The sequence below is a fragment of the Salvia splendens genome, chromosome 9, assembly GCF_004379255.2.
Source record: "Salvia splendens isolate huo1 chromosome 9, SspV2, whole genome shotgun sequence".
Classification (NCBI taxonomy): domain Eukaryota; kingdom Viridiplantae; phylum Streptophyta; class Magnoliopsida; order Lamiales; family Lamiaceae; genus Salvia; species Salvia splendens.
This window is the reverse complement of record NC_056040.1, coordinates 23647052-23719140: the sequence shown is the minus strand read 5'-3', so window position 1 is coordinate 23719140 and position 72089 is coordinate 23647052. Positions and strand designations below refer to the sequence as shown.

Below are 72089 nucleotides of genomic sequence, written 5' to 3'. Positions count from 1 at the left end.
CTACATTTAAATAAAATACATATAAAGATGAACAACAAATAATCCTTAAATGGGCAATGACATAAATAGAAAAAGTTAAGACTAGCAACAAATAATAAACTAATTTCATTCTAATAAATTACTTAGCTTGTGTTTGAAAATAATAATTACAATAATAACCGTATAAAATAATTAAAATTATATTAAATGCCTAAATACGTGCAACGGCATCCTCACACCAAAATTTTGAATTCTAGAAAAATAAAATGGACAAAAATACGTGAAAGAGAAAGTAAACAGGAGAGTATTCACGCTTCACACAAGCTAGTTCAATAAAGAGTGAATGTGTCAAAGATACAAGAAAGAGAAACTAAACAAGAGAGTATTCACGCTTCACAGTTTACACAGTCTAGATCTTAAATAGTTTACGCAATCTGCTTAATTTACATATAAGATGATAACATGGAGGAGAAATGGACAGTGGTTTCTACCAGAGAAACTGTCTCATATCTGCACCATACAAGTAACCAAGCCAAGAATGAATTGCCTGACATACAAGCCATGTCAGAGGAAGCATCCCCGATTCCCAGTTAGACGAGCGCATCATCCACTGCTGAAAGCGGGGCACAAGCTTCTCATTTGCTAGAGGAAGGCCCTCGTGTGCCCCGGCTCACTAGCGAGTTCCAGCTGTTTTTGCTCAAATGTCCACTTTCGCAATATGACCCCAGACCGTGAGAGGTGTTGAACCCCTTGGAGGGAGTATGGTCTTTGTGCATTTCTTGAACCGTAGATAATGCTCCTTCGTTGTTTTGATGAGAGGCACCGTTACTGTTTGTGGACAAATGAGTATAAGTAAGGGAGTGTGACTGTGATGAAGCAGTTTCCCCTGATTTTGATTGCTCCGCTGAGGCAGAGTTTTCTTTGCCGTCGAGCTTTTTGGTATTCAGGAAACGGCCTCCGGAGCCTCTTAACCTTTTCATAGCATGTTTATGACGAGATTCGTGAAGGTAAGGCTGCATTCACCAATACAGAAACAGCATAAGTAGGATTTTTGGAGAAACATACAAGTAAAACCAATAAAATCTGTAATGTTATTCACTTAATATTCCTTGTTAAACCAGTAACAATGCTGATGCTACAACTCTCTCTGGTTCAGAAAAGAAGAGATGGTAAGTGACAAATCAACAGTTTTCACAAGTAATAGACACCACATTCATCCATGAGTTATCATCCCTCTCTTTGGGTTCAAAAAATATACAGTAACGGTATCCAAATGAAAACTGAAAACCAAGAGTCAAATATGAAATATATGCCACACAGAAATCAAGTTAAACTTCTATACTAGAAATAGAATTATTGCATTCTAACACTTTAGTTCTTAAACTACAAGCAGGAAACATGTGCATACTTTAATTCCAGAAAAAAATGGTGGTGCGGCACGTATAATTATGTGCTTTCTGTGTAAGACACGTTTCTCCAGATCAACCAAGTATTATAAGCTAAGGAAATGCATGCAAAAATTAAAGGGAAAATAATTTAATTACTTTTCTGTCTTTCACCAATTTCTTTTCCAATTCAGCTTTTGCTCGTATTTGTCTGCGCCTCAGAATTCCATGGTACTGCTTTGCATTCACATAAACAGGTTCTTCTTCCATTTCAAGAGGCAGAGGCATTCTTCCTGGATGATAGCCGAGCAAGTGAGGATGCACCTGTAACCGATCCACCAATCCAGACAAGTTTCCAATGTTAAATTAAAAGAGGGAAGAGAATACTTCCTGAGGCACCAAATAAAGTAATAACATAAAGTCCAGTACATACAAGAATTCAACAAGGTCTTTAGAAAAAAATAGTGAAGTAACTCTCACTCCAAAAAGAAGACTTAATGTTCAGAAATTTGAAACAAACATGCATCACATTAACCAGTTTCTTTAACGAAAACATCCTGCATCAAACAAACAAAGCTAATCATACAGGACTATTTTAGATCAACGCGGACATTTATTAAACTTCAATTTACTCTGAAGACTGAAGAATTGAGACTCCCGCACTTATCCCTCGCTGAGAATGTAGAATTTTCCCTTCACACACTCACTCACAAATACCCTCATTACAAAAAGGCCAAGGAAAGGAAAAAAGAGAGGTTTAGAAGGGATAGAAAACCACGACGAAGGGAGAAGGGCCATGATATAAAAACTGTTTCTGAGTTTCAAACTGGAAATTTGAGCAGTACTTATGGCATACCTCAAACAAAAATAGGTGGAATTTGGATAAATAGAAACTGTTCTTCTTTTGCAAACATGTTCATCAATCCACCAGATGAGGGAAAAAGATGGACGTTATTCAAATGCTCGAATCAACCCAATTGCTAACAGTCTATTCTAATTGCTAGAATGGAAGACATTCAAATTGTTTTGACTATAAGTACCCATGTTTAAATATGCACTGAAAAAACTACATACAGAACATATGTGCTTACATATGCTGATGCACAAACAACTTCTAATCTACATGTGTATGTGGTAAACAGGTGTGTGGGGTCATGTGCACGTATGCAGAGAAGATACAAAGGAGTAACATAGCAGAGAATATCTAAACATAAAAAGTGTAATCCAATCAACAATTTATAAGGAAACACCAACATAGCATATTTATGATATACTCTGTCTCTTCTTTTCCTTCACATAATATTTCCCTTAACAGCCGTGTCAGGCTTAGTTTTAGAGTTCTATCCCCTGGGGAGGGCAAGAGTGAGATTTGTCTTTACCGGCGCCCCATATGTCAAAATCCCCCCATATTGTGGGTCCGCATATGGATATGATGTCAGCATCTGCAAAGTTAAAAATAAAAAAGAAAAGCAAATAGAAATTGTTAAATATGTTAATCCAGACAAGACACAGATCACTTTATTACTGAAAACTGCTTTGCGGTATTAACTGTGCCATATCTATGTCTTTCATATATGCTGGGGAGGAAAAGGGGGTTGCTTACAATAGAATGGCCAACAAGCTCCATTTGTGCATTTGCATCAAGATGTTGCTGCTCTTGCTCACCATTGTTTCTATTCAAATCTGGAAGGGATGTATAGACCCAAATTAGCTAAACCAGAAATAAATGCCCATATAAGACATGAATAAAAAATCAGAAGGGAAGTGAAATGGAAAGACTCTCAAAAATTGACAAAGTGATCAATGAAATCAGTTGTCTAGCAATCCAGAGTTTATATACAACTTAAGGATCATAAAGCTGTACTTTTCTTGGACATTCATTATAAGACACCACTTAACAAGACCATTAGTTGTTTCAGCTTCTAATTTCTAAAAGCAATTTTCAAATGGGAAAGCTGGCTTTCATTCAATATTGGCCAATATTATTGAAGATACCCAAAATTAGAGTTGTTTGCTTAAGAGTTAAACGTGCACTGCATGTCCAAGAAACAATGATCCTTAAGTGGTGTCTAACATGTCCAAGAAAAGTACAGCTTTTATAATTTCAAACTGTTCTCAATGCGAGCATTTGACCATGGGAATATTTTGTTCATGTTATGATGTCTGTAACTGATACCAGATCTATGAAATTAGGTTATTTGAAAGTGATAAGTATCAGGGTATGATAAAAAAGGGTATCATGGCTGTATGCTGTTTCTCAACTTGTCTGATTGTTGTCTAGATTCTACTTCTTATTTCTTTGTAATATAATTTTATTCTTTCTCACCTAATTTCTGTTCCTTAGGATCCTAGTGTTGAAAACTAAATTTAAAGTAGCTGAAATCATTGTGCACTCAGATTATCTGGATTTGGTTCCATGACAAACTATGTGATGAACACCTAAAGAGGATACTTCATGCAGTATGGATCTGCATGCTATTTTGTTCAATATCTTCTCACATAGAAAACATGAAGTAGTAATAGTCCATGGATACTTTCTTTCACATATTGCATACTTTAGTGGCTGTGGGTGATTGATCGACTTTCCCAAAGTTATTCACAGAACTTTCTGCTTGGGGTTAAGTTTCTCAAGTTCAAATTATGAGTTTATTGTGGTTACTTAAAGTCAAATATTTAATTTGCAGTTTTAACATGAACATATTATTCCCATGGTCGCGTACTCGCATTGAGAACAGTTTGAAAAATGAAACCTCAGACATAGCGAGAACCGCACAAAGTATAACTTGAATACCAGATATGTAGAGCATTTAAAGTTTAAACATAACAAAGCAGTAAAATATGTGGCACAAGAAAGGGTTACCAGAGTGAAGAACAACATTAGTTTCTGTATCCCTGGGGATCCCTTCAACAGAGCCTTGTGGTTGCACAGCTGCATGATTTATGGAACTATCTTCTTGCTGCCCTGAAGAAGGCATGTCATTGCTCCCAAGACCCTGCCACCAAGGCTGACCATAGGGTGTTGAGGTCTGGATGCTTCTTAGTCCTTTCTCTACTTGTCTATTAGTATTACTTTTTGTAAGCGTGGGCATTTTCTGTTGACTCCCTCCCAAATATTTAATGGCCTAAACATAATCTTTAAACCATCATTTATATGCATAAACAATTCACAGAGACACTACCCAACCAGTCAAAAAATGAGAATCTACAAAACCAACAGAAATCTTCTAAAGTGAGGAAGATCACCTAGGTAATGCTAACCACCTAGAGTATTGGATCAGTAATATACAGATTTAAAGCGCATAAGCAAAAAAAATCTGTAATGCGTGCACTTCAATTGCTTACGGTAAGCATATCTGTCAGAAGCACCATCTTTAAATTCTCTTCATCTTCACACTCTTTACCATAAGACACCCAAAGATTGATAAAAATCACAAATATTATAGTGAGAAACGCAGCTATGTAGCCGGCACCGAACAGCCTAAACTATGCCAAGTCAGGACCTCAACAATCAGAGGTTTGGAATTTCACCAGTAAGCAGATCTATTAGCATAACCTTGAGTTCCCAATGCAACTAAAGCAGAAACTTTACACCCCTGATTTACCTATGCTTGTACCAGGATATACAAGATAGAGTGCAAAATAACTATGTAAACTTCCAACCATGATTAGAAAGATGATTTTGCCAAGAGAAAAATGATCTTTGCCAACTTGAATTGAAATAGTAGAGTGGATAAAATCACGCAGAAATTTCAATTATATCGCCATAGTCACACTCACACTTGATATAATTACCCAAAAAAAGAAAAAATCCCAGTATCCACCACTCATTAAATTTGAGTAAAAAACTCACTAATCAAATCAAAAGAATCTATAAATACAGAATAAGTAGGATGAAAATCCAGAAGTTAGTTCGCAACTCAAATTCTACAAAAAATCTATGTTCGAAATTCACATAACAGGAAACCAACACACACATGCACACAGAGCAATCGGTGGGGGAACCAAAATCAAAAACATATATCTCCTAAATCCAGAAAAAGGAAATTATAATTTAAACTCAAACTAATAATTTCACGTCTTCCAAATAAGAATTCGCAAACTCAAAATCAATCATACAACAGAAAACCACAGATACCGTAAGAGGGAGCACTGGATTAATTAGATGAAATAAAATCCAAAAATTACCCTTAATTCCGCGCAACGATGTGAAGAAGGTAATCCTGAAGCTATCTGAGACCCATTTTAGCACTGTTTCGTATGCTTCATCACTTTGTTTGATTATTTTCTGGATAGAGAGAGGCAATATTTTGTGTGGACTTTATATTAATAATATAATTAAATTAAATTAAATTAAATTAAATTAAATTAAATTAAATTAAATTAAATTAAATTAAATTAAATTAAATTAAATTACTGTCGCAGTTTTTTTAATTTCTACGCCAACGTCGTTCTCCTTGTCTCTGTTAAGGAGGGAGAAATTAAAATTAATATTGCTATATTTTGAAAAAAAATAAACATTAATATTGGAATTGCTTGAAAGTGTTCAGATGGCCCCATGGAGATAAAAAGACGTAAATGCCCTTTAAAGTTTTAACTGCTTCTGCCAACGCATCAAGGAGTATAGGGTAACTTCGCAGTTCGAGTAATTATGCTTTCTGAGGAGGATAAAATAAGCGTATAATTACTTATGAACTGTCGAAACCCAAAGCAATTAATAATTTAATGTGTTTAATTAAACTTTTTTAGAACGATTTGATGGCCCAAAAAAAGACCGATGATTTTATTTTAGAAAAATATTTTGGAGACATAATGTCTAAGACATAATGAGGTTAAAGTAGTAATTTTGTATTATATTGTGTTTATTATTAAATTAATACTTTACATGTATACTATTTTACCCTTAATGGTATAAAAGGTATGTATGACTTCAATTAAGGAAGGTGTGTGTCTTAATGAGATTTGTGCCTAACAATTAATTAAATTTCAAAGATTTTTAATTCATTTTTTTATTAAGTTTTCTCTCCTCTTCTCTAATTATAAGTCTATCAATAAATTCTCTCTTTTTTCTCACATTATAATTCTCCATCAATGAATTCTCATTTTCTTTTTCTCCAAGTATAGTTTTACATCAACAACTTATCTCTTTTCCAATTTGCTCATTTCTAATTTTCTATAACAATAAAAAAATTTATTTATATCATTTTATCACATACAAATTAAAATATGCATTTGATTAATTCCCTTTGCTTTGTCTCTTCACAAAATTAATACTACTAACTTTTTATTCATTAGAACAAAATTATTTATTTATGAGAATAGTAACTTTATTTTCAAAATAGTAACTTTTATTTGCAATAACAGTAACTTTTATTCCCAAAACATTAACTTTTATTTACAAGGATAATAAATGTTATTCATAAGAATAATAAATTATATTTATTGGAACAATAATTTCATTTAACTAGAACTATAACTATTACTCCATCCGTCCCCAAAGAATATGCACTTTGGGGTCGACACGAGTTTTAATGTAAAATTGATAAAGTAAGAGCGATGTAGAGAGAAAAAGTAATTAAAGTATTGTTAGTAGAGAATGAGTTCCACCTCATTAGAGAGAAATGACTTTCCAAAATTAGAAAGTGCATATTGTTGTGGGAATGACTAAAAAGGAAATAGTGTATATTCTTGTGGGACGGAGGTAGTATTTGTTACAATAATGCTTTTATTGATTTAATATTTTATTAATTAAAATGATTATATTTTTAACAATTACAATCTCTTGTCAAATAGCAAAAATAAATAACTTTTTTCTGCAATAAATACCTTTTATTTGCAACAAACTAAATTAGTAAATTTATATAGTATTAAACACTAATTTTTCATAGTAAATGTAAATTTTATTCCCAATAACAATACTCTTTATTCTATGGTGAAGTATAGTAAATAACAAGCTCTCTATCTATCCAATAGACCAAAGGATTTGAGTCATCACATGTTAAATAGAAACCTATTATTGATCCTTTTAAAATAATAAATTTTATTCAAAAATAATAACTTTTCTTGAAAATATCAACACAGTGACATTAAAATATCAACACAGTATATTGAAATGTCAACAAAATTATTTATTGTCATTTTAATGTCACTGTATTGACATTTTTAATTCACTGCATTCATAAGTTATCAGAGTTTGCAACTTAAGAAAGCCTCCCCTGTAACAAAAGCTATAGAAAATAACACAAAAAATAAGATAAAGCAAAAAATTCTTAATCATAATAACTATATTATTTTATTATAAAATTCAAATTTGAAGAAGAAAAATGTTTTAATTTTTATTTTTTTCATATATTAAAATAAATTATTTCATTGTTGTATATTTAGAATATTTTAAAAAAAAGAACAAGATATAAAAGAATAGTAGTACTATATTAAGTTATCAAATTATTTTATAATTAAATATAACATTTTAGTTATATAGTGTGTTAATTAATACTACTATAATGATAAATTTATAATCTGAATTAATATTTTTTAAATAAGTATTAAATTAGCATGACATAAGTATATATATACATATGATTTTGTTTGAAATCCATTTATAACTTTAATGCATGATTCACGTTTATCTCTAATAAATGTATTTAATTTGATACAATTTTCCTTAACTAGATATATATCCATTTAATATGATATTAGGGTAGATTAGTCACAATATAAAATATAGTTATGGCAAAGTGACATAGGGGCATTATGTCATAGAGACATTATGTCTCTAAATCACTACCCTTTATTTTAAACTGCACAAAAAGTCGCATTAAATTCCGAAGAAAAGTAGGTTTAAGATTGTACGGATGGTTATATTATACAACTAATTATTTGAAATTTTACTTCCATTAATTTTTTAGGATGGGGAATGGTAAAATTTGATCCTTATACTAAATACGCCGTATTATTTGGTGTGTAATTGGGAGGCTACCTCGTGAAAATACAACACAAATTTGAGAGAGTAAATACTGGATTCCTTCATTCAGATTGTGCAACATTATAAATTTTAACAAACTATTATATCAATATTTGATTAACCGTTAAAGAATCCTATCAAGTAAAAATAGTGGTTTTGGGTGGTGGATCATGAGTAGACTGTTTTATAAATAAAGTATTCATTAAATTAAATTAGTATTGAATTTTATATTGTATTTTAATTGCTTAAATTATGTCTAAGATAATACTATTAATTTGGTGTTTGATGGATACGAGTAAATAATATCTATCTATTTTAATCAAAAAATAAAAAGAATTAATAATATCGATTCTTAATTTGAGCTTCTTCATTTTAATAAATTCAAAATTAAATTTCAATGAATTAATTAATTAAATGCACATTAAAAAAATAATTGACTTATCAAATAAAATACTTAATAAAGACTTTTTTATAAAAGGAAAGAAATTTTAATCAATTAATCAAATATCATTGGGGTTTCTTGGTTAGCCTTCGTCGCCCACCCGCCTAGTTAATTTATTATTGCATAGCTTTATATATATTAGAAACATGTGGAAAATGTGGGAAACCTTTGATGTGGCCAAGACCTATGGCCTTTCATCTTAGGTAACCCCCAAATGCATAATGAGGTACCTTAATGTCGAGACCTCTCGTGTGGTCACTCCTATCCTATAAATAGGTGTGAGTTTGAGAGATGGACACACTACAACAAGCATTCTCTCTTCTCTAGCTCTCTACATCCTAGTTCACATTCTAGGAGCATTGCATAGCTCGATTCTCGGAACTCCATCAAGTTCGACGGTGCCTAGCGGGTTTGAGGTGCTTCTACACGCTAGGAGGAAGTCGTTTTATCTTTGGGGACAATACGCCATTCCGTGAGCACTAGCCGGGCGTAATTTGTCTTGCGGAAAGAGGACTTTCCTCGACTCGACTTATAAATTTGGTTTGCTTTATTTCTATTGTAATTTTCATTCCTCTTTTTGTTGCAAAGTTTCCTTTCGTTTGTATTAGTTAGAGTACCGCCTGTACACGGCTTGGGAATTTCTTCCCACTATTTCTAACAATCGCAAGACAAATTAGTGTACTCTTCTAAGACAGGGTTATATCAATCGAAGTTGGAGAAAACATGAGCTTCAAAGCTGGAATGAAGAAACGAACAGTACCAATGTTCATGGGCTACGAAATAGTTAATTCCTTGAGATCTACTCTCTAGAGAATTGTGTTTATCGTTTGTCATTTGACAAGCAAGACCAATTTAGACTTGGTAGTAGTAATTGGGATGCATGGATTGTTGAATATACCAATGCACATGTAGTTCAATATAATTGTGTACTTATTGGTGGAGACAATATTGTGCAAATTATTTGAACGTGTTGTTATAAACTACAATGATCACGAGGTGGTCGCAATGGTCTCCGATGTGAACCATGGTAACAATCCAAATGAATGGTTTGTTGATACAGGTGCCACATGTCATGTGTGCTCTGAAAGAAGCGTTTTTTTTACCTACAAATCTGTTGGAGGTAGAAAAGTACGTATGGGAAACCAAGCCTCTTCTAAGGTGGTTGGTGTGGGTAATGTGTTCCTAAAATTAGGATCTGGAAAAGTTCTTACCCTTAGGGATGTACTGCATGTCCCAGACATCCGAAATAATTTGGTGTCAGGCTCACTTCTAGTAAATCATGGATTTTCACTAGAATTTGAGTGTGAAAAGGTTATATTGACCAAGTATGAAAAGTTCATAGGTGAAGGTCACCTAGTGAATGGGCTTTTTGAGCTGAATGTTACGGTCATTCACCGTGGAAAAGGAATAAGCAATAAGGAAGATGACACATCCTCTTATTTGCTTGAAAGCTCTGATTTATGGCATAATAGATTGGGACATGTAAATCTAAATGCTATAAAAAGATTAGTAAATCTTAATTTACTAAAAGTAGATAAGTTTAACTCACAAAAAAGATGTGAAGTGTGTGTTGAAGCCAAAATGGCTAAACTGCCGTTCCATTCGGTAGAGCGAAGCACAAAACCTCTTGAATTGATCCATACAGACGTATGTGATTTGAAATTTGTGCAAACAAGAGGTGGTAAAAAGTATTTCATCGCGTTTATAGATGATTGCACAAGGTATTGTTACCTTTACTTATTAAGAAGTAAAGATGAGGCAGTTGAAGCGTTCAAAGACTTCAAAAATGAAGCTGAAAATCAACTTAATTGTCGAATTAAGTGTGTTCGAAGTGATAGAGGTGGTGAGTATGTAGCGCCGTTTGCAGAATTATGCCATGCAAGTGGAATAATTCACCAAACCATAGCTCCATATTCTCCTCAATCAAATGGTGTTGCTGAACGCAAAAATCGAACACTAAAAGAGATGATGAATGCTTTGTTGATTAATTCAGGATTACCCCAGAACATGTGGGGGGAGGCTGTGTTAACAGCGAATCGAATAAAATTCCACTAAAAAATAGGGATGTGACTCCTTATGAGTTGTGGAAAGGCAAGAAACCTTCGTATTCATACCTCAAAGTGTGGGTGTGTTTAGCGAAGGTAGAAGTGCCTCCTCCGAAACAAGTTGCAATAGGCTCTAAAACAGTCGATTGCATCTTTATTGTCCATGCACTTAATAGTAGTGCATATCATTTCCTAGTCCATAGGTCAGCTGTGTCTGGCGTGGCTGAAGGAACAACAATTGAGTCAAGAAATGCTATATTCTTTGAGAATGTGTACCCTTGCAAGAAGCAGGAGGATCGTTCTAGTGAAAGAATGATGGATGAATCCACTAGTTCTAATCCTCCAAAAAGGACGAGTTCAAGTCCTGAGGATAAAGAACCAAGACGTGGTAAAAGAGTTAAAATTGCTAAGACTTTTGGTCCAGAGTTCATAACTTTCATGTTGGATGGTGAACCAAAGTCAGTGGCAGAAGCTTTGTCTGGCCCAGATGCAGCGTGGTGGCAAGAAGCTATCAACAGTGAAATTGAATTCATCATGAGAAATAACACTTGGGTGTTGGTAGACTTGCTTGAAGGTTGTAAGGCTTTAGGGTGCAAGTGGATTCTGAAAAGGAAATATAAGCCCGATGGTACTATAGATAAGTACAAAGCTCGCCTAGTTGTCCAAGGCTTTAAGCAGAAAGAAGGGCATGACTTTTTTTATACCTATTCACCTGTTACGAGAATCACTTCCATTCGGGTGCTTCTTGCGATTGCTGCTTTGCACAATCTTGAGATTCACCAAATGGATGTGAAAACTGCGTTTCTGAATGGTGATCTGGAAGAAGAAATATATATGGAACAACCCGAAGGGTTTGTTGTGCCTGGGCAAGAGCATAAAGTATGCAAACTGGTAAAATCATTATATGGGTTGAAGCAAGCGCCGTTACAATGGCACTTGAAGTTTGACAATGTGAAGTTGTCAAACAAGTTCACTATCAATGAGTGTGATAAGTGTGTTTACATTAAGAACACAGATAACGGTTTTGTTATTGTGTGTCTTTATGTAGATGATATGTTGATTATGGGCAGCAATAGTGTCATTATCAACGAAACCAAAAATATGTTGAAGAGAAATTTCGACATGAAAGATATGGGTTTAGCTGATGTGATTCTCAGAATCAAAATTAAAAGGAATCATGAGGGAATTGCTCTGACACAATCTCATTATATTGAGAAGGTGCTAAAGAAATTTCACTCGTTCGATTGTGAGCCAGCTAAGACTCCATTGGAACCCAATGTGCATTTGAGTAAGCACACGGGTGAGCCTGTAGCTCAAGAAGAATATGCAAGGATCATAGGGAGTTTGATGTTTATCACAAACTGCACCCGACCAGATCTTGCGTGTACGGTGAATAAGCTGAGTCGATTTACGAGCAACCCAAGCAAGGAACATTGGAAAGCTCTGCGTAGGGTTTTGAGATACTTGATGTATACTCTTAACTTCGAGCTGCAGTACACAAGATATCCCCAAGTACTTGAAGGGTACTGTGATGCAAATTGGATCTCTGATTCAAAAGACTCATTTTCGACAAGTGGGTATGTGTTCACTGTGGGGGGTGGTGCTGTCTCGTGGAAATCAACAAAACAGACGTGTATTGCTCGTTCCACCATGGAATCTGAGTTTATCACATTAGATAAAGCAAGGGAAGAAGCCGAGTGGCTCAGAAATTTCCTAGAATGTATTCCATGTTGGAAGAAGCCAGTGCCGACAGTAGTGATATACTGTGATAGCCAAGCAGCTATAGGAAGAGCACATAGTGACTTATACAACGGTAAGTCTCGATATATTCGTCGGCGACATAATACCGTCAGACAATTGATCACAAGTGGTGTTATCACAGTTGACTATGTAAGGTCAGTTGATAACTTAGCGGATCCGTTAACAAAAGGTTTAAACCGTGATCAAATACATAAATTGCTAAAAGGAATGGGACTGAAAACCACTTCTTAAAAAGATGATTATAGTGGTAACCCAACCATACGATTGGAGATCCCATGGGCTTGGTTCAATGGGAAAACGAAGCTATATGGATCTAGTTGTAACACTCGGAAGATTTTTTATCTTCGCCCATTCTTTAGAAAGCATTGAGTGTTGTAACCTGCTTGTGGTAAGTGGCTAAGTTTTGACTTTTAATGATTCCTAGAAACCTCGAGGAGGTGGGTATTGCAGGATACCTGGAAAAGAATCACCTATGTAAGTGAAGAAGTGTGGCTTCAACATGTGAATCACTTATGAATCCAAAGTGGTGTTCCATGGCCAGTAAAGGACACAAACGTGAGAACTGATGAGTTTGTAAATAATATTGTGTCAATATTATTGTCTCGGTATACACCAAGGAGGAATGGTTCAAGGCATCACGTCATCACGTCCACCAGGCCGCCGGTATGCCCGATAGTGTTGACTATGGAAAGTTCAAAGCCCCAAGCTACTATTCCAAATGCAATATTGTTTCTCGAGAATTGAGCATAGAGTCTGCATGCATGCATTTGTGTCTGGTGTTGGTTTGAGCTTGCAGCGCTCTAACCAATGTGGGGGATTATTATAAACATGTGGAAAATGTGGGAAACCTTTGATGTGGCCAAGACCTATGGCCTTTCATCTTAGGTAACCCCCAAATGCATAATGAGGTACCTTAATGCCGAGACCTCTCGTGTGGTCACTCCTATCCTATAAATAGGTGTGAGTTTGAGAGATGAAGGACACACTACAACAAGCATTCTCTCTTCTATAGCTCTCTACATCCTAGTTCACATTCTAGGAGCATTGCATAGCTCGATTCTAGGAACTCCATCAAGTTCGACGGTGCCTAGCGGGTTTGAGGTGCTTCTACACGCTAGGAGGAAGTCGTTTTATCTTTGGCGACAATACGCCATTCCGTGAGCACTAGCCGGGGCGTAATTTGTCTTGCGGAAAGAGGGCTTTCCTCGACTCGACTTATAAATTTGGTTTGCTTTATTTCTATTGTAATTTTCATTCCTCTTTTTGTTGCAAAGTTTCCTTTCGTTTGTATTAGTTAGAGTACCGCCTGTACACGGCTTGGGTATTTCTTCCCACTATTTCTAACAATATACACAATTATAGTATTAATTTAAATTAATTGTTGAATTGAGAACAAACAAAGTAAAGTGCTAAAATGCAAACCCCATCATTTCCCCCAATATAAGTCGAACAAAAATGAAATGTTGCTAATAACTCATGGCAATAGAAATAAATTTACCTTGGTGAAATGACATATTCTGTTTGTCCTATTAAAAATGAAACATTTTTCATTCTTGATTGTCCCATTAAAAATGAAACGTTTCCTAAAATGAAAACATCTCTATCTCTATGTTTTCAATTTTTCTTACTTTACTCTCTCTTCATTAACTCACAGAACAACACTACATAAAAACTCATGTCAATTCCCAAATGTTGCATATTTAATGAGACGGGTGGAGTATATACCTTATATGAGTACTGCATAGTTTTATTTCTATATATATAGCTATGAGACGAGTGTTAGGTTTGGTATACTGAAAAACATGTTTCGAGCACGAATAGAATCATGTTTGTATAGGGAAAACTCTACAATCCACTTTTAACCCGATTCAGTATTATTCAAGCAATTTACACGAATAAAATCAGTATATTATTACATTGTGTTTGCTTGTGCATTTATAAGATGTTGTTTAAACATTTAAATGTATAAGAAGCAAACAAAGCCTAAGTCTTTTACTTAGTAGACTGGTTGTCGACATCGTCTACTTTAAGGTAACTACAGTCAGTTCTATGGAATGTTTTGCAAAAGAGAAAGAAGAATTTCACAACCTAGATAGGCTTTGGCTACCTATCGTGAAAGGTTGCAATGTCAGTCCGATTATTCTAAGTCTTATTGAAATAAGATGACGTTGGTGTGGTATAGCACTTAATGGATCTAACAGCAAGACGTGTCTTTATGCTATCTACTGAAAGACTAGGTCTTGATAAATTATTATTTCTTAATCGACATACGTTAGCATTGAGCATACGGTATTGATTATACATCACTTTGACTTATCAAATGGTGCGGGTTTTCATAACCTAATAATCTTGATATCTTAGGTAGTGGTAGGTTTGCTTATTCGGCCGGTTTCAGTTCTTAACCGGACCGGTTGACCGGTTTTAAATTTTCATAAATCCTAGAACCGGAATCGGAACCAGAACCGATGTTTAATTTTAATCTGAATTTATTTATAATTTAAATAGTTCAATACTAAAAAAATAATAATCTAACATCTAGAAATATAACAAATAATACCTAAAAATTCTAATAAATACACAAAAAAATACAAATCAACAATACAATAATATTCATATATGGATAAGAGTGATTCCAAGTGTAGTAGGTCGGACTAGTTTATGTTACAATTTTTTAATAAAAAAAAATAGGAGTTCTAAACTTTAGCCATTTTTTTAAAAATAAGTTTTAAAATTGAATTCCATTTTCCCTTTTTTGGCAATATTCAATGGAATTTCTAATGCTAATTGATCTTGTTGTGACTTTTTGGATTATAACGGAATAGTTAATAAATTATTCACAAACAAGTTAAAATCGTATGTTAAATGAATTGTTACATAAATTTGTTATAAAGTTAAATTTCTATCATATGAAATGATATTGTATTCGTATCAGTTTTTTTTTAAATTAAAAACAAACTTATGATGTCCTACTCATTGTAGTTAGTTCATCAAAAATGGATTGGGGAAATAATTGTAGATTCAAAGTACTACGGTTTAAACATTTTAAATACTTCAAAAACAGAGCTCGCAAATCTAACACTGTTTAAATATAAAAATCACTCAATGTTTCAAATTATTTTACTTTAATTCAAAATTAATTTAATTAAATTAGATTTATTTGTATATTAAATTATAAAAAATAAAATTGAGTTATAATCCGATTCCCGATTAGGAACCGGTCAGTTCCGGTTCCGAATCGGAACCGGTTTTATTTAAAAAGTTAGAACTGGTACCGGAACCGAAATCGAAAAATCCGGTTCCAGTTCGCCAATTAAACGGCCAGTTCCGGTTTCGGTTCCGGTTAACCGAGAACCGGAGAATCGTTTAAGCACCCCTAGGTAGTGGTGATTAATATCTAGTGGTGCTAGGGTTGTTATTATGTTAAATCGTGCGCGAGGTGAGTCTTGTTTGATAATGTCCTCAAGAGGAGCTTGAACAAGGATTTATTATTCGGAAAACTGGCAAGTTAGAATTTAATTATTCCATGAATAATAAATAAGTGTTTCTTGCTAAGGCCACTCTTGGAATAAATAAGATGTTGATTAATTAAGTTCATAGCAGACTTCAATTAATTAATGGACATTTGTATCTTAAGCGCGGGAAATAAACATTTAAATAAAATGAAAACCTAGATTACTTGTAATTTCGGATTTGGATGGGCAGTGCAATATTATTACTATAGTGGCTGATAATGATATTCCAATATAAGCTTGTATTAAATTGTGGGTTGAATTTAATTAGTAGAGCTAATTGAGTGAGGCCACATCCAAACCTCCATAAATCTCTGCTTGGGCCCAAATATGAACTTAATATAAATAGGACAATAAAGGAGAGACGGAATTAATTAATTAGAGGAAATTTTCGTCCCACTCTGTTTTTAGAGGAGCTCGAAAATTCTCTCATCTCTCCTCCGTGAGATTTTTCTATCTTCTTTATTCGAGTCCTAGTGTTCTGATAAGATCAGCCCACACTGATTTCGGAATACAGTTCGGGAACCAGTTAGAAGATCCGTGGTCTAATATTGAAGATCATCGTGGAGAAGGCGCGAGCAATTGACGATTTTTTGGAGAATCAAATCGGTAACTCTAAACCGTAGTATTCATGTTTTAGGATTTATATTTTCTAAACATGAATTATTTGCATTCTAGCATGCAATTCTATGTTAACATGTGAATTGATTGATCCCATAATATGTCAAATAGATCATACGCCTTAGTCCAGGGACTACTAATGATATTTTTAAAATCCAGGGACTATGTACGAGGTAAACCCATAGTCCAGGGACCATATTTGTAGTTCACTCTTAGTTTTATTCTAATATATTAAAAATATTATTGATACTTTTAATTTAATAAAATTCATAACAATCAAAGCTCGATTTGTTACGAGTACTTTATATAAATATTATACTCATTTAATGCATATTTAGTATTATTTATTTTATTTTATATACTCCCTTCGTCCCATAGAAATAGGTCATATTTCCTTTTTTCGTTCGTCTAAAAGATTAGTCTATATCCATTTATGACCACCTTTTTTCCTTATATTTTACTTTTCATTTAAGGGCCCTACCATCAGTACACAATTTCAATTATTTTTTCTCCTTCTCTCTTACTTTACCAATTACACATTAATACACATGTCAACCGTAAATGACCTAATTCTATGGGATAAGGAGTATTTAGTTTGTTCCTAATACATTAAAATGTTAATGACATTTTTAATTTTCCAACATTCATAAAAATTAAAGCTTGATTTGTTCGTTTTTACAAATCGAGCTTTGATTTTTATGAATTTTGTTAAACTAAAAATATCAATAACATTTTTAATGTATTAATCAAACTAAATATATAAAAAATAAACAACGTTAAACATGTGTTAAACGAGGATTAATGGACCATATAGTGAAAAAGTATCATGGATGAGATTACCTTCTAAGTTTAGGGATTATCCATAATATTTTTAAACTTCGGGGACTATTTTGGGTCAAACTTGAAAAAGTTCAAATACCATTTATGTAGTTCACTCTACTTTTTATGAGTGGAGAAATTATTTGTAAACCAATTTATGAAAAATAAGACTATTTTTTTTAGATGCATGGAATATATAGATAAAAATGTTAATTTAGTTTAGAAATTCTAGATTAAACTATAAAACGGGACATAAGTACTATTTTGCAACTAACTCTATTTTATTCAGCCCTACTTGATCAATTTATTCATCTGACTAAGGTCTCAAGATAGTCAAGACAAATATAGTTAATTATTGTTCTCACTATCTTATCCTCTGATGAGTAGAAATTAGAAAAATCAAACTAGTAGATGCCAAATTACCTTGTGCAACTTCACTATACAAATTAACAACCACGTCAAATTAATTACTTGATTAGTTGCTTAATTGTTTTTAATTTACTCGACGCCGGCGGTTGCAAAAGTGGTCATGACCAAATAAAACTAACTAGGATTAAAGTAAATCGGAATTAGTGTTGATTGAAAAGAAGCTTCTCATTCTCTATTGTCGTCTCTCGAATTGCACACGATTGAATTAAGAAAAATGAACGTAGACTGATCAAGAGAATGTTAATAGATTGATCCAGAAGGTACGCCTCAACCTGCCCTACAATTTCTCACAGACGGATCATGCAGTGAAGGTTTAACTGATCAAGTTCGACTCCTAAAGAGCTATCCACATGCTATTGGGTGTGCAATCCTCGAATGAGGAACCTTCAAAGCCATAACTCACGATACTATTAATTAGTAAAGGAAATTAAAGGTCGAATTCCACAGAGATGAAGTGTTTTAACATTTGTTGTTGACATTTGGGAATGGCTGCTGCCACGCATGCAGAGTGGGTTAAGATTTATCCTACTTGACTGACAAGAAACTAAACTAACTGATCAACTTGACTCGACTATGCTAGGAACTGGACTACCTACGCTAACTCCTAACTGATCAACTTAGAAATCAGGAAGACATATGCGTCGAAGCAGAAAAGTAACTGGAGCTTAAATCTACGCTAACAGCTTGTAATACATACGAGACAATCATACTAAAACTTTCTCGAAACAGCCAAATAGAAGGTAAAAGCAAGATGGGGACCAAATCCCTTAACTAACGAATTCTGAAAAGGTGCCACAAAGCAAAAGGTGTGTAAAAACTGCAGATCTAGACCTTAACAACTAACTACTTCATCTTCTTCATGTTATCGAAGTGAAACAAAGCATAAACAGGATTTCAGACACCATTAGAGCAGAGCACCATTTCGCAAACACGTAAACACGAAGAATAAACTTAAAACTGCGGTTCTGATCTAACGGATCAACTGGGATCACGTCAGAAGTAAGATCAAGTCATAATCATGCAGAACAAAACATAGCTATCCAGATCTACGGAATCGTACTTAAATCCAACATAAATCTACCATCATCGAGTGCAAACAAACTCAGATCCGCAACATCAGACATCAATAAACTAGATCTAAACATCCTACGACGACCAAATCTAAAAATCATCCACAAGCTGAAATTCTACATCTGTAAACCAAACCTCCACAGAAAATTGATCGAGAATAATTCTAACATAGATGAAAGTAAAATTCAACAATTTAGCTCAAACACAAACGCTTCCAACAGATTCAGCTCAAACATAAACAACAAGACAAATAAGTGAAAACAAAACAGCGGAAAAACTTCATAATATCAGGTACGAGTTCAACAACCGATTCAAAGTCAGCTTCGCAAACACGAAGTTTAAGAACTAGGAAAATACTTCAAAACGAGAGTGTATCAAGCTGAAATTAAAGCAATTGTTTCTTCGCCCACGCAGGACGGTGTTACACAACTTAAAACGAAATCAAACTCACCACCACAGCCAGAACAACCCCCTTCCAAGTGTGTAAAAAAACTCAAGAGAGAAATGTGAGCTTAGGAGAGTTGAGCTCAAAAGAGAGGAGCCGCCTCATTCTTCTATTCTTCTCCCTTATATAGGGAGGCTTGAGGCTCTAATCCCTAGGGCAACTTGTCTTGGAAATGTTGGTTTTGTCTCCAACTGCTCCGTTCGTGATTCTCCTTGATCAATTCGGCAACATGTGGTTTGCTCCATTTCTCCTTGATTTCACCATCTGCCCGGTCGCTCTATACAACCTTCTAGTCCTGATAGATTCTTTACACACCTGGCTCAAAATTACACGTTAGTTTCCGAAAAATCACAGAATTTTACTCCATAACAAATGCATGAAACGAGCCTTATCATTGATGTAACTATTAATAATCCTAACTGATCAACTTAGAAATCAGGAAGACATATGCGTCGAAGCAGAAAAGTAACTGGAGCTTAAATCTACGCTAACAGCTTGTAATACATACGAGACAATCATACTAAAACTTTCTCGAAACAGCCAAATAGAAGGTAAAAGCAAGATGGGGACCAAATCCCTTAACTAACGAATTCTGAAAAGGTGCCACAAAGCAAAAGGTGTGTAAAAACTGCAGATCTAGACCTTAACAACTAACTACTTCATCTTCTTCATGTTATCGAAGTGAAACAAAGCATAAACAGGATTTCAGACACCATTAGAGCAGAGCACCATTTCGCAAACACGTAAACACGAAGAATAAACTTAAAACTGCGGTTCTGATCTAACGGATCAACTGGGATCACGTCAGAAGTAAGATCAAGTCATAATCATGCAGAACAAAACATAGCTATCCATATCTACGGAATCGTACTTAAATCCAACATAAATCTACCATCATCGAGTGCAAACAAACTCAGATCCGCAACATCAGACATCAATAAACTAGATCTAAACATCCTACGACGACCAAATCTAAAAATCATCCACAAGCTGAAATTCTACATCTGTAAACCAAACCTCCACAGAAAATTGATCGAGAATAATTCTAACATAGATGAAAGTAAAATTCAACAAGCTCAAACACAAACGCTTCCAACAGATTCAGCTCAAACATAAACAACAAGACAAATAAGTGAAAACAAAACAGCGGAAAAACTTCATAATATCAGGTACGAGTTCAACAACCGATTCAAAGTCAGCTTCGTAAACACGAAGTTTAAGAACTAGGAAAATACTTCAAAACGAGAGTGTATCAAGCTGAAATTAAAGCAATTGTTTCTTCGCCCACGCAGGACGGTGTTACACAACTTAAAACGAAATCAAACTCACCACCACAGCCTGAACAACCCCCTTCCAAGTGTGTAAAAAAACTCAAGAGAGAAATGTGAGCTTAGGAGAGTTGAGCTCAAAAGAGAGGAGCCGCCTCATTCTTCTATTCTTCTCCCTTATATAGGGAGGCTTGAGGCTCTAATCCCTAGGGCAACTTGTCTTGGAAATGTTGGTTTTGTCTCCAACTGCTCCATTCGTGATTCTCCTTGATCAATTCGGCAACATGTGGTTTGCTCCATTTCTCCTTGATTTCACCATCTGCCCGGTTGCTCTATACAACCTTCTAGTCCTGATAGATTCTTTACACACCTGGCTCAAAATTACACGTTAGTTTCCGAAAAATCACAGAATTTTACTCCATAACAAATGCATGAAACGAGCCTTATCATTGATGTAACTATTAATAATCCAATATTGACCAATTCAAAAGTAGCCCTTGAATAAAGAGTGAACTACATAAATGGTACCTGATTTTTCACTTTTGCACATAAATGGTACATGATCTTTATTTTATATCGTTTTTGATACCCAATGACAAAAATAACCCTAGGTACCAAACATGTGATTTTTTTGTTATATAGGATATTCTCAGAAATAAAGATCTTAATACTTTTATATTCATGTCTCAGTTTTGTACTCGATTTTTAACCTAGGCTAATAGCTAAAAAAATACACCAATATCTTCTCAATTTAAGATGTTACCACAAACTTAAATGCGGTGAAAAAATACACCAACTTTTTACTTATATAGTAAATGTTCTACAAAATTCAGTTTCGCGCAAATTGAATCCTATGTGGCGCATCGGGATGTCAACGTCATTTGACTGCCGATTCCTTCAACGATGTATTGTAGTTTATGACACGAACTTATAATGTTGTAAATAATCACACAAACTTTAAATTGCTGAAAAGTTAAATGTAATTTTTAACCATAACTAAAGTTAATGTACTTCTTACCACATTTAAAATTCATAGTAAAAATCTAATCTGGACAAAAAGTGTATTTTTTGCTATTAACCCTTTAAAAATTGTGCATACTTCATTTGGACACTTCTACTTTATACTTCACCCTCATTTTGTATATTTATTTATTAAAAAACTTCATTCTTTAAAGATAACTATTTTTACACATGCTTTAATGCAAAATTGTAAAGTAAAAGAGATAAAAAGAACAAGTGATTAAAATATTGTTATTAGAAAATGGGTTTCACCTTATTAGAGAAAAAAAAAGTTTCCTAAAATAAATACTGCATAATTTTAAGGGACATACCAAAATAGAAATAATTACTCTATTTTTAAAGGACGAATGGTGTATGATTTATCACTATTTTTATTAGCTAACATAAAAAATACTGTAATACTATAATTAATTAATTTTTTCATTCGCAATATACACCGTCTAACTTTTTCAGCAAGTAGAAGATTAAGGTGGACATGTGTCAATCTTAAATAAAAAAGTGGTGTAAAACAAAAATGATAGGCCAAGACAGGAAGAAAGACATTGGAAGTAACCTAGAAAGACCAAGGAAGTTACATTTAGTAAAAGCGACATAATTTTTGTTATTGGTAAAGCAATCTGTGTTTCAAGTTTCACTGTATGAAATCATTTAGACTTGAAATTTATTGGCGAAGCAAATTGAAAGGGACATAAGAAAAAAGTTGAAGAGATGTGAGAGTGAGATGACTTCTAATTGCAAAAGTCTAACAACTTCCCTTTTGTTATTTGGTAGTACTACTTTCAAAGTGGATCCTTGTGTACAAATAGTAATGTGGGTATATTATTCAATCATGAATTTCAATCTAAGAATTTGTAGAAACATTATTATATTTGTAATGCACCCAGTGACGAATGAAATTTGAGAAGTGAGAATTAGTTGGTTGAAGCTCACTTCATATTATGCTCTTCCATTGTTTAGGCTGAAGAAACAATTTTGAGGTAGCTATCTGAATCTTGAAATTACATGGAGTAACAGATAAAAGAATTAGTATAAAAGTGAAGATATCATTGATTTATATAGTTTTTCAACAGTGAATCTACCTGTACACATAGGTAATAAGATGTCAAGAAGATAATAACAATAATGATACTACCTTTGTCTCATTATTGCCGGATCATATTCCTTTCAGGACTGTCCCAATAGAGTGGGATCATTTGTTTTTTTTGGGCAAAATACAAACACACTTATCTCTCTTACTTTACTCTTTTTTCTACTTTATTCTCTCACAATTTTTCTAATTTATTCGTTTTTTTTACTTTATTCTCAATACACTTAAGTTATTAAATATTTATTCCTTAGCCTCTGTTACCGAAACAATACTCCAACACTAAGAGTATCTCAAAGGGTAGAGGTAAAAGGAGTGAATAAAGTAATCGAAAATCTGATCTGAACCAAACCGAAATTTATAATCCGGTTCGATTTTTTTTTCAGTTTTTTTATTTGGTTCGGTTTAAACTTTTACCAAATTTCGATTCGATTCGGATAAAAAAATAAAAAAAAATCAAATTTCCTTTTAATATTATATATATAATATATTATACCTAGAATCAAAATCTATGTGTGTTCATTTATATTAGTAAATGTAATAATATTTAGATTTTATAAATATTACTGTATAATTTTTTGGATATGTTAATTGGACTAAACAATATAATATTTGTGTTAATTATAGAAAATTAATTTTTGGATTTTCGGTTTTTTTTTAATTTTTTGGATATATTGTGCAATTTGGTTTTCCTGTGTTAGGTTTTTTAGATTTTTTGGATATATTTATGAAATTTTAATTTTTTCAGTTCGTATCGGTTTTATAGTTCAAATTTTAGTTTTTCGGGTAGTTTGAAGTTTGATTGGTTTAACCAAAAAACTGAAACGAAAACCGAATGTCACCCCTAGGGAGATATATTTGAGAAAGTATTATACATAATTTTAATTTAAAGAGATATCTTTGCCCCTTCATCTAATAAAAGGTAAAAGAATGAAAATTCAATTTTTCTTGGTGGGAAAAAAGAATCAAGACAACATAAACTTAAACAACAAACATTGAGCATACACGGAATTATATGAAACTAGATCAGCCCCAGCACGATGCGTAGCCGACAACATTTATATTTATTGAATAAGTCCATATATAATTACGTATTATTAATTACATTAAGTTTTATTAGTAGTATTATTGTCACGACCGCCCTTTGGGGTTAATAAATACGGGCGATCGTGATTAGAAGAACTTAGTAAACAGACGAAGGAAACTAGGGTTTCAATAATGAGTTTGACCAATAATTAATATTTAATAAAAATGGGCCAAGAGGTTGACATTGTCCAAATAAATTAGGTTCAAAGCTAAAAGATTGATGAGTAAAAACAATGTCTCAGCGGAAGCGTTCAAGAGAAAGAGTGACGTCATGTGTGGAGACACAACGACACTCGTAGATCACAACTAACCAAACCATGCTTCAATTTTAAATTTGCTCAACACCACCAATTGCTCGTCGCCGCTCAACCTGCACATAGGGAAAACACATGCAGGGCTGAGTACTATAAAAATACTCAATGGGCTCATGCCGAAAACATTTTAAATAAAAATTGGTATTTTATCATGCCATACTTAAGTAACCATCGGGGTTTAGCTTTAGAAAGGCCCGAGGCACTAAAATCATTTCCCATAGTAAAAGTCAACTGATCAGTCATTTTCCCATAGACGTTAGCCATATCTGCCAATACATGACTTGGAATGTGGCCACAAACCAAGCCACTAGACCGGCCAGCCCGTACGCTAGCACACGATCTACCATAGGTGTACACTAGTCCAAGTAGGGTTTGCGGCCCTACGAGGACCCGAATTCGATTTATATAACAATGGCACATAGCCATATCAGATAGGCACGTAAAAATCAAATCACGGCATGATAAGCACAGTTTCATTTCCATCGATAAAATATTTAGGACATTGTCCTTATTTAAAAGAAAGCCCACCTCGAGTGCTTAATTTGAAATTACGTTCTTTCCCTTGCGATCACGATTCCCTTGCGATGATTCACCTTTAACAATTTATATAATAGATAAATCAACACATTGTTTCAAACAAATAACCAAAAAAATGCATGCATCCTAAGCAACGTCTTTTATCTCGGTTTATTTCGGTTTTCGGTTATTCGGCGGCCGCTTATGCCCCAATTTTCCTCCGTTGGCTCCTCGTATTTTCTTAATGATATCGAAATAAAATCCCCAAAATTATAAAAGTGTGTAATTAAATTAACGCAACCACTTTCCCTTGTATTATATTTATTTCGGACTTATGTTATAATTATTCATTCGTTGAAACATTCTGGAATTAATTAAATAATTCCCCACAGTTAATTTAATTATTACTCAAAGATTTAGTTAGTTATTGGCCCAAGGATTTAATTAAAAGCCCAAGACTTAATTATTTTCTCCATCTTATATCTTCAATTACAAATTAAACCCAACAATTAAAAGGAGCCCACCTTTACTAATTCATCCAATTCTAATTAATGAGGCCCAATCATTTTAAACCCAAAGCCCCAAATCTTAAAAGAACCAAGGCCCAAATCCTATTAAGACAAAAGAGCCCATTTATTCACCATCATCTCCACGCCTTTTTTTTTCTTTCTCTCTCCCTATCTCTCTTCTTCCCCCCTTCTTCTTCTACTCTCGACAAAAAAAAGATTTGCAGAAGCTCGACGCCTCCTCCGACTCGCCGTCGCGCCATCGCGCCGCTGCTGTCGTCGTTCGTCCAGCCGGGAGATGCCGCCGCCGTCGTCGTGCAGCCGTCGCCGGGAGGGGCCGCTGCCCGCCGCCGCGAGGAGCTGCGACGCCAGCCCCGGCTTCGCCTCCGCCATCGTCGCTGCTCCAGCCGCCCCAGCTCGCCGCCGCTGTTGTCGGCTGATACCGCGCCTGCCCGGCAGCCTCCGAATAGCCCCGACCGACTCCGATGCAAACCCAAACCAACCCGATTCGCCCCGACGTAAGTTGTTCATTGATTTCATGAATTAAAGTCTGATTCTTTGATTCAGTTTGCTTCGGTTTATGCGATTTGAAGATTGAATTCAGATCGTGGTTATTGGTTTGATTGTGCGATTTGATTGAGTGAAAACATGCTATGCTGTTCATGGATTGGAAAAAAAATAGATTGGGGAAAAGAGATTTACCGATTGTGAATGAAACAAGGATGAAACGACGTAGGGCCTTCTCTCCTAAATTTGGCTTTTCTCAGTTTCTGCCGGAAGGAAAAATAAGTGAGTTGATTTCAATCATGAAAAAATAGAGGAAATTTGTAAGATTACCTTGAGTATGAGTAGAAGTTGAAAGAATGAATGCTTGTTTTCTTTGTTGCACAGAACGGATAGGAGAAAGAAGATAAACTGTTTTGGTGATTTAAATTAAAGGGAGAGGTAGTTAAAGATGTGGGAGAGATTTAGGGAGTGAGGAGAGAGGGGAGAAACGGTTTAGACGTGTGAAATAGGGTAGAATTCGATTTCTTCCTTATTTTGATTTAATTGAATTTATTTGGCATTTGTTTGCAGATCACGGAGGAGGAATATCTTTTAACGGAGGAGGATAATATATGTAGAATCTTTAATTAAAAATTAAAGCCGATTGATGGCCAAATCAACCGGGAAAATAAATTAAGTTGGTTTAATTCACGGTCCTTTGTATTTTATTTTAATTTGTGCAGTCCGCAATTTATTTATCACGGACTGGATTTTATGTTATTTATTTAATTTATCGGATCCAACACGGAATTGAGTCCAATAAATATTCCTCACGGACAAGAATTAATTAAATTTGCGCAGTCATTTATTTCTCAAATCTCTAGTCCAGCAACAATGAATTCACCGACAATTAATTCACGGACTTCGCAAAATAGCATTTAAAAAGTAATTTAGGGTTCACAAATTAGGTTTAGAAAAACGGGGCGTTACAATTATATAGCATTATTTAGTGTAAAAAGATTGATTCAATTATAGTGGAACCGACAGAGTATTAAATTTGAATTGATTTATATTTTTTTGAATTGTATCATTTGAATTGATTTATATTTTTTGAATTGTACCATTTGAATTGACCTATATTGTTTAAAATTTGCTATAAATTCTCTACACATAGATTGATCTTAACTTTATTAAGCCAACAATCAGTGAAAAATTACATCAATGAAACTTGCCATGAGTAAAAAGGTAGTTTTCGGAGTGGATCTCCTACTCCACCATTCGTACTTCAATCCTACTCCATATCTCACAACTTAATAAAATAATCTTATAACATGTCACAACTTAATAAAATAATCTTATAGCATGTAACTAACATGTTATAAAATTATTTTATTAAGTTGTGAGAGATGGAGTAGGATTGGAGCAAGAGATCCGCTCCGGCTAGTTTTGAGATCTACTCCATTGAAAAACCTCAAACAAAATGTGTAAAACATTTTTTTAAGTTTATTTATTTTTTCAAGTGAATTGGTATTTGTAGATTTTGCCTCAAGAGTATTGACCTCATTTATTTTGGCTCCCAAAGAGTTTATGCACTATTTATCAGTTTTGGCTCCATTTATTTTGGTTCTTTTTGGCACCAATCTCCAGAATAATTTAACTTTTACAATATATTAGTAGGGATTTATTAATATGACAACCCTCTTTATTGTAACATCATACTGTCATTTTAGGCCGTTAGATTTTAAGATCGTGTGATTCTCAATTTGCCATGTGGAAGCCTATTTTAATTTAATTGGAACATAAAAAACGTTGAAGGGAAAATCGATATTTTCTATTTTATGTCTGTTACCAGATTGCAGTGTTACGCGTCTGCATCATTCGTAATAGTTTTTTACCTTACCAGCTTGCAATGTTACTCTATGAATATTGCATTATTACCAAGTAGTATTTGTAGTTTACATATTACCGAATCTATTTCTGATCAAAATTTTTGGGAATTGACTAAAATACCCACACGTCTACAATATCCAACACATAAGACTGCAATCCGAACTCTATTTCATTAATTCAATCCTATGCGTCCATCTTATAGATTTAAGGGAGGATTAGTGTTATGATGTCACCCTAATACTCCCCTACATTAGTATTAATATTTATAGAAAATTAAAGGCTAAAGAAATAACAATTTTGATTGATCTGTTCCAAATTTATAATATGTAATAATTTAAACCTGTGATTTTTAAAATATCATGTAAAATATAATAATAATTTTATTAATAATCGACCTATCAAATCATATTGGAATTTTGAAATATGGTTGACTAAATCACCTGATTATATTTTTCCTCTGCTTTTGGATATTTCTAGTGTATCAATTCAATTTTAATTTTGAATTTGAAAATCCCATGGTTAACCGAACGGAACCAAAACTCAAGGATATTTTTTATTTATATAATAAATGTCCAGACGACAAACAAATCGTTTTGAAATCACAATTAGAAATTAATTTTGACTAAATCATCAAATTAGAATGCTTTGCTAATTTTGAAAACTGAAGGGAATCAATTCAATTTTAATTTCTCATGGCTAACAAAACGAAAGCAATACTCATGGATAGTTATAAAAATAATGATAATATATATGTGTAAATGTTTACATAATTAAAAATACCAAGTTTTAAAATACTCACTTAATTAATTCTTATGTCTACCAAGTTTAGAAAATCCAATGATCTTTTTCCACTTGAAATGATAAAAAAATACTCACTTAATCTAAGTTTTTTATAGTTTAATAAAAAATTATTCCAAACATGAACGATTTATGCAGATGAACTTATGAACATGTTTTCTTTCCCTTTCGGATTTTGATGGAGTATAAAATTATCGTAGGTACACAAATTTGTGTCAGCAAAATAAACTTTCGTTTGGTTTCAAAATTTTATGATTACCAATTTAGTTACAATGAAAAGATCTTCATGAAAAAAATACAGAATTTGCCTAAAACTTTGGCAAAAATCGTGATAGATCTATGATTTATCCCAGATTTTTTTCCTCAAGTTCCATTTTTACTTTTTGAAAAAATCAATTTTTTTAGGATTCATTCCGCTGGAATAGTTGAAATTATGTTTGCCATTCTTTGAAGATAATAGTTGAAAGCACGAGTAATATGTGACTGATTGTTGTGTTGGCTTGAGTTTGAAGTGATGATATTTTTCTTGTTGTGAGCAGGAAATTGGAGAACCTCTAAATAACTACCATGGTGGTGGATGCTATTAGAGCCATGGCAAGAAGAAATCAGCTTCTTTGCTTTGGCCTATCAAGCCTCCTAATCCTTTTGGAAACTGATATGATTGTTTTGATTGATTGATAATATATTTGTTTTAAAGTTATAATCAGCCTTATATCCTATTGATTGTTAATCTAAACATGTAAATGCAGTTTCATGAAAGCTAATTGTTCTAACCATTGGGTAAAGAAATGTCATTGCACCTTTTAAATATTCAATAATTAAAATAAATAAATAAAAACTGAAAAAACCTTTCCCATTGCATTCCGGCACAAACAACCATTTTGAGTTTGCTCACAAATTCCCCCCAAACTTTAATTTGAAAATTGGCTCCATTTCTTGAAATTTTTTCACTAAAATAACCTTGCTTTTAAGGATATAAATATAGATATAGATTGGTTGTTAGAGATGAAATAAATTCCACCAACAAGAAACATGGAATAGTGACTACCATTGAATTCCAAATCCTAATTTTCGGAATGAAAAGACAACAAGCATCATACTCACCCTACTCATTCCCTTTCATGATTCACTTCTGCTCCCAAAGTCAATTAGTCATTTTCGAAATCAAGAAAGAAATCATAGGTAAATGTAAATATCAAGAGGCTGAATTATATCTTCTTTCAACTTAGAATGAGTTCTATTGCTTGTTATCTGACCCAACATTTCCCAAAAAGCTATCTACAACATTTAGATCTTCATATGACATGGACTAAAAGAGTTTATGTTGATTTCATAAAAGTCACTAACACCTAGTTCTCCTTCCTCCTTAATTATCATGTTATGCATTATAATACATGCTTTCATGATATTTGACAATATCTCTAGATCCCAAAGATGAGCAGGCCCAAGTACAATAGCAAAGCGAGCTTGAGCTCTCTCAACATCTTTTGTTGCTGCCTCTTACATTTGAACAAACGTATGTTTTAAGCTTTGAGGACGTGATAGTACTCCCTCCGTTCCATTGAAGATGACTAACTTTCCTTTTTGATTTGTCCCAATCAAGATGACCTATTACTAAAAATAGAAACATTTTTATCTTCACTTTACACACAAAATAAAGTTATATAAATTTATGTGCCTCCTAAGGAAGGGGTATCACATTGCATAACCGTGCCCATTGGGTCAAAAAAATACCAAAATGGAAAAAAGTCATGAAATTGTACAAAACGACTTCCAGTGATATTACACCAAAGGTTAGACATGTACGGTGGTATTTTAAAGAATGATGGCCGCGATATTACATTTAAGGTCAGAGCCTTTTTGGTACGAAATTTAAGAAAATTGTGTTTTAGGAGTAGTGAATTAAATGGACATAACATAAGTTAATGACTGATGCACTTTTTATTAGCATTAAAAATAACTGCAAGTGTACAGCTTAGATCTAACATAGCAAAAGGTAAACACATGATATAGAACGTGAGGAATAAATTCACAAAATGACTACCAAATACTAAACTTCATCATATACTAATTGGATAAACGGGGTTTTAGGGTGAATACTGTAAACAAAACAATTAAATAAAACAAATAAACTGAAACAGTGATTGATTTGGTTGAGAAAACAAATAAAACAATGGAATTCCAAGGATAAGATTTCACTACTCTAGTCTATCCAAAACAAAATTATGATATCTAAACAATAACTTCAGTATTACTAGGGCGAGTCACCTAATTACTTCTGTTGACCGGACAACGTATATTACTAGCATTAGGGTTCGCAACACAAATAATGGTGGCTAAAGCTTATCTTTGCCCTATCTTCCCATCAAGTCCACATTTCCTATCAGAGTTTACATATCTTGCTATATTATAGTAAATGAGCCTTTATAATTATGTCCCCCCAAAAAAATAGCTTTACATAAAAAAGGAAGTAAAACTTATTTTTGAATCTCATATTCATGCGAATGACAAATGTCACGTAGGATGGGAGTAAGCATGCATAATCTGAATCGGCCCGGCGGTTAATAGACGGTTTGGAACTGCCGGTTCATGAATCGGAACCGGCACCGGCGGTTTGAATCGGCCGACGGTTTCGCGGTTCAAACGGGCCGGTTCAGGTTCGCGAAAATCATGAACCGTGAACCGACGGTTCAAAACTGGTGGTTTCCGACTGTTCCGATGCTTTTTCAGGTGGCATAGCGTAGGGTGCAGTGTATAGGCCTGAAAACCGGTCAGAAACCGCCAGTTTTCGGCCAGAAACCGGCGGCTTCCGTCAGAACCGTGGACTGAACCGCCGGTTCAGGCGGTAAACAGGCTGAATTTGAAATTTCAAATTTTTTTTATATTTCTTCCAATTTTACTCCTATAAATACCCTACTTCCCCACCCATTTTTACTCATCTCATTCTTGTGTTAACAAGGATTTCATTCTCAATCTCCCTTTCTCTATTCTCTCCTCATTCTCTCTAATTGCTCAAGTTGTTTACTAGTTACTACTTACTACTATATTTGTTGTTGTGTTCGTAATTTACCATTTATTCCATACTCAATGGTCCATACATATTCCACCCATACTACTTTCATTTATCACTATGTCTTCTTCTCGTGGTGGACCGAGACGTGGTGATCGGGGCAAAGGAATTGCCCAAGATCAAAGTAGTCGTCCCTCAAAATCAAGGCGACCTAGTCGTCGAGAAGTTATGGAAGAGATTTCCCGAGTGGCGGCTGAACGCCTGCAAGTAAGTTCTAAAAAATTAAATTATTTTTACAATTCATAATTTCATAAGATTGAGTTTTTTAATTTATTTTATGTTCCTAATTAAACTTCAACTTATATTATATTTATAGATAGAAGAAGATCATAGGATGGTCATGCTACTCGCTGAAATGCATCAAGGTGGGGACGGGGGCGGTGGTTCCCAACAAAATGACGAGTACTACGTGTCTATATCGTCGGACTCGGACAATAATGATGATAGATCTCATTCTCGTATTTCGTCTAGCACCGGCAAAAATGAGGAGATGCCTCCTCCCTAGGGCTGGGTAAAAATACCGAAATACCGCCTTTACCGTATCGAAAAAATACCAAAAATACCGGATTTTCGGTATACCGCAATTTTCGGTAAGGTATCATACCTTACCGATTTATTTCGGTACGGTAACAGTATGGATTTTCATATACCGAGGTATACCGGGGTATACCGAAAATACGCTATATACCGTAATTTTAAGTATATACCGAAAATATGGTATATACCATAATTTTTGGTATATACCGATATCAATATATGCCAAATTATATCAAGTAAATTCATACTTTTACCAAACAAATAAATATTTACATGTAGAAATCAAATCCTGCCTCATTATAGTTGTCGGGTAATCATGTAAATATAAAATCAAATAAACTCAATTAGGAAAACTTGATATCGCTGAATCAATTAGTTTCAAATAAATATAAGATTTTAGTTAAATTAGTTCCAAACAAATATCGTTGAACGTTATGTGATTGCATGGAGTTTAATTATTGCAGTTTTTTTTTATTGAATATGTTTGAGTTTGATTAAATTCCATGTTTTCTAAGTATTTTAGAAATTCTATTTTCATTTGTATTTGTATTTAGAATTATTTACAAAATAATGATATTTTGGTATGTCGTATTGTAGTCCGATATACCGTAAAACTCTGGTATACCGCAAAAGTACGGTATACCGAATTTAGATATGACATGCTGAAAATAAGGTATGGCATCGATATTGAAATTTGTCATACCGAAAATAAGGTATACCGAAGTTCGGTATACCGAAAATTTTGGTAAGGAAAAGGTATGGTTTTTTCTCATATCGAATTTTCGGTAAGGTATACGGTACGATGGTTTCGGTAAGGTATACCGTACCTACCCACCCCTAGTCCTCCCCCTCCACCCACTAACACTACAAAAGCTTTGAAATCTGATATTTTTGTTAAACACTACAAGAAGGTCCCGGTGGTGATTCCAAGTCCTCATGATCCACACTCTCAAGAAGAGACATCGGCGTTTCATGCGTATTGTAACTATTGTGATAAAGTCTACAAATTTGCGAGTGGTGGGGGATATGGCACCCTCCGTCGTCATTTGGTGACAAAGCATCCGGTAGAATGTGGCACTACCTCTACCCAAACCCAACTAAACTTCAAACCTGGTGGCTCAGGTTCGTCAGGTACGCCTCTTTTTAAATATGATCAAAAATATTTTCTGACGTTATGACTAGATGGGCTGCAATGAAGCATTTTCCTTTTAATGTTTATGATAACAAAAAATTTGAGGTTACTATGCAAAGTGGTTTAGACGTAGCTATAAAAAGAATAGGTCGAATGACCGTTCAACGATCTACCCTTAGACAATGTTTAGAGAAAAAGGTTGAATTATCACGTTATTTAGTTAACTTGGGCCACAAAGTGAACATTTGCTCAGATGTATGGACTGATTGTTTTAACCGGCATTCATACATGGGCATTACGGTTCACTTTGTGGACAATAGTTGGACTTTAAACAAATGTTTAATTGGTTTTAGAGAATTTGAGACACCACACACTGTACCTGAAATTACTTCTTTAATTATTCAAGTTTTGAATGAGTTTCAATTATGCAATAAGATATTTTCTATTGGTTTTGATAATGCAACTGCCAACACCGCAAGTATTAGTGATTTGATTGCGGCTTGTGCTCCGGTTATTGGAGGTAAGTATTTTCATCAAAGATGCATATGTCATATTTTAAATTTATGTGTACAAGATGCGCTTGAATTATGACAAAAGCATGTTAGTCCTATTAGAACTGCAGTTAGATTAATCCATCAAAAGCCAGCTATTGGCAAAGCTTGGAAGAAATATTGCCATCAAAAGAATATAAGATATACGAATTTTACTATAGATGTGTCTCATAGATGGAATTCGACATATGATTGTCTGAATTCTACTTTGACGCATAAAGATTTTTTATGTGATTTTTATAGAACCTATATCGTTCATGATTTATATCTTCCGCATAGTTGTTGGGAACATAGTGTAGCTTTATTTAAATTGTTTAAATATTTCAAAAATGCTACTGTTGAATTGTCGGGTGTTTATTATTGCATTGTTGTTCGTGTTTTAGAGCATTGCATGTATATATCACTTGGTTTTAAAAGTGCAATGAAAAATGCTTCCTCTTCACCTGAATTGATGTGTGTTTTATATTATATGATTGAAAAATGGCTTAAGTATTTCAGTGAGATTCCAACGGTGTTTTTGATTGCAAAGGTCTTGGATCCAAAATGAAAATTAGCCGGTACCTCCAAGATTTTAGATTTTTATTATAACAATTTGAGTTCTATTGATCTTGGTCTACTTCAAGCAATCCAATCGGATACCAGTGACGAATTTGGAGTAGACCTCTCCGAAACATTTCAAATAAACCTCCCGGACCGGTCAATTATCCAATAACCCTTCGAGTTTAATTTGCGTGCTCTCTACACCGAATATGAAACCAAGTATAACAATACCCACCAAGTCAGAAGACCCCCCCCCCTCATCCACAACATAACTACGGCTTCGCATTTCAAGCCGATTATGATGACCCCGACGCGCAATCCCAATTAGCCGACCTATACAGCTACAGCACCAGCGGAAGGTCCTCAGGTATGGTAAGTGAATTAGATATATATTTCGATTAACTCTTTTTCTTTGGTGATGAAGGTCCTACTCCTCCCGCCAAATCGACGTCCTCGATTGGTGGGGAACCCACGAGAAAGATTTTCCCATACTTGCGTCAATGGCCAAGGAGATTTTTTCTGTTCCGGCTTCCACTGTCGTCGTCGAGTCTGCTTTTAGTGTTGGCTCGCGTGTGTTGGATGAATCAAGAAGTAAGCTCTCCGCGAAAAATATGGAAGCCGTGATGTTACTTGATGATTGGGCCAAAGCTGACGTTAGAGAACAAGAAAATGATTGGGATGATCATCAGGAGGGATCACAAGATGAATTCACTGGGGATGAATCGTAGGCCAACCGTCAACCGCCGCCGGCCAAGCCAAATAGGTAAGTAAGGTAAGAGAACTATGTAGGCTTTGATTCCCTAATGCAAATGAGCATTGGGGATACGTTGACACCTCAACTTAAATTTTAAATTTAAGTTGAGCTCAAGTCATTTTTCCTTTATTTCTTTTTTTTCATTGGTTCCTACTTTAAAAATATGCAAATACAATTAAATAATTGTATTTGTATATACTCTAGTCGATGAAGTAGATTTCTTTATAAGGCTAAATCCGAAAAACTTTTGACAATTCTACTATAATTGTTGATTGTTAGACTAAACTCAACATTTAAAGTTGAATTGCTAAAGGTGTCCTCAATTTAATTATGTAGAAAGATCCCCTTCGCCGATTAAGAGTATATATACTTATAAGTTTTTTTTATAAGAACTTCTAAGTCTTTTTTGTAATTTGTAATTAGCTTCGTTGTTAACTAGTAGTCTCGTTTGTATTTAAATTTTTATTTAAGACTTTAAGACCTCAAGATTTTTGTGATTTGTAATTGTTGTAACGTGTAATCTCAATAAAATTGCAACTTTCATCATGGTTTTTTGAATTTTATTTACGCACATTTCATACATAAACAAATAATAAAATGCAAAAAAAAAAATTTGACGAACCGCCGAACCGGAACCGAAACCAGCGGTTCAGTCCGAAAACCGGCGGTTTTAAACCGCCCCGTAAACCGGCTATTTTTTTAACCGGAACCGAAATCGCCGGGACCCTTGGCGAGCCGGTTCCGGTTCATGGGAAACGTGAACCGTGAACCGCCGGTTCATGAACCGGAACCGGCGGTTCCTGAACCGTGTGCAAGCCTAGATGGGAGTAATTGGGAGTCCCATTTGGGAATAAGCATTCCTTGTGAATGACCATTCCTATGAAAATACACGTATATGTCAATTTATCATTTTTTTTACATTATAAATCAACATTGTAACTTTACTATTGCAATAAATATTGCGGTTTATTCCGCTATGAAGAAATAATAAATGTTCTCCTTTCACATAAGGGGGAAAATGACATAGTATTAAACTGAATTTATCCTGTATTTTTATAATGTAACTTATATGAGCATTTCAACGATTCATTTTACTCTTTAATAGTAATAAATCCACATATGATCGTAAAATAATTGGTTTGAATATAAAGTATACCCTCAAAAGAAAAGAATAGAGAAGAGGAGAAAAACAAAAGATAATTTACATATTGTGCTTCAATCTCGTGCTTTATTTTACTCACCATAGCTATGCTCCAATCCATTAAAAAAATTTCAAATGATCAAGACAAGATATTTGTGGGTGACCAAATGATCTAATTGGAACAGGCCAGGTGGGTAAAGAATGTATAGTAGCAATGCCAACAACATCATTCACTTGTATTCCAAATCAATTTATAAGAAGCAACATTTCCCAGTTAGAATAACATGAACTAAACGACAACTTGTATAAAGCACATTAGCAATGGCAACATTGGTGTGATGAACTCAGTGGATGCTTCCTTCTGATGAAAACGCTTGTAATGTTCAAGGAAACATCCCACAGAGATATTCGTCAAAGTTTTCATCATCGTCGTCTGGCTTATGATCACCATCAGATGTCAAAGCCTTGCCTCCTGAAAGCCAAATGCAAATTCACGAACCAAGGAAAGGCCAAACAAGAGAAATTTATTTTGGAAGATTAATTGGAGGGGGAGGGGAAGAAAGCAACCATATACCGAAGCTATTCACCAATTAGCTTTTTTATACGGACTTCAGGTAATGCTTGTTAGTGAAGCTCATATTCTGATGGAACTATTCAACCTTGAAAACATAACCATATGAAGCCAAATCTATCCTACAATGTAAGCTGCTAGGAAGTTCTTATGACCTTTCTTCTCATGTCTAAACCTACCATCTATATAGAATTTGATACTGCTATCACCAATGACCTACAAACGAAGGCCAATTTCACCCTCCCCAAGTTACTGAACCATCAGACCTGAAGTTCACGGTTCACGGGTAATGATTTCTACAGGTTTACTAGTGGTGCAGAGTGAGCTGAGGTGAGACATGAACCAGCAAACCATTTGCTTTTCAAGAACAAATTGTGGATAAATTAGAGATCCGACTCCCAAAAAGGATTCAGATAAGACATCCATTATGGACCCATTATTTTCATCCAATTCAGATATGTATAATAATGGCCCAAACTAGCACCCATCAAGGAAAGAATTTGGGTTTTGGAAGCTTGACAGAGTGATATCAAACTGCCAATCCAGAATATATATTTTGAGATATCAGAAGGCTACTAAAACAGGCAATGCACAATTTTATTAGCAAGGAAAACAAATCCAGCTTCCAAAGAATCATTGAAGGAGAAAGAAGTCACAAGAAGATATCTATATTACATTATCATAGAGTCAGACCATAATGCCTTTATCTTCCTTAGTTAGGGAACGACTGCCAAGAGTATGTATATGACACTATTTAACTTGTCTTTAATTATGTATCTCCACCTACCACCTTCTCAATAAGACTCTCCATCCTGTATTCATAAACCACAAGTGATAATAGTTAAGGAGCATAATTTTGTGAAGCATAATACCTTTTCTCCTCTCTTTGCTTTTGCCATGGTTGCTACTTGTGTCATCATCACTCTCAGAGCGATCCCTAAAAGGAAATTAATTACCCCAACATTTTGTTTGAATTTCTAGTCTCGTTCAGAAATATGTACACATAGTACTAAATACGATTTACATGCCACTCACCTTTTCCTGTGCTTTTCACTTTCTATTCGCTTCAATCGTTCCTTCTCCTTTTGTTTCTTATAATATAGCTTCTCTGCACATCTACCCGATAATCAACTTCAATATAGAAATTCATGATCTAGAAAACTCACTAATCAACTTCAATATGAAATTGACGAAGAAAATAAGAGAAGATAAAAGTGTAGATTCTAAACTTAAGTGATTCCTGCTAAAGTTCATCTTGATTATCGATTTTGCAAAAAAATCCAAGAATACATTTTAATGGCCTTTGAGAATGCCTTATTAAAAGCTCACTTTATGAGCTGTGCATCTAACACACAAAAATAAGGAACAACATGAGATCGCCAGTATATCAATAGGTGATATATCAGGTGCATAACTATAATGCTAAAGGAATATTTAAGTAACTAGTAGCATGTTAACTAGGTGAGAAACGATAAGTTCCTTTGCTTTAGAATTATATCTACACAAAAAATGATGAAACTGTTAATAAATTACCCCTCACAGGCTACTAATTTCACTAGAGCTTGTTTTTTTTCTCCAGCTTCAAAATATGAAAAGTTCACCTGGATATGCATAGGGGAGACGTTAGCTAATGCATCCAAAAAGAAGATAAAAGAAAGCCTCAATGATAGATAAATTTGTATATTGTCATTAGGAACATCAAACATTCAGTTGGGGTTCTCTTTTTATTTGGAACAATTTGCTATGCTAATTTCCTATTTGTCATTTTCAAATCCAAATCCAGATGATAGATTTTGAAATTTGCGAGTAACTGGAGCCTTTTCAAGAACATTTTCCACTTTCTCCTTCCGCCGTAAATTTTTTATCATTCCATAAGCTCCATTGGTTCAGAAAACAAGGCCACACAAAAACGAAACCAATGTCACCTAGAAATAGGAGGTAAATAATGCCAAAAGAAAGTGATTTCCATTCTTCATTCATTCACTAAAAAATAATTGGCAGATAATCTTGGCTACAAACTTGCCTCATAGCTTGACAAACCATCTTCATGGTCGCAGTGCTTATTACCACAAACAAACTGTCCTGATAGTTTAAGAGGCATTCAGTCAGAATTAATTCCAAAGAGAAAAACAGAAACTCCATAAGCTGAATCTGAAAAGCAACAAACTATAATGCATAGAGAGCACCTGAAAGATCGTTCATGGATAACACTTCATTTTTAGAAAACATTAATGGTTTTTTTTCTTTTTTAAGTTATTCTTCTTTTCATTGACACTTGGCATGCCTTTCATTGTCTAAAAGGTTAACCACTTATGCAGATGGTGACTCACCATTGCACACAATGAAGGGTCATTCATGCCAAAGGAAGGACACCAAAATAATTCCATCAGGTAACACCAATAAGGAAGAACTCCAAATTAATCCTGTCGAATCCTAAATGTCAGACGAAATGCCTTCCCAGAGTAAAACTGAATTGCCCTTTAATCTTCTCCTCGCATAACTAAATTACTTTTCAGCATACTCCATACTACCTAATACCTACGGGGGTCGGGGACAATACAACAGTTGACCGGTGCGGTGTTGTCAGAAAAGGGAAATACATGAAAACAAATAGTTAGCAATTAAAACGACAGTCTAAAAATAACTCAGTAGTATGACTGATTTCTACCAATATGATGTGTAGCTAATATGAGATCCCTAGCCAAAGTACAAAATGCCCTAGAACTGCATTTGATGAATATTTAAATGGACAATCCAACACTAATAAGGGATCACCAATGTTTTATTTTATTATACAGTAATGAGAAATAATATCAACAAAAACCTAACTTTAAACTGAGAATGAAGAGAGAGCATCATTTTTCACTCATGTTTGACTTCCATGATCCAGCAAATTAGTGGTTCTCAATAAAATTCATGGAGACCTAGAATCAACTTCATAATTAACTTTTTAAAGCATTAAAGATGGTTAGCTTACAAAAGATAACTAACTACCTTAACCTGGTTCTACAAATTCTAGAATAGTTTTTATTTGCCAACTTATTGTTTACATTCAAAAGATTATATTTTGAATTTCCAAAAGCATAAGACATAATCTTGGTTAGTCCTCCCAAGATTTGTTCTCCTTTATTTTCATTGGCTGTGAAGATATTGACGTATCACGAAAAGTTATACTTACAACAGTAATGCAAAAGTTAGAAGATAAGTTCTGCTACAACTAAATGCCGGACAGAGGATAAATCATGCTGCAAGCATCATTTTGAGTGCTTCGTGTAAAAATGTTTTCGATTAACACTTTAGTTGAAAGCTGTCCTAATTACTTAATACTACTACTTAATAGGAGAAAAGGAATTTGAAGTAAACCATACCTTTCCCAGCTATTACTTCCTTTTCAGTCCTCCATCTGAGACCAATCTTAAAATAGAACAAGCTACATTTAGCAAAAAGGCCTAGTATAAAATAACTAAATCATGCAAAACTACAGAAACAATAGTTGCATGCATGTAGGTCACCTAAATATACTGTATAGCTAAGTAGGTGAGTCTTACTAGCTAGCCCAAATAATTCATTCTGAAATATGCTTGAAGTAACAAGTGCTCGTTCAAATTCTCTTATATTCCAAAAAGGGTCCTCGTTTAAGAAATCTAAGTAAACAAGCAGAATATATGAATGAGATAGATGGACCTCTCCATACATATCCAAGCCAAAAAAAATTAGCATTCCTTGGGTTTAATCAAAGATACTGCAGTTCATAATCCACCAACTGGCTGAAGTTGGCATCTATGGGAAGCCAGCTGTTTTTTTATTACTGTTGGAAGAGATTGAGTCTACATTTTTTATCATTCCTCTAGGCTCTAAAGGTAAAGTAATAACGAGAGATGGGGTGGGATCCTATTGACTATAAATGCCTACTAGATACTCCCTCCGTCCGCAAATAGGAGTCCCGTTTTTCCATTTTAGTCCGTCCACGAATAGGAGTCCCGGTTCACTTTTACTATAAATGGTAATAGGGTCCCACATTTCACTAACTTAATGTACTCACATTTCATTTAAAACTAATACATACAAGTGGGACCCATATTCCACTAAATTTTTTTCCACCCACTTTTCTTAACATTTCTTAAAGCCCGTGCCACCAAGGAATGAGACTCCTAATGGCGGATGGAGGGAGTACTAAGGATAAAAAAACCCATACCTTGCCAGTCTTGTAATGTGACATGTCAGCTATGCAATATCTTGAAAGCGTTAAGAGAAATAAATAAGTTAGAACAATTTGTTTCTCAAAAACCAATATAGCAGCTAAAGATTCTATTTAAGAACTTTTTCATACCACAACATTGTATGTATCATGATGTTGAACGTTACTTGACAAATATCTATGTATATTTTTGGGAACAGAATTAGTAAGATGACATGACAACATTTTCACTAGTTACTTCAACACTAAGTTTGGTATAACTAGCATTTTTTTATATTTGGGCCTTTGGAGTCATATGTCTTGGCATATTGGTTCGTCATATCATATGTCAGCTTGTAATCCAAGAACTATCTATTGTCCCTGAGTTAACATTTTTTAACTACTTTTGCCATGTGAATGTGCAAAATAAATTTCTCAATGTCACTAAATTGCAGCAGACATAGACTTGACAGATCCAATCCGAAATAAAGGACATAGTCACAGAGCTATATCTCTGTGCTCACCCTCCACTACATGAATTGTCTTTCACGATTTCAACAACGTGATTGAATCATGTTTACTAATTTTCAACCCCAGGAGGGCAATAGAAAGACACAAGAAACCAATAACATATAAGATACTAAGATCACTTATGCAAAGGATACTCCTTGAACAGCTTGTCATAGTAGCGCTTTACTAGCTTGTGTTCCCAAGAACGATTCATGTCATCTTCCTCAGTCATTATGAACCTTTTGACAATATGACGAAAGATATAGTTAGGATCACTGACTAAACATAAGAGCTCAAATAATCAAACTGCAGCCTTATTCCTTAGGCTTTAGGTCCTATGTTAGGGATGGGGTCATTTAGCATACTTACATGTTGGATTTAAATCTTCAAAACAAAGGTACAAACAATCAATGATTTCAAGAACATATCATTTCAATTTCCGAATGTATTTCAATGACAAAACTTGCACATATACAAAGTATTAGTACTAAATCACTGGACTTTGTATGGTTAGATACCAGTATAAAACCTAATATATATAGTAGGGCTTATGTTTTCTATCAAAAGCTTTGCATTGTTCACTAGCTACCAAAGCAAACCCATACGACCAAAAAAATCACTTCTACTTGGTTGTCACAACAGAACATTTGAAAACTCAATTTCTTCGAAGCTCGACCTCCAAGGAACATTTTAAATCAAACGAAATTTGAAACCTACCGATATCCTTCTCTAATGGTGTCTTGGTCAGTTTTAACAGGCAATATTTCTCGAGCAGATTTCTCTTTTCCATAATAAGCAACTGCAACCATAAAATAAAAATGACTTAAAAAGTGATAGAGCTCTGCTTATATCCCCAAATGCTCTTCCCACAAAAAACCAGAAATGCATATACATACTAGTACATATAACGTGAAATAATATTTTATTTAATGCCATGATTGTTCATAAAATACATATCCTAGCATTAGCAACAGTCATAAATTGATGAAACTAAAATTAAAAAACTGACCGTAATCATTCAAAAATTTCTTGTGGCGATCGAATGCGTTGAGCCCTCGTATATGGTCCTGATACTGCCTGATTGTTCGGATATCCTAATTCAGAATTCTCTGACGTATACATAAAAATTTAAAACAGAGAAAAAAAAATACATACTCCTTTCTTGCTTGTTTCTCGAAAATTGCGTGCTTGATAGACCCAAATGACGCCATGAAGCTCTATATCTCAGCGACGGTTCGATTTTGATCAGAAATCAAAAGGGAATTCCTGTTTATTTCTGGATTTCCATCGACTGAAGTGTTCCGTCACTTTTTTAATACTCTCTCTCTCTCTCTTTAAAGGTGGAATTATCAGTATATTTCTTCTAGTATAATTTTTTTTGGATGGTAAATATAATAAGAAAATATTTAATTAAGTTTAAAATTTTAATTAATTATCTTAGTTCTTATTTAAAATATAAATAATACAAGTAATTTGGGACGGACCAAAAAATAAAAGTGCAAGTAGCATAAGACGAATATAGTAAGAGTAGTATATTGTTAGTTGCTTAGTTACGATTTGCCGATACGTAAATTTTAATTTTTCCATTAAAATATAAATTATACTACTAATTTAAAGCATCAAACCAATATTTATGTAACATCGGAATTTGACGATGTGGTGTGGGTTAGAGATGTCCAAGGTTCCTTGAGCCGACGGTTAACCGTGAACCTAAATCAGCTGGTCACGGTTCGGAATCAGAACCGTGAGTTTTAAGGACGCGGACCGATTACGGTATGAAAAAAATGGAATCAGAACAATGTAGGAACCGCCTGTCTCAAACCGCAAAAGTCGTCAGACATTTTACGATTTTGGTCCTAAACATTATCTTTTAGATTTTTTGGTCCTGAACATATGAAAATTTGATCATTTTGGTCCTCCGTCAATATTTCCGTTAATTCTATAACGGTCAACGGGTTTAGCCCAATTTTGACCAATTAAAACTCTTAATTACTCATAGTAAAACAAAACAAATATATTAACAATAAATATACTAAAAACAAATGAAATTAAAATAACAAAATGCAATTCATAAATTTGTACCCACTTTTATAATTATAATTTGTACCCACGGTTTCCAAGCTGAACCCTCCGCCGTAACCCTGTCTGATCCCGACTCCGGCACCGGCTCCGCATCCAGTTCCGACGCCAAATACCAATCTAAGATCATTCCACGACGAGCTGAGTAAGCCGACGCCGCCGATCACTCCGAACCCCAATCCAACGCCGCAGCCGATTCCGGGGCCGAGGACGGCGTCGTATATCTTCTCGTGGAAGAATTCCGTCACCGGATAGAGCTTGCCCTCGGGCTTTCTCGACTGCAGATCGATTCCTTTCCACTTTCACAGAGCATTTGAATTCGATTCCGCATTTTGGAAACCGTTGGCGAATATCAGATTTCCCTTCATTTTTGTTTTAGGCGTGGGTACAAATTTATGAATTGCATTTTGTTATTTTAATTTCAATTTGTTATTTTAATTCAATCACCGTCTTCACATTCACGCGAATCCATTTTTAATTCCCCTTTTCACCACTGCCTGCAGCAGCTTCCCCTTTTCAGGCAACGGGTCTTTGATCAACTCCACGGGCATTCTGTCGGGCGACGAAGCGATGCTCTCCTCGCAGACGGAGGAGGACAATCCGTCGATTCCTTTAGCGGGCTCGTCTTCTATGCTGGAGATTGCTGAATTGAGGGCTGATTGGTGGACGAGGATCTTCTCCAACAATATCTTCTTGCAGTTTTCTCGAGCTTCGTCGCGTTCTTTAATGGCAGCGGCGAGGAGCTCCTTCAGGCGGAGGATTTGGGCGTCGCGCGATTTGAGGTCTTGGTTTGCTCGGACCCTGGTTTCTTGGAGCTCCATGCTTAGCTTAAACAATTGCTTCATTTCATCCATGCTTTGCTTCAACATAAATTGATTGGAAAATTGAGAAATGGAATTAGATGGAATTGAAATGGAAATGAAAAATGGAAATCCATTTTTAATTCCAATCCACACACTCTTTCTATGAAAATAATTAGGGAATTAATTAGGAAGTAAAAAATCAGAATTAAAAGTCTAATTTGGTCAAAATCGGGATTAAACCCGTTGACTGTTAGTTTTTAACGGAAATATTGACGGATGACCAAAATGATCAAATTTCCATATGTTAAGAACCAAAAAATCCAAAAGATAATGTTTATGACTAAAATCGTAAAATGAGTATATGTTCAGGACCAATTTTGACCTTTACTCTTTATTAAATTATAGTTTAAAGTCTACTTAATAAACACTCCTCACTCCTAATAAGTATATATTTCATCATTAGTTTGTATTTAAATATAATCAAATTTCATTATAGAAAATAGCAATAGCGTTACCTCTACTACACAATAGCAGAACTGATAAAAATAAAAGTTAAATAATACTAATAACCAACTAGCTTTATATATCATTAATTATTGAAAATAATATATGCACAAACACTGATTATCCAGTTGGACTAATTCCCTTAACATTTCACCCAAACTCTTGTGTTGTTGTAGTTCCACTCCCCCTTGTTATTCACTTCAGTCATGTTACAATATTATAGTCAGTTGCAGCTTGATTGTAGTTGGCTTTATTGAACTGCTCGAAGAAAGAATCATATTCTGTTGCCTCCCGCTCAAGTCTCAACAACAACGTTGTTGCGGCCCTGCGCGCATCACTCTGCGAATACACGCTTCATCTCTCGCTAGTCAAGACATGGCATCAACAATACTTGCTAACACGCTTTATCTCTCCTTTGTTAACGAAGCTATCAATCACAACCTTCTTCAAATGATAACATTTATCTAATTCTAAACTTTTGTTAAAAGGGCCATTGGAGTTAGTGTTGTGTGTATTAGAAAATTAGAGTTGAGATAGCCCCAATCAAGCTTCTGAAGCTATGTATTTGTTGGTTTCTAAGGGCATGAATAACCCCGTCCCCATTTCCGGCCTCAAGTCCCCTCCACGTCATCATTCATCTACAGTTGCGGCCCAGACCCCAACTCCTCTAACCCTGCAGGCCGCAACTGGGCCGCAACTAATAAATGACACTATTCACAACTCCAACCTATTTTAAACGTAAAATAAAAAACGCCGGAAATTTATAACACGGAAAATTTAATTTCGCCGAATATTGCAAAAGTACAACATAGAAATTTTAAAACTGAAAATAAAATAAAATATCGTCAATGCTGGAAAACGTTGGTGCGAATCCAAATTTCTTCGATTAGATCAGCTTAGAGGCGAGTGTGTTGTTCCTCTTGGCGCATCGCAGCTGAACGGGCCATGACATTGCGGATGTCGGGAGGAAGGCCCTGCACGGGCGGCTCGGTGACAACGTAGTCACTCCTGGTGCTGGCGAGCGGATCGTCGCTCCACAAAGTGACGTTATCTTGCTCGTCCTCAACGATCATGTTATGCATTATGATACATGCATACATGATGTCGGCGATGTGTGACCGCTGCCAACCACGGGCCGCTCCCTTCACGATAGCCCACCGTGATTGGAGGACTCTGAATGCACGCTCGACATCTTTCCGAGTCGCCTCTTGCCTTTGGGCAAACATTGCCCTCTGATCGTTTGTCGGAGCTGTGATAGTCTTCACGAACACGGGCCATCGAGGGTAGATCCCGTCTGCCAGATAATACCCCATACTATACCGGCGGTGGTTGGCCGTGAACTCTATGTTCGGTGATCGCCCGGCACACAAGTCGTTGAACAATGGAGACTCGTTCAACACATTGAGATCGTTGTTGGACCCTGCGACACCAAAGTAGGCATGCCAGATCCACAATCTGCAATCGGCAACGGCCTCCAACACAATCGTGGGATGTGTGCCCTTGTGCCCGCTAGTGTATTGTCCTCTCCAAGCCGTTGGACAATTCTTCCACTGCCAGTGCATACAGTCGATGCTTCCAAGCATCCCCGGGAAGCCGTGGGCCCGCTCGTGCATGTCGACCAACTTCCTAACGTCGTCGGTCGTTGGCTTTTCTCAAGTACGTATCCTTGAATGCTTCGATGACTGCCCGACAGAATCTAGCGAGACACTCCCGTCCAGTAGGCTCGCTTACATGGAGATACTCATCGAATATATCTGATGTAGTTCCATAAGTGATTTGACGAATGGCAGACGTGCATTTCTGCAACGTCGATATACTTTGCCGGCCCACAGCATCGGTAGTTTGGCTGAAATACATGTCATGAGCTACAACTGCGTTGACGATGCGTAGGAACAAAGGCCTCCGCATCCGGAACCGGCGACGGAACATCTGATCACTCCATCGCGGATCTCTAGAGAAATAATCCGTGAAAAGCAGCAAGGCAGCTTGTTCACGGTCTCGGTGAATATACATCCGGGTACGTGGCACCCGGGTTTGTTGTTCGTTCCAAGCTTGAATAGCAGCTTGGTAGCGTTCAACTTCGTTGTTGATTTCTTCTTGGATTGCCGGTAGCGCCTCTGCTAACACCCGGGACATTTGATCTTCGGATATTCTTTGACGATGAGGCATTTTTTCGAATTATAGGAAGATATTTGAAGTTGAATGTGAAGTTGAATGTGTATGAAAATGGAGTAGTATTTATATAAAAAATTCGAATTTAAAAAAAAATCGGTTGCGGCCCGGTCCGAACACAAATAACCCTGGGCCTGGCCGCGTTGCGTCACGTCCCGAGCCGCGTAACCCCGTCCCAGGCCGGGCCGCGGGACGGTCACCGGGCCGGGAACGCGGCCCAGGCCGTGCCGCTCGTCCGTCTAACGCGTGGGACAGGCCGGGACTCGCGATTTGCTGCCCGGCCCGTAGCGTTATTCATGCTCTAAGGTTGGTGCCGAGACAATGATTAGTCCCTGTGTGATCGGCAATACACTGATACCGTATTAAATTGCTATAGTAAATTGATTTGATGTTTGTATTGCATCTTGATTTTGAAGCTACATCTCGTACTTTTTTTTTACATCTCGTACTTAGGAGTAAACCTTTTCTCTTATCTCTTCTATTCTCCCCCAAATGATAGAGGTCAAGTGTGTATACAATGTCCTGAAACGTGGACAGAAGAAAAGAGTCTCATCAACCGCATTAATGTGCTAAAATATTCATATAGAGTGAAAATATTGTATGATTTAATTGAATCTAATGAAGAACGCTCTTGATTCCTCTCAATTCTTTACTTGGCCCTAATGTACGAGAAAAAGTTGACACAAATACATTAAGGTCAACCCTAATTGTGCGAGAAATTTCGGAATAAGGGATCATATTCGCCGACTTTTCAGAATTTAGGATTAATTTTGTTGTCCTTTTGGAATATGGGATCGAGGCACATATTATTTTCCTTACAAGATTTATGAATTGCCCAAATTACCCCACATAAGATTTAAACCCAATTATGTGAAATTGATAATTTTGAAACCCAGGTGATACTTCCACCATATATCCACCGACAACTCAAAAAACATAGAATTGCCAAGGACGGAGGTTTTGATCTCATGAGCTGGTAGCTTAACTTGTTCTAGTTCATGCATAAGGGTAAAGCATTGCGTACAGATAGTGAAGCAATTACGGGCGTATATTACAGAGAACAAGACAAAATTATCTGTGAATTTGTGATGATGTTTTGCGACTTGTTTTTGAGACTTACTGCACTAACATGTTCAAGATGAATAAGTTGTTGGCAAAGCATATTTTGCAACTTGATCAACCTCGCTTATACATTAGTTTAACTGTTTATCACTGTATTCCTGATCTGCTTGCAGAAGAGACAGTTCAAGCCAAGAAATCTGTTCATAAATTTTGTGGGGTGGTGGATCGGTGGTGGTCTGGTGGAAGTTTCAGAATTGCAGTTTCAAAGCGTTTCAGAATTTGTGTTTCAAATCTTATGTGGTGGTAGTTTGGTCAATTCATAATTCTTGTGATGAAAATAAAGAAAAAAAAAAAAAAAAAACCTTTATTCTGAAAAATTCGTGTGTTTCGATCCCATATTCTGAAAGGTCAGCAAAATTAATCCTAAATTCTGAAAGGTCAGCAAAATTAATCCTAAATTCTGAAAGGTCAGCGAATATGATCCTAAATTCCGAAATTTCTCAATTACAAATTACGTGTGGAAGAGATTGGTTAATACGTCCTAGGTTGAGATTGCTATATGATAGTAGCAAATAATGGAATGAGTTTTTGTGATGAATCAATCTATCTATACATCTATAAAAGGCGAATTTTGACCTTCTTTTGAAATATTTATAAATTTTGGGTATAATTTGAATATTAATAAATTTTGGGTATGGATTTGAATATGTTATCTATAACTATATTTAAACATAATTAGTCACCGTTACAACTTTATTTATAATTACAGTTTAATGAATAATTAAATACTACAGTAATATTTAACATTTGTTCTAAAACTCTATTTTAACATATTTAACATAATAAGGATTTATGACTAATTTGAATATTAAGTTAATAAAACGTAAAGTAACGGCCAATGATCACTCCCTTTTAATATAAATGTCATACAGCCAATGAAACGCAAATATATACACTATTATTCAGCCAGTAAAAAAAATAAAGGCCAATGGAAAATTCAAAAACGTTACCGCTAATAAATTACAATATACTGTATGCATAAGTGTCATTTTGAATCATTACAATACTATAAAATAAAAGATAATTGATGTATCTTTTTCAAGATTTCATTCCACGTGCTACGACCCATGCATATTAATTGATCATTTAACAAATTTAGAGAAGTTAAAAAGTGTTTTAATACTACTAAATGATACTGAGACCTGAGTATTCATATTGGAATATGCATTTCAAAGGCAGTTACTACCGTTACAAACTTCAATTTATATGAATATTTATTATTATAATAATTTCAATAATTATAGGAAACATCATTCTTTCTTATTTGTTTCCAAAATAGGAGGACTCATCTACGTCTATAAATATGTGGCATATGCAAGATTATAATTCACTTCTTCGTTATGTTCCCTTATTGTATTTCAAATTACAAATTTTCTAAAAAAAGAATTTGTTGAAACCATGCATGGATTTCACCTTTCTTAGCGATCTACAGTCTAGCAATACGTAGTCAGTCATTCGAGATCTGGTTTGTGCATATTTATGAATTCATTAAACGTGGAGACAAATCCAATGTAATCTCCTTGGAATGTATTGTGTTCTCCACTACCGTGTGGTATGAGTGTCATTTCTTACCTTATTACGTTTTTAGTTATTTATCTAAAACCATTAATTGTTTATTTTTCCATGTAGGGCCCTAGGATTCAAGACACGTTTCCCCGCAATTTACAAAATAAGTTTCGTGACCAAATTAAGAAATGTCCAATTGTTACTATTTGCCATTTTATTGTAAGAAAAAATCAAGTTTATACTCCTACGTATCATGAACTAGTTTTACCACCCGTGCTATGCACGGACCATAAAACTTCTAAAAATTTCTAAGATAAATGAACTTAAAAAAAAGTAGATAGACAAATATTGTATGATTATGCTTGCAGATGGAGAATAAATGTCTAATAAAAAAACACATTGTAAATATCAAGACAAATAAATAAGTGTCTATTTCCAATGAACAAATAATTTTTTTGAATTTGAAACGCATATATGAGTGGACTAAATAAAACATAATACAGAATAAAGATGAGATAATGATACTTATATACATACATTATACATAAATAAATAGTAAAATAAGTTCATTAAAAAAACAAAAATTCATAATTAGGAAATTACGCAAATATCAACAATCCAATAGTTCATAAGTTTTGAAAAACTTCTTTATAAACAATGTTAACAGTAGAATCACCATTGCCTTCATCTTCTTCATCTTTACACACCAAAATCTTCAAACCTTCACGACTGTGACTCTTGATATAACAACATATAGCTATCCATGATTGAAAATAGGTTTTCTCAAAAATAATCCAACATGAGAGAGTGATTGACCCTGACTCTTGTTAATGGTCATTGCATACGACACAGCCAAAGGAAATTGTCTTCTTTGGAACTTGAAAGGCAATCTCGGATCAGATGGTATTAAGGACATTCGAGGAATCAACACTTTATGACCAATATTATGGCCACCCAATACCCCTCTAACATATAATCACCTAATCGTGTAATTATCAATCTTGTGCCATTACATAACCCGTTTGACAGGTTTATGTTCATCAACAACATCACAGGAGTACCAACTTTCAGCAACAATTCATGGTTAGGTGTACCAGAACACTTCAAATTATTCAAAAACCGCACAGAATGTATCTCAGCAAGACCATTTGATGTGGAGTCAGAGTTTGAAATACTATCAGAACTAAAGTAAACTCGACCTTGAGACTGATATAAAGAAATCATGAATTGGTTAACCTCGTCAACTATCTCTAAAGTAGGAGCAAGTATAGCACGACCATGCAAACAACTAATCAATTCTTCAGGATTCATGTAAGAAGGATAGATGTTTGAAACAATGGTTCTAAGAGGATCACCAGAATTTGACAAAACAATGTCAATAGGAAGTTGAATAGCCACTTCACCATTATTTGGACCACCAATAACACCATCTCCAATCGAAGCAACATAACTCTAGATATAGCAACATATAATTGTCCATGACTGGAGACTGATTTTCGTAAAAATAATCCAACATGAGACAGAGATTGACCTTGACTTTTGTTAATGGTCATTGCATACGACACAACCAAAAGAAATTGTCGTCTTTGGAATTTGAATGACAACCTTAGATCATATGGTATTAAAGACATTCGGGGAATCAAAACTTTATGACCAACATTATGGCCACCCAATACTTGTCCGTCATCCTCCATCACCCAAACGCGTAATTACCAGTCTGGTGCCATTACACAATCCATTCGAGTGATCTATATTCCTTAACAACATCACAGGAGTACCAACTTTCAACAACAATTCACGATTAGGTGTACCTGAACACTTCAACTTATTCAAAAATTCAACAGAATGTATCTCAGCTAAGCCATTTGAGGTCAAATCTGAGTTTGAGATACTATCAGAACTCAAATAAACTCGACCCTGAGACTGATCCAACGACATCATGAATTGGTTAACCTCATCAACAACCTCTAAAGTAGGAGCAAGTATAGCACGATCATGCAAACAATTACTCAACTCTTCATGATTCATATAGGACAGATATATCGTTGAAACAATTATTCTAAAAGGATCCCCAGAATTAGACACAACAATGTCAGAAGGAAGATCAATAGTCACTTCACCATCATTTGTACCACCAAACGAATCCAACATTACAAACTCAGTAAATCTTTATCCCGAGCAAACAATTGAATATTTAGTTCTCGTCTACTATTTAGTTAATATAGAATATTAACTAAAAACAGGCCACAACAAAAATAAGTAGCCCAATAAATATAACACTACAACCCAAATAAGAATTAAACTAAAATCTCAAACAATACAGCCCAAATAAAGTAAATCATAGCCCAATTATTAATTGAAAAAATCCCAAAAACAATAAAAAGGGCCCAAAATTTTTACCAACAATTAATACCAATACTTTATAATCTTAAATGATAAAATAATAAACTTACCTAAATCTAATCCGCTAATTAAAATTTAATTAAACCTACACATAAAATTAATAAAACAAACTATTTTTAATTTTGGAAAAGCCCTCTCTCTCTACGGAAACCCTAGGATTCCCCATAGTTCCCGTCGCCTCCATCTTCCTCCACCACCACAACCCCGGCACCCTCTTCCACCACCAAAACAAAATCTCTGACCGGCAACCGTATACGCTACACCAGATCTCCAAAGATACATCCTAAAGCACAATTAGATTTACCCTAATCCACGAAAATTTAAGACGTTAGAAAAATATGTGTTATAGTTCAAAAAATGTATTAAGACGTTAGAAAAATATGTGTTATAGTTGAATAAAGGAAGCATATGGTATATAACACTTTATTAGATGTGTTTATATCCTTACACTATATATTTGGAAAACACAAAAGTAAAAAAATACTGTATAAATTTGATCATGATAACATAGTACTCCATCCGCCCACTATAAGTACCAAAAGTAAAAAAATACTGTATAAATTACTTCACTACTATGTAACGTACCAAAAAATACCAAGTGGTTCTTAAAAGGATTTAAAAAGTACTCCTTATTTAGTAAATATATAATTTACTCATTCTAAACTACTAATACTAAATACATAAATTTCAAAAAAACACATATTTTGTACAATTGAATTAAACAAAAAATAATTTAACAAATACTTCTATTAAGTATATAGAAACACCAAATTATTATAATTAACTACAAAAATTTTATAAAATAGTTCAAAGTAGACTCTAAGCAATACCAACATATTCTAGAAAAGTAGTACAAAATTAGACTTCTATTATGTATAGATACAAACCAAATCATTCCTATTAACTATAAAAAAATAATATAAAAGTTCAAACAAAAACTCTAACTAATACCAAGATATTCTTATAAGGTTTTAGAAAAAACTCCTTAAATAGAAAATATTTGAATAAAAAAAGAAATGTCAAATTATTCTTCGAATATACTCCGTAATAAATAAAAAACTTGAATAATAAAAAATATGTCATATACTTTAACAAAAATGATGAAAACTAATCTATATTATTTTACATCATATTATGAATAAAATAACTTCACAAAGACATAATATATTCATATTAAAATACATATACTAAATACATACATTGCGAAATAAATAATAATTTAAAAATATTATAGTTTAAATAAAAAATATTAATTAAATTACACAATAATTATAAATGTCAATACACTAATAAATACCCCAATAAAAATTAAAACACATACCTAAACAAAGAATAATAGTGGCCCAATCGGATTTATTAAATTGGACCATCATACATATATAAAAAATCTTCTTTAAAACATAAAATTTACTCATTTCAAACTAAAAATACTAAATACATACATTCCAAATTATACAATACATCTAAAAAATTAAGGCTTAATGCAAATATAATAATTATAATTACGTAATTACATAATAATTATAAAAGGCCAATACATTAAGGGCCAATAAAAATTAACATGCCCAAACATAAAAAATGCAGGCCCAAACGGATTTATTAAATTATCTCATTCCACATTTAAAAGGCCCAAAGAGCCAGCCCAAATATATGGCATTAGATTAGTAGCAAATTAATTCAATTAATTACACTTTAACTAATCAAATTACATTTCCTTAGTAAATAAACCATAGATTATACATGCATATAAAAGCATTTTTCTTCACTTTCCACTGTCGGCGCCGTTTGGTAGACAAAACCCTAGCATCGAAACCTACACTCCAACCCGTCGGAAAACCGGCGCCGACCACCAAATCGCCACCATCGCCAGGCCAATACACACGCTATCTACACTTACGACGAAGATCCTAACATTTGGAGCTAATCTACCCCAGTTTTCGTTCTGAATACCTAGAAACGGTCCAATCATTCTCGACGCGATTCCTTCCATTCGACAACGATTTGGCCGGACACACACCAAATCTATACAACCTCATCGACGACAGAATGATTGAAACCCATAACCTCAATGAATCCGAGCAGATGGTACACAAATTGAAGGTGAAAGCCGATTTGTCTTCTCTCTTTCTCATGTGAGAAAGCTTCTCCGGAATCCTCTCCCTTCATACTCCTTTTGAGATCTAATCGGAGTGAGGAAAAATAAAAGAATTACTACAAACTTATTCTGTTGTAAGCACTTTCCTTTCTTTTTTTAAAAAAAAAATTCCGGTTTTCCTGCTATCCTTGTTACTTTCATGATTTAAAAAAAATAATGTATCAGCTTTCTGCGATTCATGTACACATTCCCTATATTAATGTTCTGATTTAATTTTTTAAGTGTAAAAGTTTATTTGAAGATTACTGAGTAAGCAGATCTTTGCTTTGTTCATGTGATTGGTTGTATTTGCGCCTAGGGTTTCTCGATTTAGCTTCTTCGATGATTTACTTTACCTATTTATTGTTATCATAGATTTGGAACGAATCTGACATTTTTCATAAATTATTTCTCAGAATCGGAGAACAGTGGAAAAATCGGAGGATTCAAGGATGAAATCCAAAAAAATTGCAGAAACGGACCCAAACCCAAACCCTAGGATTGCTTGCCTGAAGAGATAAGTCTAATTTTACAATCGAATTATGCTCTGCCTGGGTATATTTGCATGATAGATTGCTTGTATATTTCACAACATATATATTTTTAATTACTCAATTGATGTATGTTGCTTCAGAATGTTCACTTATTACCCATATTAAGCACTGAATTAGTAAGGAAATGCATGTTTGAAAGCTGTCATTAATCGTTTCAAAGAATGGACTAATTAAATTTGTAGTTATGTTTGTCGAATTTAAGTAAATTTCAAAACATTTATACTTATAGGAATGAAATAAATTAGTATAGTTTATTGAAGCCTATACTAATCTATGAGATTATAATTTACAGCAGGCACAATTGTACACAGAGAGAAACACATCTTCAAGTTAAAAATGAAGATGAGCATCGGGGAATAATCCCGATGAGCTAAAAAGGTAAGTGAATTAGAGTGTATAACTAAATCTGTACAGATAATTCTACTATGTATATGTATTACATATGCAACCATATTTTTTAGCATATATCATATTTTTTATAGAGCTGCATTCATTCATACAACAGTGTAAACTGATAGTATTAATAAAACTTTACCTTAACCGAGATAGAGATCAATTAGAGTTTGTTGATGGTCTTGCATACCAATTTCTGTATGAAAACAGTTGCATCTGTTGTCTTTCACTTTACTTGAATTGCAATCACAATGTCACATTTACTTTGACATGTTGTGCCTCTAACTCTTTTCAGGCTTTTGTTGTCACAAGAAAAATTTGCTATTCTAATTGGATATATTGTGGATAAAGACTTGATGGTTCTGTCCTATTTATGGAGTTAATAACCTGAAGTGTATTGGGTAAGCCAACTTCATATTAATTAATAATTTAAAACTCATCTCTGCAGATTAATAACAATTTTCAAAAATGTTTCAAGCCTCCCTAAAAATGAGCCTCTACACAATCTTTGCACTTGAGTCGATGTTGATCAGCTTTTTGTGAGCCAATTCTGCTTGAGCCTAGAATTTTTGTAGTTAATTATAATAATTTGGTGTTTCTATATACTATAAAGATAATAAGGAGGCATGACTTGAAACAGAGAAAATAATACTCAGTATCACATATTGATTGCAGGGCTTATCTACAAAAATATCAAACAAAGGAGGCATGACTTGAAAAAAGATGATATAAACATGGAGGCAATGGCATATTCAAGGTTAGAAAACTACATCATTACAAAATGAGTTTTTACTATGCTAAATATACTAATTTTAATAACATTGAGAAATAAGACCACATAAACATGGAACTACTGACAATTTAAAGTTAGATAACTGCATCATTATGTAACTAAGTATTTACAGGAGTTAAATATCTTAAACTAACTTCAATACATATAGGGCATTTCAGAAACAGGAAGAAATATACTATAAACCCCTATGGTGCCATTGCTTGAGATACTGACATACTATGCTCTCTTGTATTGAAAAGAAATATTCAAAAATTCAGATACTGACATACTATGACTTATGTAAAGAATATATACAGTTCTTGAAAAAACTGCATATTTTGTGCAGGAAATGATCACAATAGATTGCAAATAGAAGTGACAAAAAAGGCAAATTATTGATCAGAAACCGTAAAATGAGGTCATTGCCTTTTTATTGGAATAAAACTGATTACTTAAATTGGATAAGACTTTGTATTAAGTTCAGAAACAGGAACAAATAATTTCATTCATTAGTTGCAGGAACTTCGTGAACCAAAATATGAATGTGAGGTAGCACTCAAGATTTCACAGATGAGGTGCATCACAACAATAGAAAATACTTGATAGAAAACTACTTTTAGCGTGTAGTAACTTTGCTGTATACATGCCTGTTTGGGCCGCCTTGACTTTACTTTGATAACTTTTCAGGAGGTTGAGCAACTCTGAACTGCTATAGAAAAAGAAGTTTTCAAGATTGAGGTATTGCACATTATACTCCATAATTTAGAATTTGGATTGTAATAAAGTTTCTCGTACATGATTTTGTTAGCCACCATGAAGCTACTGTTACTAATATTTATGCACTTAACTCTACAGAGTACACATGTATTCTGTCTAAGATAGTTTTCATTGTGATCCTTCATGGTAGAGTTACAGAATCTTGGATGAAGATTATAAAGCAAGGTAATGAAAGGTGTCATACTTGACTTGTTGCTTTCTGTTATCAAGAAAGAAATATTGCAATATCAGTAACAAATTTACAGGAAAAAATTAAAAGAACTGGTGTTTTCTGCAGGGAATGATCTCCCAGAAAAAGATATCAATAGGCATTCAAGGTGTCAAGATGAAATATAGGAGGCACTCAAGGTGTCATGGATGAAATACATGGAATCAACAACAGATTCAAGGTTAATACATATAGCAACTTGAACAGAGTTACCTTTAAATAAAAACATAAATAGGAACTTAAATTAAATAACTGTAAGAACATATATATCAGAAACTGAAAACAATAGATTAATAATAAACAACAAAATGCATAAAAGAATAGATAAAGAACAAATAGGAAGAGATACATTAAGAAGAAAGAGTGGAATTGCAGAGGAGAATAGATAGGAAACAAACTGAACTAAATTTCTATTGCTGATTCTGTGGAATGATTTCGGTTGAGAGAAGAAGGTGAGTGATTGTGGGAGTGTTAGGACAGGGTATTTATAGAGCTATCCTAGTCAGCATACCAATTTTAAGATTATGTAGGTTCCCAAAAAAGACACAATTATGAGAGTCCTTTCACGTAAAATCAGAATAAATATATCAGTTTAATAAAAACTAATTTATAAATAACTGGTGAAATAATTATACATTTACATTTAAGCTATTATTAATATTCGGTTGATTCATTAATAGTAATAGGTTAAATATTACCGAAGTCTATTGTCTAAAATTCGACCCATTTAAGTCCATAAGTTTGCAAGCATATATTCATTTAAGGCTCATTTCATATCTCCTATTAATAACTTATGTTTTGTTATATATAGGTGGCTTTTTCAATTGAAAAAGAGAAAACAAAACCCTAAAACACTACAACCGCCTCTGACTCTTGAATCTGCAGCAAAAGGAGAGAGAAAAACCCTAGAAAGATATAAAGATTACAGAAACAACATGCGGCTAGAACCTACACTACTGCATCAACATCTAACACAAAAGGTATGAAAATAAAAACTTTCAGTCACAGATTCGAATATCATTCTAATGGGTGCACCGTTCACATTAATCCCCTATACCAAAATCTTTTCTACAAATTGTATCATCTGTGTCTAGATTTTTAAGAGCATGGTTCGAATAAACTTGTTTAAGTTTCAATCAGTTTCAAGTTAATAATACAATGTTACTTTCCTAAGCCTAATGCACATTAGGATTTAAAGATTTTTAGTAGTCATTTTCAAATAGAATTAGTAATCTTTTGCAGATATTAACTCCATAATTTTTGCAAGTAAGATTATCGTATATAGACTGTCCAATTTCTCTCATTTTATGTTCAGAAACGATCTAATTTTCATGCAATTGTCTGTATAGAAATGCTTTGTAGCAAAAGTGGTTGTATTTAGTAAATAAATTTTGGATTTATTTGATAGAGATGTTTAAAACATGAATACTATTAACATGTTAAATGTTTTTTCATGAACAAAATGCATTGGAAACATAAATGATCAGTTACAGCATGGTAGAATGGAACAAATATAGTATATTGTAGTAATATAATAGTGTTTCATAGATACACCCACATCTCTATGCATATATTCTATTATATTTTCAGGTACACTACACCTGAATCAAAGCAGCTTTGGAAAGATGGAACAAATCTTGTTTCTAGTGCCTGCACAGTCATAAACAACACAAACATAATCTGAAAAGGTAAGAAATATTTTACTGAATATAGTTTATTCAATGTGGAGCCAAAATATTTTTTAACTTAGACTATATGATTTGGATTAAAGTTCTGTTTGGTTTAATACATGGTGAGTAGAGGACTAACAAATACACTTTCAATTCCATGATATATTACTTGTATTATGAGGGTTTTTTTATAAAGTTTGATTTCAGTATTAGTTCCTTTGATTTAAACTCAGACTATATGGTTTGGATTGAAGTTCTGTTTGTTTTAACACATGGTAAGTAGATGACTAACAAATACACATTCTCCATATTTTGATGCTGCTTTTTTTTTGCACGATTTTGTATTTGTATTCTACATCATGTTATTTTAAATGAGGTACTCCACTTATTAGTTACAAAATTTTATAAGTCATTAATGTGTCTTTGATTTTTCATGTTGTAGGTAATTAGAAGGTGAATTATAATTTGTAAACAATATTCAATATAACATAATTTTAACTAATGACTTGTATTTAATTTTTCAAGAATGGCTTGCAAAGAGCCTTAAAGGATAATGGAATGTTTTGGCAGATTAGAATAAATACATATTGCAATTATAAATATTGTAATAGAGTAGTATATAAAAATTAGGCTTTCATGATAACATATAGGCCTGCTGCCTCTACACATTTTTCCAGAATGGCCGAAAATGGTGCAAAAAATCATGATATAAAATATTAACACAAAATGGTGCAAAAAAAACACAAAAAGCAGCAGTGGTAATGCACAGTTTCCCAGCAGTGGTAATGCACAGTTTCCCACCAAAAAGAGCAAAACTGGCATTTAAATTTTTTTCCCAAAAACTGTCACTTTAGATATTGATAGATTTGCAATTACTATGTGCTCCAAAACAATGATATCTGAAGTCAACGACTCAAAATTTTCAAGATTTATGTATTCATTTAAGATAGTCGATCTAATCAAGCTGATCAAATAATTGATAATGAGCCACTCTTTGGTACTTTTTGAGTGCTACTTTTGCAATTATATTATTATTATTGTTATTATTATTTGTGTATTAACATTCACTGTTTGGAAAATATTTTATATGTTTGGATTTACCTTGATGGGAGGTAAGATTGATAGTAGTAGTTTGAACACTGGTCGTTCACCTCCTATTTCCGTTTGCATGGCCAGAATTTCCATCTACTTGGTAGTTTATTGCCGCTGCATGGTTGTCCACCAAAATTTGCTCAATTATACGAATATGATATTGAAAATGAGGTTAATAATAGATTACTATCGGTAAGGTATGTGGTTTATATGATTTACATTAGATTACATATTAGTACAATGTTTTAGTCTAATCTATTTTCTATTTTTAAGGGACACTGGACAACAATACTATGAAGAATCTTCACTCAAAAATAGCTGTGGAAAAAAAAATGTTGGATGAATATAATGTATCGGCAAAAACGTTTGGTATGGCCAAACAAATGATTTTTATTTTTATTATTTATAATTGTATGATGTATATATGTAGTTTTATTTTAATGAATATTACATTGTTGCTGCCTACATAAGTAATATAGTTAATTAGTTATTTTTGTTTTGTGTTGTAACGCCCGTACTTTTTGAAGTACTAATTTAAAATATGTCATGAAATAAGTAATAAAAATATTTCGGATACTATGCTTCTCGTTAATGTGCTTTGGAATGGAGTGTCGTGTTATTGTGTTGACGTGAAAAGGGACGTATTTATTGTATTTAATTGTGGAACTTTGGGAGACATGTTGGAAGTCCCGTTGAGTTAATGATGACGATATTGCTATATTTAGAATGAGATGTGGGAGATGAATATTTTTTTTTTGGAAGATGACGTGCGTAAATCGAGGAGCGGTCGAAGAAATTATATTTGGAACAACACCAAATATAAGTTGTGACGTTAGGCGTTCTTTAATTTTTTTTTTTGGGAAGAACAAGATAACGAAATTTAATAAAGCTTATGTGAATTTTAATTATCGAAAGAAATGCGAGAAATATAAAGTACGTATATTTATATTTGGGCCTCTCAAATAAAATTGGAGTCCAAATATTTATATAAAATGACTTTGGGCCATAACAATCTAAAGACTAACAAATAATTAAAATAATACAAATTGGGCTTGCAGCAAAATGAGCCCAAATCAATTAAATTCAATTGGAAGCCCAAATCATTCCAAGAATATGGGAGTAAGCCCAACACTTTTTTTTTTCTTTTTCTCTTCTCTTCTCTTCTCTTCTCTTCTCTTCTTCTCGGCCGGTTACCTTCCCCATGGAGACTCCCCATTTTCCCCACTTCTTCACCTTCCATCTCCCTCACTTAATTCTGCAAAAAAAAAAATCAGGAGTCTCACAAATTAAGTTTGATATCCCTTTATCTCCACTCCTTCTCTATTCTCATTAGCCTTTTTCCAAGCAATTCAGAGAGGGAGCCGAGAGAGAGCCGAGAAGAAGGGGAAGAAAAATTTGCTACCATTTTGATTCAACCACAACCAAGTTCGAAATCACTGAGGTATAATCTCTACTCTTTTCCAAGGCATGGAGTCTTAACATCTTGTCCATACATTATCTCATACATCCACCTCCCACGTTTAGTTCAAACAATTCAATTTTTGAAACCAATCGGACATCGCCGCTTTTAATCGAAAGCACGAAAGAACACAACTTTGTAGTAAAAAGTGTCTTGCGGGACGTTTCGGGGTGGTTCCGGGCTTGTTCGGGGTGTTTCCGGGGAGGGAAGGTACCGGCAGCAGGCGGGCGGCGTCTCCCGGCAGCGGGCAGCGGCGAGCGGTGACTGACCTTCCTTCTCGCCGCAACGGCGGCTGGCGAGCAGCTGCGACGGCAACTCCGGCTCCCAGCGACGAAGGCTGCGGCGTGAGGATCGACGAGGCGGCAGCAGACCCCTTTACTTCGGCGGCGACTCCGACGGAGGAAGAAGAGAGGGCGACGGATTTCAAAGAAAAAAAAAGAAGAGAGAAGAATGGGGAAGAAGAGGAAATCGGTAGTGAGAGAGAGGGAGAAAGAGATGGAGGTAAGATGGTGTAAGAATGGGGCTTTTGTCTTTTGTTGGTTTTGGGCTTTTGTCTTTTATTGTTTTTGGGCTTTTGTTTGGGCCTCATTTTTTTTAAATGGAGGTTTTATTTTAAGTTTGGGGCTTTTATTTTAAGTGGGGTTCTTAATTAAATTGGAGATATAAGGTGGAGGAATGATTAGATGTTGTGCCGATAATTTAATCGTAAAGAATGATTTAATTTAATCATGGGTTTTTTAATTAATTTCTGGAATAATTCAAATTATGAATAAATTATCCCAAGTCCGAAATAATAGAGTTTCAAAGAGAAATAGTGCGATAATTTAATTATACGCATAAACAAATTTTGGGAGTTTATTCAACGTCATGGAAAATACGAGGAGCCAACTCAGGAAAGAACGAGCGTAAGCGGCTGACCGGCGTCGCACGCAATGCCTTGGGCGGCCGCCGAATAATCGAAAACGCATGAAAACCGAGAAAACGAATTAAAAGATTTTAATTAGAGTGCATGCATTCTAAATATCTTCGTTACCGAGATTTGATGTGAACTTTATGTATTTTCCGAAAAGGTGGTTCGCACGGCCGCTAAAGTCGGAACGAGAAGCTACTCAAGGAAAACCCTAAGCTTTTGAGGTGGACTTTATTTCTTAAACTCTTTTATTTGAAATGATATGTTTATGGTGAAATAAGGGTGGTTTTAAATATTATGTCATGACGAATTTTATGTTTTTGAATTGCTTATCTGATTGTCTACTAGAATAATGTTCTACTAGACTTTGATGGTTAACGAATTCGGGTCTAACTAGGGTCTAAGCCCTACTTAGGCTAGTGCACTGATGGGGATCGTGAGCCGTCCTCTAGGTCGGCCGGTCCAGTGATCGAGTTTGTGGCCACATTCTCGTTTCACATGATGGTTTAGATATGGTATATGATGGAGGATGACGATTGTCTGCGCATACACCATTTTAAGGAATGATTTTAGTGTTTCTCGGCCTTTTAAAGTAAAACCCGAGTTTCACTCAATGATGGCTCGACATAATTTTATCGATAAATGTATTTCTGGCATGAGTTCACTGAGTGCATCAAGTACTCAGCCCCTGCATATGTTTTCCCTATGTGCAGGTTTAGCGTGGACGAGAGGCGAAGGATGTTGAGCATTGGACCGAGACCATATTCAATAAATGTTCCGGTTACTATTGTGTCTTCATACATAGTAGTAGCTAACTCTCAATTGCTTCCGCTATGCCAAGTTGTACGAACTCTTATGTCTTTATAATCTGTTGGACTATCTTATTTTTATTCAAACTATGTTGCTTCGTGATCTCAGACTATAATTTGGAAACGAAGTTTCGTTTTTTTTAATCGACATGTCGTACCCCTTTGATTGTTTCCCCTTTCTTTCCCGCTTCTTAATTCCCCCATTAGTCGCGATCCACCGTGCTTTCTATCCTTAGGAAGTGCGGCCGTGACATGTGTAATATAAATATTTCTTTATTTTATAAACTTGAATGAATGTAAAGTAAATTAATCATCTGTTCGCACAAGGATGATACTAGTTTTATTTTAAAGTCGAGAAATTGCCCAAGATTTATGTACGGTTGAAGATATTCTCAATTTCATTTCTCAATAATAAAATGTAAATATTGACTGCGAACAACTATTCTCAAAACCTTTTACATATTTCAAAACTTGAAACTATAAGCAACCAACATCAATAAATATCAATATATTTTGAATAAAAAATAGCAATCTAACCACTCCTCTAATAATAACATAATATAGGTACAATATGATGAAACAAAGTAATAATATCTTAATTACTCCATTCTTGAAGCTAAGTAGTCATAATCACTTGCCTGTCCGATAATTGAGGATAATTCAACATTATTTTCTATTTCTAAAACTCATTTTAGTTTTTATAGGTGTTGTTCGGTTTCCTAGATAATAAATACTATAATACTAAGATATAATTCAGGATTGAGTTTTGAGATTAATTTAGTTGGAGGGGTTAGCTATAACTAATTATCCCATAATTATCCATCTAATATTGAATTGTGAGATTGAATTTCATAGACCAAACAACTAGTACATATTTAATTCAGAGATATAATCTTTTAAACCGAACACTCTTTATAGTGTGTTACCATTAAAATGGTTAATTGACTAAATTCTCAAACTTTAATTTAAACTCAGATTTTCGACCGTTTTTAAACTTATTAGTACAATAACTTATAATTCCTCCGTCGCACTTTAGGAGTCTCGGTTAACCGATGTCCCAGTTTAAGAGTCCCGGTTAGAATATTTCATAAATGGTAACATGCCTCACATTATACTCACATTTTATTATAAAACTAATACTATATAAAAATATGACTCACATTCCACTATCTTTTTTCCACCAACTTTCCTTTATAATATTTTTTAAAATCTATGTCGAACTCAAATAGAATTCTTAAAATAGAACGGAGGAAATGCTACTTTTATTTTATGATTGTAAAAAAAACACACACACAACGCGGCAACGCCACTCTATTCTCAATAATTATGTGCGCAATTGGTTGTAGCCAAAAAAAACTCAACCAAAAAGTATCACATCAATTTTTTTCATAACACGTCACGTCGCATCATTGTTTTCAGTAGTTAAAACTTAAAACAAAAATCAAAACAAACTTAAACGATATTTTAGATATTAGTCATAAAAAAGTTAAATGTTTTTAAACTCATAGATCACAAACTAAATGAGACTGAGATGCAACTTAAAATTGTGATAGACACTAACCATTAAGAAATGGTGTCACACGAAAAAAATATTCCCTTCATCCCAACTAAGTTGTTCTAATTGTTTTTTGAGATGTTTAAACCAAGTTGAATCATTTTCTTTTGTTAGATTATTTTTTCAATCACTCTTTCTTTGTCCAATTATTTATTTTACTCTTTTTTTACTTTTCCTACTTTATTCATCTCTCTTTATTATTATTTAACATAATTTGTTAATCATATTTTCCAAAAATTTTAACTCAATTTAATTGGAACGACGTCATTAATTTTCTATTAGAGCATCTCCAATGGCGGACGTCCGGTCGGACGTGCGCTACGGGCGACCGGGACGTCCGCCATTATGGCAGGGGAGGTCGGATACGAACGTCCCGTGAGGACGTCAGGTGTCCTCGGACGTCGGCGCGACGGGCGGGCGGACGTCCGGGTCGGACGTCCGTTTTTTAAATTTTTTTAATTTTTTAAAACTCTATATATACGGCTCGTTTAATTTTTTCAAATCATGTATGTTTTTTTTAAATGAAGTTGTTAATTTTTCCCGTTCATATTCATGTTGAAATTTTATTTCCGTAAACGTAAATTGTTTTATTTGTGAATTTGTGATTTTTTTTATTGCGGGAAGTCCTAGTGGGAAGGACGGATTGTGAAGGGGATGTCCTAGTGACGTGGAAGTGGGATGAGAAGTCCTAATAACATGGCGGGAGGTGTTTTCGGGATGTCCTAGTGGATGTCCAAGTGAGACATCCGCCCACTGGAGATGCTCTTACATCCCGATCTTGGAGTATTAGTTGAGAAGTCTCACTCATGAATTTAACTTTCTTAATTAGACAAGGGCATTCCAGTCTGAAACGTACAATCATTCCAAGCGCTGTAACTAAGATATAGTCAACTGCTTGCACTGTCGGTGGAAAATAGTGCAACCGTCACTCCCTCTCTCTAGAAATACAATAGCAGCTCCACTGTCGTATTCTTCCCTTCCACGCCATTTTTGATATTCCTCATATTTTTATTTCCATCAATCATAATAATTGAGATTTGAGAAACACCAACTCGTTAACAGCTATACATACACAGACCTTTATATATCTCTCTCTCTCTAGTGAGAGAATGCGAGCCGACAGCTAGTGCTTCCTCTACTCGCTCTGCTCTCTCACTCTGCATTTCCATCTTCCTTAGCATTCTGTTAAGATCGCCTGCGGACCCGATCTGTGATTAATTGGCTGCATTATTTGGATTGCACGGTGAGATTTCTGTTTTTGGTTAGGCCGCCTTTTGCAATTACTCAGTAGATATTGATTTCTGTTACTTTTTGTGAATTGTGTGGGTGATATTTATGTTGGAAGAGTTATGGTTATTTAATTGATTTTGAGGTCAAATGAATAAGATATGTTGCTCCATAAACTTGCTGAATCTGAATGTCGGCAGGGGTGATCGAGGGTTTAGATTTGTTGTTTTTATGCCAGTATCGGATGTAAACAATAGATCTAACTGTGAATTGAGGGATTGAGGCAGAACGTTTTTCAGTTTTTTTCAGGAGCGCATTGCCCGGTGATGTTAAATTCAGAGTGAAGCTTTCCATCCGGCTGATTCTGATCCACTACTCTTGACTCAGACTGAGTGATAATGGAACCTGAAGCAGAAATCAAGGTTGGTATGAATGTTGTTCATCAATATAATGTTCAGATAATTGCTGTTCTTTTTTATTGGATACTTGAGAATATCTTGACGAATGGATCCTTAGATTCTTGATTAAGTTTTCTATCTACTCATTGGGTCATCTAGGTGTTACTTTTTCTCCAGTGAATTTATTTCTTGGCTTTTTTTAATGCATACTTTTGTTTCTTTCGTTGAGTGTTGGGCGTGATTTTATTTATTGGGAGTATTATGTTCCGTTTTTTTTAACATAGTTACCATGTTCGGTTGCTAGGGAAAGACCTTGAAGACTATTGGCAGCCAGGTCTGTCAGATCTGTGGGGATGACGTGGGCTCGACTGCTGACCTTGAGCCATTTGTTGCTTGCAATGTCTGTGCATTCCCGGTTTGCAGGCCTTGCTATGAATATGAGAGGAAAGATGGAAATCAGTCTTGCCCTCAGTGCAAAACCAGATACAAGAGACATAAAGGTATAGTGAGTTATAATAAAATTGTCCCTTCATTTTGACCCTTCCTATCCTCTTTCAATTTTGAATAGATCAGGTGCAGGAAATAATAAGAGTTTCACAGTATACTGCTAAATGAGCTGCAGCGTAACTTTCTGTAGTTTACCATAGAAAACTATAATGAGTTGCACAAGTCAGTAAACATCTTCAAGCTTGTCAAAGTTTTATCTTATAGTACATCTAATGCTCCAGAAATCAGATGAGACTAATATATTAAACTTCAAAGTACTGATCTAGATCAGTGATCTCGGGGGATTTGCATCATATGTGAGAACCATGTTAGGAAGGGGTATGGGTCTTGAAATATTCCACATACAATGCTTGAACAGTATATAAAATAAAGGGAGCGGTATTCTTGACTCTCTAATTACTTGTTATTTATTCCCTCCACCCACCATTAAATGTCCCATTTTGCCATTTCAGGATGTTCGTCATTGCATGTCTAATTTCACTTTTACTATATATAGTAAGCATGTCTCACATTCCACTAACTCACTTATATTTATTTATTTATAAAACTAATGTATAAAAGTGGGTCTCACATTCCACTAACTTTGTCCACCCATATTCATTCACATTTCTTAAACCATGCTGATCCCAAATGGGATACTTAATGGCAGATGGAAGGAGTACTAATCTATTACTTTAAAACTTTTCTTGGAAAGCTGTGTTTTCTGGAATAATTGCGTAGTAAATATGCTTTTGGTTTCATTTTTACAGGGAACATCTAAATTTTTACAGTGCAGATTCTAATTCTAATATTGTACTAGAATATTTTGGTGTTTGGTGGTCTCACATCTAGTTTGCATATTGTTATGTTCTGTTATTGTATAAATGTAATGATTATAGCATTAAGAAAATGATTACGCGTGATTTTTATTGATTATCTAGCTGTGATATACATAAATACGTTCTTAAAATAATTGCAATACTGATATCTCTACATTTATGCATGCCCATAGGTCAGTTCAAATTCGGGAAAATTAATACTGTTTCAAAATCTGGTTTCTGAAAATGAATTTGACACTTTCAAACAGGGAGTCCTGCAATTCATGGTGACAGTGAGGAGGATGGTGTTTCTGATGATGTCGCTGTTGATGCCCATTACTCTGAAACTCAAAGTGAGAAGCAGAAGATTTCAGAGAGAATGTTGAGCTGGCGTGTTAATCATTCGGGAGAAAGTATTAATGCCCCGAAGTATGACAAGGAGGTCCCTCGAAACCACATTCCATTGCTTACGAATGGAACGGATGTAAGTTTTAATGCTTTTGTTCACTATATTCTACTGTAGTGTTGTGCAGTCATATATCATGGCATAATTGATAAACTTTTTCTATGTTTTGCAGATTTCTGGGGAATTGTCTGCTGCATCACCTGGGCGCCTTTCAATGGCATCTCCACCTCCAGGAGGCATTGGAAAACGTAATTTTTTACTTTGTTACGCATCCTTCAATAGATTGTAATGTTCTTGTTCCCTAAGTATTTTATATTTTACCTAATATCTTCCTTTTTTTCATTTCCAGCCAGGATCGTGGATCCAGTGAGGGAGTTTGGATCCCCGGGCTTAGGTAATGTTGCCTGGAAAGAAAGAGTGGATGGCTGGAAAATGAAGCAGGAAAAGCCTGTTATTCCAATGACTACTAGCCATCCTCCTTCAGAAAGAGGAGTGGGAGATATTGATGCAAGCACTGATATTCTTGTTGATGATTCTCTACTGTAAGTTTATAATTTTTTTTATTCAGAAGTTTTCTCTAGGTATACAGGGTATGATTGGAAAAACTTTGATGATATTGGTGAATTCCACAGAACACCCTGTCTCTAGTGTCTTGCTTGCATGTGGCAGCAAAAATGACACACTCTATATTTTGTTGCATGGTCTCCATTCCTCCTCTGATAATATTCTTCTTGGTGCAGGAATGATGAGGCCCGACAGCCCCTAGCAAGGAAGGTTTCTATTCCGTCATCAAGGATAAATCCTTACAGGATGGTTATTGTATTGCGGTTGGTGATTCTGTGTATTTTCTTGCACTACCGAATAACAAACCCTGTACCCAACGCATATCCATTGTGGCTGATTTCTGTGATCTGTGAGATTTGGTTTGCTATATCCTGGATTCTGGATCAGTTCCCAAAATGGCTTCCTGTCAACCGTGAGACGTATCTTGACAGACTTGCTCTGAGGTGAGAAATTTTCAACTTATGTGTGTATATTTATGTTTGGCTCCATTGTACGTTCCTCCCAGTTGAAAGGCCTGTGCTTATAATAGGTTGATACTTGATAGTGCAGTGCCTTTGTTTAGTTCTGCTGCATTTCTGCTAAGCTCTTATATTTGTAGTTTTTATTTACCAAAACCCCACTCTTTTTTTTCCGGACCGGAAATCACTTTTTCTGTCTGATTTTGAAAACTACATAAGTAACGTGTGTTGTGTAACAGATATGACAGGGAAGGAGAGCCATCACAATTAGCTGCTGTTGACATATTTGTCAGTACTGTTGATCCTCTGAAGGAGCCTCCTCTCGTTACAGCTAATACTGTTTTGTCCATTCTTGCGGTAGACTATCCAGTGGACAAGGTTTCTTGCTATGTTTCTGATGATGGGTCTGCCATGTTGACATTTGAAGCTCTATCAGAAACATCTGAATTTGCAAGGAAATGGGTTCCTTTCTGCAAAAGGTACAGTATTGAGCCACGGGCTCCTGAATGGTACTTTGCTCAGAAGATTGACTACTTAAAAGATAAAGTCCAGCCATCTTTTGTGAAAGACCGTCGGGCTATGAAGGTGAGAATTTTATTTTACCAGATTTTATCTTCACATTTGTTATTTGGTCAAACGTCTTATTTCTTTCTTCTGGCTTTGTACTATAGAGAGAATATGAAGAATTCAAAATTCGTGTCAACGCTCTTGTATCCAAGGCTCAGAAAGTTCCCGAGGAAGGTTGGGTTATGCAAGACGGCACACCATGGCCTGGAAATAATACAAGGGATCACCCTGGAATGATTCAGGTGAGAAGATAACTGGAGTTTCTACCTTATCGAGTCAAGCGTCAATGTTCCTTTGTACAGTATAGTGTTTGTTCATTTCATATGCAAAGGGCATACCTTTCTCATTGTTTTCATGTTCCTCCTTGTTTGATTTTAAAGCAAGAGCCACACATGCTGCATGAGTTCTGCCTCAACAAACATTTACGAACTTGCATTCCAGTAAAGGTCTTAATATTTCTTGCTTATAGGTTTTCTTGGGCCAAAGTGGAGGTCTTGACAGTGACGGTAATGAGCTGCCTCGGTTAGTATATGTTTCTCGTGAGAAGCGTCCTGGTTTCCAGCATCACAAGAAAGCCGGTGCCATGAATTCACTTGTAAGTAAACAAAAGTTCTATTTTTTTAACATCTAGCTTATCATGCCGCTAGTTCTTATGTAATATACTTGCAGGTTCGTGTGTCAGCAGTTCTTACCAATGGACCTTTCTTGTTGAATCTCGATTGTGATCATTACATTAATAACAGCAAGGCCTTGCGTGAAGCAATGTGCTTTTTGATGGATCCGAATCTCGGGAAATATGTTTGTTATGTGCAATTTCCACAGAGATTTGATGGTATAGATAGGAGTGATCGATATGCCAATCGTAACACTGTCTTCTTTGATGTAAGTTTTAGTGTTTCTAATCAGAACAGTTCTTAGTTACTTACAATCCATGTAATACAAGTTCTGATTTGGTTACCTACGACTGATTCGAACTGTTCCCTTTCGCTCACCAGATTAACTTGAGAGGTTTGGATGGTATTCAAGGCCCTGTATATGTGGGTACTGGATGTGTCTTCAACAGAACAGCTTTGTATGGTTATGAACCTCCTCACAAACCTAAAAATAAGAAACCCGGGATGCTTTCTTCCTGCTTTGGTGGATCAAGAAAGAAAAGTTCTAAATCAAGTAAGAAGGGTTCAGATAAGAAGAAGTCTAGCAAGCATGTTGATCCTACTGTTCCTATCTTCAGCTTGGAGGATATAGAGGAGGGTGTTGAAGGTATGCTCTCCTTAAAACTAACAAATCAAAACATGATCACTACTCATTAATCCTCTAACTCCAACGAATTAGTTTGCTGTTGCTGCTGTTTAACTGTTTACGCACATGGTTCACGTGTTTCCCCAAAACTATAATACGTTAACATTTACCGCCGTGATTGTTCTGCTTTTGATAGTCGCTCTTTCAGAACAAAGAGTCATGAGTTGCGGACATCATGAAAATTTCAAGTGTCAGCTCAATTTGCTTCATCCCCTTATGTCGCTGATTCACCCCCTGTGTTGATTGAACCAGGTGCTGGATTTGATGATGAAAAGTCATTGCTCATGTCCCAGATGAGCCTGGAGAAAAGATTTGGACAGTCAGCTGTTTTTGTTGCATCAACCCTGATGGAGAATGGTGGTGTGCCTCAGTCTGCCACACCAGAGACTCTCCTGAAAGAGGCTATTCATGTCATTAGCTGTGGCTATGAAGATAAGTCAGAATGGGGAAGTGAGGTATGCGATCTTTACTCCATCTGCAGTTCTATGTTGCATTCATACTGTGTACTCTCCGCCTTACTAGTACAGTATTACCTTGAAAATTGAAATAGCAGGATGCCTATATAACCTAACACGTCAACACAATTTAAGGGTTCTTGATTTCCAATGACTCCTCAATGTTATTGTCAATATTTATTTTCTGTCCATCAAATGCTTACTTCTATTCATGTGATATTTCCTAACTCCTCAATGTGTCCACTTGATATTCTTATGAGATTCATATTCCTCTCAAATATGCAGATAGGATGGATCTATGGTTCTGTCACAGAAGATATTCTTACAGGATTTAAAATGCACGCACGTGGGTGGCGATCAATTTACTGTATGCCTCCAAGGGCAGCCTTCAAGGGATCAGCTCCAATTAATCTTTCTGATCGATTGAATCAAGTGCTTCGATGGGCCTTAGGATCTGTGGAGATTCTGTTTAGCAGGCATTGTCCAATATGGTATGGATACAAAGGAAGGCTAAAATGGCTAGAGAGATTTGCATATGTCAACACCACAATTTACCCGATCACTTCCATTCCTCTGTTACTTTACTGCACATTGCCAGCTGTCTGTTTGCTTACTGGGAAATTCATTATCCCACAGGTGTGTTTTTCTCGACAAGTTTAACATCTCTTGTGGAAGCCGAGAAACATGTTTTAACCTATATATTTTGTGTTACAGATTAGTAACCTCGCAAGTATCTGGTTTCTTTCCCTCTTTCTCTCCATCTTTGCCACTGGTATACTGGAGATGAGGTGGAGTGGTGTTGGAATTGATGAATGGTGGAGGAATGAGCAGTTTTGGGTCATTGGAGGTGTCTCGGCTCATCTCTTTGCTGTATTCCAAGGTCTGCTCAAAGTTCTTGCTGGAATAGATACGAATTTCACAGTCACATCTAAAGCTGGAGACGAAGAGGGAGATTTTACTGAGCTCTACATGTTCAAATGGACAACTCTTCTGATTCCTCCCACCACTCTTCTGATCGTAAACTTGGTCGGAGTTGTTGCTGGGATTTCCTATGCAATCAACAGCGGGTAC

At 34.8% G+C, this 72089-nt stretch overlaps 4 protein-coding genes and 3 long non-coding RNA genes across 8 annotated transcripts in view; 2 read left to right on the top strand and 5 right to left on the bottom strand.

The window, feature by feature from the left end:
• Positions 1 to 293: 293 nt before the first annotated feature.
• On the bottom strand, positions 294 to 5668 carry LOC121748788 (nuclear transcription factor Y subunit A-4-like). The gene is made up of 6 exons (XM_042143309.1): positions 5550 to 5668; positions 4225 to 4486; positions 2968 to 3047; positions 2744 to 2806; positions 1524 to 1688; positions 294 to 992 (listed from the first exon to the last, which is right to left on the bottom strand). The coding sequence occupies exons 2-6, from the start codon at positions 4451 to 4453 to the stop codon at positions 615 to 617; spliced, it is 915 nt and encodes a 304-aa protein (XP_041999243.1). The 5' UTR covers positions 4454 to 4486; positions 5550 to 5668; the 3' UTR covers positions 294 to 614.
• A 19118-nt stretch (positions 5669 to 24786) lies between these two features.
• Positions 24787 to 26332, bottom strand: LOC121747150. Its single transcript, XR_006039146.1, has 3 exons — positions 26099 to 26332; positions 25964 to 26031; positions 24787 to 24832 (listed from the first exon to the last, which is right to left on the bottom strand). It is a non-coding gene; the product is annotated as an uncharacterized LOC121747150 (long non-coding RNA).
• On the top strand, positions 25115 to 26557 carry LOC121747149. Its single transcript, XR_006039145.1, has 2 exons — positions 25115 to 25779; positions 26339 to 26557. It is a non-coding gene; the product is annotated as an uncharacterized LOC121747149 (long non-coding RNA).
• A 9650-nt stretch (positions 26558 to 36207) lies between these two features.
• On the bottom strand, positions 36208 to 42761 carry LOC121748235 (protein FRA10AC1-like). Its single transcript, XM_042142465.1, has 11 exons — positions 42574 to 42761; positions 42428 to 42495; positions 42136 to 42217; positions 41574 to 41657; positions 40927 to 40966; positions 40100 to 40145; positions 38755 to 38813; positions 38265 to 38332; positions 37767 to 37847; positions 37604 to 37668; positions 36208 to 36632 (listed from the first exon to the last, which is right to left on the bottom strand). Exons 1-11 carry the CDS (start codon positions 42627 to 42629, stop codon positions 36544 to 36546), a joined length of 738 nt encoding a protein of 245 aa, XP_041998399.1. The 5' UTR covers positions 42630 to 42761; the 3' UTR covers positions 36208 to 36543.
• A 1194-nt stretch (positions 42762 to 43955) lies between these two features.
• LOC121749320 lies at positions 43956 to 44351 on the bottom strand. Its single transcript, XM_042143900.1, has one exon. It carries the CDS (start codon positions 44349 to 44351, stop codon positions 43956 to 43958), a length of 396 nt encoding a protein of 131 aa, XP_041999834.1.
• Positions 44352 to 60532: 16181 nt separating this feature from the next.
• Positions 60533 to 61931, bottom strand: LOC121749623. Its single transcript, XR_006039655.1, has 2 exons — positions 61010 to 61931; positions 60533 to 60862 (listed from the first exon to the last, which is right to left on the bottom strand). It is a non-coding gene; the product is annotated as an uncharacterized LOC121749623 (long non-coding RNA).
• Positions 61932 to 65274: 3343 nt separating this feature from the next.
• The window catches only part of LOC121749622 (cellulose synthase A catalytic subunit 3 [UDP-forming]-like), a 7229-nt gene continuing 414 nt past the window's right edge, over positions 65275 to 72089 (top strand). Inside the window, exons 1-15 of one of the 2 annotated variants that reach the window (XM_042144204.1) lie at positions 65275 to 65583; positions 65877 to 65989; positions 66270 to 66465; positions 67539 to 67753; positions 67848 to 67923; positions 68025 to 68217; positions 68416 to 68682; positions 68937 to 69282; positions 69369 to 69506; positions 69734 to 69859; positions 69934 to 70146; positions 70260 to 70524; positions 70816 to 71018; positions 71304 to 71654; positions 71733 to 72089. The exon at positions 71733 to 72089 is cut by the window's right edge and continues 414 nt beyond it. In XM_042144204.1, the coding sequence (XP_042000138.1) occupies positions 65966 to 65989; positions 66270 to 66465; positions 67539 to 67753; positions 67848 to 67923; positions 68025 to 68217; positions 68416 to 68682; positions 68937 to 69282; positions 69369 to 69506; positions 69734 to 69859; positions 69934 to 70146; positions 70260 to 70524; positions 70816 to 71018; positions 71304 to 71654; positions 71733 to 72089 (2970 nt within the window). In that variant the 5' untranslated portion in view covers positions 65275 to 65583; positions 65877 to 65965. Of the gene's footprint in view, positions 65584 to 65866; positions 65990 to 66269; positions 66466 to 67538; positions 67754 to 67847; positions 67924 to 68024; positions 68218 to 68415; positions 68683 to 68936; positions 69283 to 69368; positions 69507 to 69733; positions 69860 to 69933; positions 70147 to 70259; positions 70525 to 70815; positions 71019 to 71303; positions 71655 to 71732 lie in introns of both variants that reach the window. The other variant, XM_042144203.1, reaches the window with a different exon arrangement.

Bases quoted from the DNA above. Each gene is read 5' to 3' on its own strand.
- LOC121748788 (XM_042143309.1), bottom strand. From the start codon at position 4,453: ATGCCCACGCTTACAAAAAGTAATACTAATAGACAAGTAGAGAAAGGA. The intron at 2,807-2,967 runs GTAAGCAACCCC...TTAACTTTGCAG, and splicing joins AGCTTGTTGGCCATTCTATT to ATGCTGACATCATATCCATA. The intron at 1,689-2,743 runs GTAAAGACAAAT...GATCGGTTACAG, and splicing joins TTTTGACATATGGGGCGCCG to GTGCATCCTCACTTGCTCGG.
- LOC121748235 (XM_042142465.1), bottom strand. From the start codon at position 42,629: ATGGCGTCATTTGGGTCTATCAAGCACGCAATTTTCGAGAAACAAGCA. The intron at 38,814-40,099 runs GTATGGTTTACT...TTAAACTATCAG, and splicing joins GGAAGTAATAGCTGGGAAAG to GACAGTTTGTTTGTGGTAAT. The intron at 37,669-37,766 runs GTGAGTGGCATG...ATTTCCTTTTAG, and splicing joins AGTGAAAAGCACAGGAAAAG to GGATCGCTCTGAGAGTGATG.
- LOC121749320 (XM_042143900.1), bottom strand. From the start codon at position 44,351: ATGGATGAAATGAAGCAATTGTTTAAGCTAAGCATGGAGCTCCAAGAA.